Here is a 72,089-nt window from a genome sequence, read left to right as displayed (position 1 = left end):
ATAATATCTTATTTCTATGCAAAGTACCATAAGAATTAGCTTTAGCGATCCTGAAACCAGTTCGTAAGCAATAGCACTTCGTTCCCACACCTTCTAATTAAGAGCCACATCAATGGTATGATGTGACATCATAGTTATTTATTTATTAGCTTCTGACCCTATACTTGGTATTAAGAACGCATAGAAGAAACAATAAAGTAACCATAAAGTTATTCTTCTTAATCTCAGCAAATTGACTTGCGCCCTCTAGTGTCGAAATTTGAATAAAATCTTGAAAAAATGGAGTTGATTAGTTATAATTGAGCGAAGCGAGCGTAGCTCCCTTAGCAACGACTGCTATGGGAAAAAAATGCTGGTCCTGTGATTGTCCGAAGCCGTCAAAATAACCTATGCGAAGCGCGCGTAAAAGGCGAGAGAGTATAAACCGCCCGAAGCCTGGCGCCCGGTGAACACCCGGTGAACCTGGAAGCGCGCGCAAAAGGGGACCGCGTGTATAAAGGGAGAGAGTAGGGAGAGAGAGAAGCCAGATAGCGCGCGTATAGAGGGAACCTGGCAGCGCAGCGCGCTTAAAAGGCGAGAGAGTAGAAACTGTCCGAAGCCTGGGTCTACTAGTATCGCTAGATAGCATGTGTGTAAGGCGACTTTCGATAGAGAACCTGGCAGTGCACGTAAAGTGTGTGTAAGAGGGCAGGGGATTGAAAGGCTTTTTTATGCATTGCGGGAGAGAGGGAGATGAGATGAATGAAAGGCGGTTTTTTATGCATTTTTTATTTAATTCTGTCCAAAATGAAATTCATGGTTTCCACAACTTCAATTTCAATGACTCTACTGCCTAATTTTACAACTATTTCCCCAAACATTAAAGTAATTTGAATGAAATTGGCCATTTCGTTGAATTCATCGTCGCTGTCGAACGCTGGGTCCTCCAAAAGGTTTCTCCTTTGGAAATAATGAATTATTTGTAGATCGTTACATTTGTAAATAAGTTATTTAATTATTTATTTTAGTTAGTTCTTCATATATTTTAATTAGGTATTTAATTAGTTCTTCATATATTTTAATTAGGCATTTAATTAGTTCTTTATATATTTTAATTAGGTATTTAATTAGTTCTTTATATATTTTAATTAGGTATTTAATTAGTTTTTAGGTAATTAACAACTAATTTTAAATTGTTTATTTACATTATTTAAATTTAATTATAATACGTACTTTGCTGGTGGAGCGGCTGCTTTTTTGTTAGGGGTTGTTCGTGGCGATTGAGTAGCGAAGGTAGGATTTGTTTTGGCAGCAACGTTTTGGGGCGAGGCACGATTTGTTTTTGCTCCAACGGTTTTGTGGATAATAATTTTTGTGGATAATAATCAGGCGTTACTCCTACGGCATGCTCTTATTTCACGTCTCGCTCGCTCCGCTCAAGTCTGTGTCAAAAATACCCTTTGGGGTTTTGTGACGTCCTAGTTTATTGTTATTAACTGTAAATTATAATAAAAATTATCTTATCATTTTGGTTATTATATTAGAGAGTGGAAATATATCCCGCTTTGGTTTTTTCCAGATGGTGCTACCGACAGATTTCTAGGGCGTTTCGACTCTGAGAACCATAAGATCACGATAGGTCTGGACAATGTTATCGTACCTAGTTCTTACAAGCAGTTACTTCTATCATGGAGGAAGAGAGAGGAGGCTTTATGAATAACCTTTTTACCCCGGGAGCTTGATGCCAACTCCCACAGGGTAGGAGAGTGGGGGCTGAGAAAAAAAGGGATCAGCACCCGTCAACTCTCACGGCCTGGCTGCGCGTTCTCTAGTTGGCTCCCTCTATTTTTGTTGAAATTGTCGCCCGTTGTGAAATTACACCGAGCACGCCTAAACACTAAAAGAGGGCGCCAAATAGGGAACGCGTGAGACGACACGAAAACCGACGGATGCTGATCCCCTTTTTTGTCAGCCCCCACTTTCCTACCCTGTGGGAGTTGGCATCAAGCTCCCGGGGTAAAAAGGTTATTCATAAAGCCTCCTCTCTCTTCCTCCATGCTTCTATGCGTTCTTGTTGGTGTCTACATGGACTGTAAATTTTAGAGGACGAGTAAAGCGTAGCCTTCCCCTGTAGAATTTTGGTTTCCCCGAGCATCAATCACTTCGAACTAGAGAGAGAGAGTCCGTGAAGGTCATTTGTAACACGCATAGAGATAGACCCCCCCCCGCATGTTATCTGGAAATCTGGCCGACCGAAAGACACGCGCTTTAGGGTTTTTTTATGACCTTGAGCGACTCCCGTCAGCCTGATCGGTGAACGGGGCGTAAAATACCTCGGGAATACCGGTCCTCTAAAATTTACAGTCCGTGGTGTCTACAAATACGTACAGGTATTTGAAAAGGACTAAGGAAGAATAAGCTGAACGTTCTTTGTGGGTTTTGAGGTCCAATGAAAAAGTTCAAGGTTTCTTCGTAACAGGAACAGCTGAAATCTATGGCTTTTCTTCGCTGGTAAGTGTCTCCCAGACCGGCGAAAGCAACGTCCATTTCCTACAAATATATCGGTTCTGTACTCCCTGGTTCGGTTAGAATATTTGTTTGTCTCGTTCTACGCTGATCAATGGACAAATTACTGAAGGACTGACTGAATGTTTTCAATAATGGAAAAGCGGTTTTCGAGGTATCCTTCAGTAGTTGGTCCATGGCTGAACTGATTCCACTAATCAGATTTAGCAGTTTCTTATCGTTCTCTGGGTGACTTAATCGTTAATTTCTTACAACTTATTTCTATAAATAGTTACATCAAAGACCATGGGTCATGGAAGCAAGAGCAACGCCTAAAAAAATTAAGAGACTGACCAAAGACCCTGTATGGAACATTAAAGAAATCTGTCTATTATTTCTTAAAAACCGGGATCCATAACACTACTAAGAATGGTCATCTTTGGATTAGCAAGCTAAAATAAAGGATGTACCTCTATGCAAGATATGTGTTCCGAAAGCTACATAGCGCATTAAGTTGCTTGCTGGAACCAACAAGAACATAACCATGGTTACGGACAGAGATTAAACTTGAAATAAATTTCCGCTTTAGGTAAAGCGTTACCATGGGGAATTGGGGATAGAACACATAACCAAAGTTATCTCAATGTGCAAATGTTAAAATATATATAGTTCCGCGAATCTAGTTAACTAATCCGTGGATCTTAGTGGGTAAAACATCTGTGGCGCTGAAGCTTTATTGTTTGCTTGGCTGTTATAAGATTTTATGAAGCCGTGGTTGCCACCAACAGAAAATTATGGCGGGTTCGGAAAGTGAATACACCTGAAAATTTATTGAAATCTTAATATCTTTATAAGTGTATTAATAGCTCATGAAAAAGAGGGCATTAGCCCCGTTAGCTCCTCCCTCTGCGGGCTCCTATGTCATTAGTAGTCGATTGAGAAATTCAATGGGTTAAAATTTCCATTCCCTCTATTTGGTCATAGCGTCGTCTGTTAAATCCTCTTCTCTCCCAGTCTCCCAACTTTAAGGAAAGACGACGGAACAGACGGTGTTATGACGTAGGGGAAGCGAGTCTTCACCAAATTAATGGTAAAGGCCAAAACGAGCCTGATAGCGTTTACCATTTGACTGCTCTAGTTTCGCTCCGAATCCGTCTCCAACGTAATTGATCCCAGACCGATCGACAGATGTTTCAAAGATTCGAGCGATTTCATTCACGAGTAAAAGAGGAACATGCAGAAAATTGGCCCTGCTGAGAGATATTTCGATTCGTTCTGTCGAAATCGGGCGATCAGTTTCGAACGATCCCAGTGCACGTCAAAAATTATTGGAGCAGATCCGAACTCGCAAATGGAACCTGAGAAGAGCAGTGCAATGGAAAACGCATTGAGTGTATCGCGGTTCTACCTATAAATTTCTTCGGCGTTATGGATTCCTGTTGAAATATTGAGAAGTGGAAGAGATACCTTTCTATCGAGTAATCCAACAATCCCAGTCCATGTTCGGTTTTTCGATATTGTCCCAAATTCCATCTTAGATTCGTACAAACTATATCTAAATTAAACGGTATAGAATGTACCATTGATTATGTAGGAAAAATGATCCGTAACCTCTACTTTAGACAATCGGTGTCAAAGTTTCCACTGGGTGAAAACTCGGTACAAATCCTTCTGCGTGGAGCTTGCAAGTTCTCTCACCGCTGGTTAAAGGGGTTTCGGTTAACGGTAAGGAGCTGTTGACCCGCGTGGCATAAGGTGCTTGTCATGAACCTTCTAAGCAGTATAACCCGGCCACCTGATTTAAAAGGCATTAGAAGTCGCTAGCTGACATGGGACTAAAGTGGTGTCTTATTATTATTATTTTAAAGGCATTAAAGAAAATGTAACTTAAAACAGAAGTATTCAGGGTGTCCGGAATGCTCTGACTGGCCATTTTTCTCAAAAACTACAAGAATTAGAGTAGCGAATTTGTTAGGATATTATTTTTTATATGGGAACGTTTTACATTAAAAATTTCAGAGAAATTGTAAAATATTTTAACGTTTTTCAAATATTTATTTTTTGGCGGGAAAATGCTAAAAGAAAACCTTCAACGAGAAAGTTGTAGATAATTATCGAAAATGTACAGTAAAGTTGGTTTCATTGAAAAGACCATTTTTTTCACGGAGGTACGAGGTGATGAAAAAACAAGCTCGTCATAGGAAGCAATAGTTTTATGAGTTTTGTACGTAAATGTAAGAAATGGCTAAAATTGATATTTTTTTAAACAAAAGGATATTTTTATTCATCCAAAAATTAATTGAGGCCTACCAGTTGATGTCTCAATTTTATCTGAATTATAAGGCCTACTAATAAAACATTTCCTTTTGCTTTTGTACAAATGTCGGTTTTTAATTAGTATTTAAAGTGAAATCTTTCCGTTTTAAAACGATTCTCTAACGACGATTTCGAGTCTTGTTAATTATACCACTTTATTATCGTGAACAGCGTGCTTTTTTGGTAGAGTTGTATTACTGAGATGCCGATTTAATGCTCATAGAGTTAGTGATTTGTTTAGTATTCGCTATCCTGGCCAGAGAACAAGCCACAACACCGTTATTGGGGCTGTTCGAGACTTCAACGACAACGGAGATGTCAATACCAGGTTCCGTGGAACAGGTCGTCAAAACTTCCATATGGAAGAGACCGTTCTGGGCTTCTGGCTTTCTTTACTGCGTATCCTCAAGCAAGAGTTAGAGGCGCTAGTGACGATCTTGGTTTGTAAAAGTGTAACGTGTGGATCACTCTTCGAAATCACCACGTCCATCCGTTTCGAGTGACCCTCCACCAAGCTCTGCACGAAGGAGATACGGAACGTCAATATGATTTCTGTAATTGGCTAATTATCATGTCTGATGAGAACCCAAATTTCCTCAATCAACTTCTGGTGACCGACGAGTGTTCCTTAGCGAGAGATTGGCCTTTCAACAGACTAAATAACCACATGTGGAGTGATGACAATCCTCACTGGGGTTTCCCTCATCATCACCAACAACAATTTAGACTAAATGTTTGGGCAGGTTTCCTCCGGGATCGAGTTATTGCCCAATTGTTTCTTCAAAATCGTCTTAATAGACAAAATTACTTGAAGCTTTTGCAGAAAGAAGAAGCAGGTGGATTAGACCATGGACGAACTACTAAAGTACACTTTTTGCGTAGCCTTTTACAACACTACCAGCTAAGAATGACTCGTGTTTCAGGGCATTTTTTGTTCGCGCGCTAAAGGTGGAAAGGATGTCACGTGTCTGAGGCCGTTTTCAGGGGCAAGCCACGTGAGTTTTACGTCAGTAACGAACGTGTCGAATTATTGAAAAGAGAAAACCGCTACTTAAATTTAAAATGCTCGAAAACGGAGGCAAGTGGAGATTCTTGAGTTACGTGACATTTTATTTGACCCGGAAATCATACCCTACGTGCATTGGTGAAATAACTCCATGTGAGCTGCTACGGAACGTTAGTGTGAAGGGAAAAGCCATAGAAATAGAAGTTAGACTAGAAGCACGATTGGATTGGGCGGGTACGTACCAGCTAGAAGGCTGCCATCAGAGTGGAATCGCGATAGTCGCGCCATCTCATAGAAACAATTTAAACTAAATAAGTAAATATGGTCACGTGGAATAACATAAAACAGATCGTAGGCAACGTATTAAAAACTTTTTTTTATTTATCTATTTTTATTTATTAAGTTATTTAAACGGCCTTAGGAAAATCATAAAAATCTCAAGAATCTACTATATCTACCGTGAAACCCTTAAAGTCACACGTTAATTTTGCGCAATCCTTGTAAGTCTGAAATACCACAAATCATCACAGTTTAACTAATTTTTAATTATTTCAGTGTGGTTTATAATATGCCTACATGGGATTCCAAAATCTTGGTTTCAGTGTCTTTTAAACTATCATCAGTATTAGTCAAGTCAAATTGAGTGGTTTCCGGTAGTTCACTTTTTCCGTAAGTTTTCTGAAATAACCTCTGATAAATAGGGAAACTAAATAACAATTACTAAAATCAATAAATTGGCATACTCTAGAAAATGTAAATATGCTTTGTTCTGGAATAGATATTTTTGGGAGCTCTTTCAAATTCTGGTTTTAATAAAGAAATTATTCATATTTCAGTTAGTTTTTTATTTCAGAATCTATAGGGTAATTTTTACTTGTGTAGGTACAGCATTGGATGATAAAATACGCGAAAAAGTAGATTAGTCCATAATTAACTTAACTTTAGGTACAGCATTTGCTTCCAATGATGCCTTCCATTTTGAAAGTAAATTTCATCCGGCAGAAAATGTTTACTACACAAAGTCATATCAAGTAATTGAAGATGGAGTCCAATTTTCGCGATTTACCGCTAAAACCCATTTTCCTAGTAATTCATCATTTCTCAGAGGAAATCTTAGTGTAAAAAAAATCTCTTATTCCGAGATTATTATCAAATATTTACTATAATATTACATACTTATGAAATGAGAATTTTATTTCTTTCCCAGATCTTTCTTTACAATGTGAAAAAGCGCAGTTTTTAACAATTTTTGCGGATATGCTTTTAGACGCAAAAATTTAAACACGAAAAGACCGCCGCTGCGCACGACGTGATGCGCAGTGGATCGCCTTTTTTCCCCCTCTTCGAAATTCGCGTCGTAGCCATGGCGACAATGTTTAATGCGTTTGTCAGATGGCGCGTACATCGCGATTCCACCCTAATGTCAGCCTTGTAGTTTTTGTTAAAATGCCCAGTCAGAGCAATTCCGAACACTCTGTATAATATAACTTTAGAGAAAAGTATTCATCTCCAAATACTGCTAATTCTTTTGTTTGAATCTGGAACCTTTCCCAGTCTCTCGCTTCTTCTTACAACACTTTTCGGTAGAAAAATATTCCCCATCAATATACACCATTTAATGACTTTGGCTGAAATAAAGTTACGAAGTAACCAAATTCGTGACACAAAAGGATCTAGGTACGAGATACCACCTATGATCTAGCGTCTGCTACTTCCTCAATCTGTGCCGTGGTTTATGGAAGCTTAAAAAGGAACAATGCAGGAGCAGACGCTATTTCGACAGGGTTTCGACGCAGTTTTCCTTAAAATTTAATTATTTTTCCTGGAAAATGTATGGCAACCTGGTTTAATTGTCGTTAGAAAAAAATGTTACTATTCAACTTTCAGTAGAAATTTTATGAATTAAAACGAAAACAGCGTAGAAACCAAATGAAAATAGCTTGACGGTAATAGAAATGACGTCCATCGCGTACCAAAAATTCATTTACGCTATAGGCTGCCAAACGATAATGGCGTCTGCTACTAACAGTGGCGTAGCAAACCCCGCAACCTTTATTTATTTCGAATACCCGTCTCAGACTGACTATTGATGTTTACTAAATTATAATAATATAACTTGAGCCTGTATGTCAAAGTGACTAACTACCGGAAAAAATATTAAATTTACGAAGCAATAAAGAACATTTTGATAAAGTGAGCCTTTGCAAACACACTGCAGACAGAGTCAAATTTCGTCGCTACGCCACTGGGTAATACGCTACCTACCTAGTTTTCGATGGCAAACAAAAACGTGTCGACCGCTATCGGTCAAAAATACCCCTACGCATCGTAATTTTTATATTTAACATCGGTAGGCGGCGGTACTGCCTGTTCAGTCCAGTAAAATGGAAACTGCCCTGAACCAGTTAGGGTCAGTGTTTCAGTTTTATAGCCTAGATGAACACTTTTCTCGTGTATCTATAGATTAGCTTTATATTGGTAGGCTGAGTAATATAATTAAGAGGCCGAATACGGTGTATGCTTCCACAGAAAATATAATTTAACAATAAGTAAATACCCTATGCAGCACAATTTTTACATTTTATATTGTTAAGCGGAATAACTCAATTATGATGAGGTGCATTCATTCGACTTTTCTGGGAAACTAAGCTACTTCGAGATTGCGAATGTTTCATTTTTGGAAATAAGACGAATTTGTCTTTCATAAACTTCAGGTAAAAAGTAGTTTTGGTTATGAAAGTGAAACGTTCGAACTCAGCCGAACTGTCAAAATTTTGCTTGTGAAATTCTACAGAAAAAAACTAATTAACTGTATACATAAAAACGTAACAAAACGGAATGTATGTTTTCAGTTTCTTGACGCCAATGTTGAATTACAGTAATCACTGTCGATTACCAAGCATTCTAGTTTTTGCGTGCCTTTTTTTGATTTGCGCGATAAATTCAATAACAAGAGTTGGAAGAAAACGTCAAGCTGGAATGATTTAATACACGAACCAAATTACTTTAGAATTTTTTTGGTTGTAAAATCATGACTTAAAAAGCCGATCCCACTCTAGGTTTGGAAAAATATACTAGAGATTCAATATAATTTACATTCCTATATAGTATCAGAGTCAGACAGCGTTTTGTGATTTCACTACCGCCATCTCCAGATGCTTTGCTTAACTACTATTTCGAGGACCAGAGTTGAAAAATCCCATGTAAAAATTGCTGGTCTATAAGTAATGTCAGATACCAACCTTCATTGCTACTATAACACTACGCCCACGCATGACTGTTTCAAACTCGTTTAGAAATTCTACTGCATTTGGCTTGAGAAGCTCTTCAAAATAACGTACAAATCGAGAATTTTTTCACCGATAGAATTTTAATCAGTGAAACTCTTTACCCTCTGATATGGGCCCTTAACGGGTCACGGCGTGCAATAACTGAGCACTGGCTTTACCGGGGAGTCGGGATCCGGCTCTTGTAACCCATAAGGACGGTGGCGCACTGGGGGATGTTAGTTTGTGTATTTGCAGCGGTTTTCGAAAGTGTCTTTTTTTTAAATAAACCTATTAACACGCGTTTAACCAGAAGTCCATAATATATTCTTAAGAGAGAAGTGTTCATCTAGGTCATTAAAATGAAACGTGTACCTTCACAGGGTTGAAGTATTTTTCCGCCAAATCGCCTACGTGTACAAGGCATCAGTTTTTGAGGTTAACAATAATAGTTAGTGTAGGGTACCTTTGGCTCGCGTGGCACGAAGGGCTTCCCACCATCCTCCTACGCAAAATAGCCCGGTAACCTGAATTTATGGCATTAAAAATAGCTCGTCGACTTGGGCCGGTAGTAATGCCTTGGGTATTAGCCTACGCGATTAGTATTTTATTATTATTTAACTTAAACGCCTGATGATGAAAAATGTAACACTTTAATTTAAATTAATTTTTAGAAAAACCAAATTTTTCGAGTTACCTGGTTTTGGAAATAAGGAAGCGAAACATGAAATATTTAATTTAAATTAATTTTTAGACAAACCGATTTGTTCGAGTTACCGGGTTTTGGAAATAAGGTAGCGAAACGTGAAAATTTTCAATTACAATAATTTTTAGACAAACTGATTTTTTCGAGTTACCTGGTTTTGGAAATAAGGAAGCGAAACATGAAATGTTTAATTTAAATTAATTTTTAGACAAACCGTTTTTTTCGAGTTACCGGGTTTTGGAAATAAGGTAGCGAAATGTGAAAACTTTCAATTAAATTAATTTTTAGAAAAACCAAATTTTTCGAGTTACCTGGTTTTGGAAATAAGGAAGCGAAACATGAAATATTTAATTTAAATTAATTTTTAGACAAACCGATTTGTTCGAGTTACCGGGTTTTGGAAATAAGGTAGCGAAACGTGAAAATTTTCAATTACAATAATTTTTAGACAAACTGATTTTTTCGAGTTACCTTGTTTTGGAAATAAGGAAGCGAAACATGAAATATTTAATTTAAATTAATTTTTAGACAAACCGATTTGTTCGAGTTACCGGGTTTTGGAAATAAGGTAGCGAAACGTGAAAATTTTCAATTACAATAATTTTTAGACAAACTGATTTTTTCGAGTTACCTGGTTTTGGAAATAAGGAAGCGAAACATGAAATATTTAATGTAAAATAATTTTTAGACAAACCGATTTTTTCGAGTTACTGGGTTTTGGAAATAAGGTTGCGAAACGTGAAAATTTTCAATTAAATTAATTTTTAGACATACCGAATTTCGCCTGTAACAATTGGTACGAAATTCAAATATGACCGTAGTGCCAGATTTCTCACTTAAAATCAATATTTCTTAATGCAACCGAAAACGTAATTCAGAAATGATCAGTACTATCTAAAAAAATTGAACCAAGTCGCTCTTAATTTTAAAAAATATGTAACTTTCAAGCGAGGGGCTAACCACTCTTAGAAAGTCTGTACGTCGATTACGCCGGATTACGCTTAGATTAGCACTGCCAAAGGCAGAGACTTCAAAGATTACACGTAATCCCATTAGTACAGTCAAAGGTACGGCTCTGTACACCGATTACGCGGAGTGATCAGCCCCTCGCTTTTAAGGCGAAAAATCGTCAAAAATTTATAACGGGCTACTGAGGGCATGCCATATTGCTTTCGAGTGACATATCACCGACCCTTCGGTAGCATTGGCTATATACAGTACGTGAGCCCAGTTTACACAAATCCTTTAGGATAATGTGTAAAAAGGACACTTACTAATAAAGCGTTGCTTTTCTATGAAAATGTTCAATAAAATCGCAGCACGAATGTAAATATTTTGTCTTTTTAAAAACCCAGCTGCAGAGGAATTTGAGTACTGTATATTATATACTTCTGATACATCGGATAAATTAAGAGTCATGGGAGACTGCTAACACGGTTCACGGAGGTTACTAAGGAAATTTTCCAAACACTAGAAAACACTCTCGATTGTGAAATTCGGATGTTTGTGAAGCCTTTAGTTCTTAAATCGATTTTATTTTATTCTAATCATTTACTAAGCAAATGGAAGGACAAGAAGAAACGTTTTTTCACAGACCTATAAGCAGCTGTTCTCGAAATCGAGGCTACCGGAACTACTTAAGTGGTTTGCCTTTATCGTTAATTGACAGTCATTGCTATGGCGACGATATTTTTAAATACCAACTCAGCAACAACGATCTAACACTTAACGGATTCGGTTTATTTGCATAGAATTATCAATCGTTTTCTGTCGAGTCGCTTAGGTTACTTAGTACTTTGAACAGAGTTGCTATGTTCTCTTTAGCAGAGAAGAAGATTGCATTATTAATTAAATTATTAAAATACAATTAGTCTTAGATAATATATTTAATCAACAATTATACTTAAGGGAAATGAATGACTTCGTTCAACAACAACAATCTTAAAATAATCCGATTGCTTATCGTAAATGGTTGTTGAACGCCAAAACGCTCAAACCCCATTTCAAATGAATCAATCAATGGCGACAAGCAGAAGTATCATAAAAACCTGCCCGTCGAACAAATTAATTTGATACCAATCGTGACGTCACAACCGGAAGAAGTAAAAATCGCCAAAAACTGTTACGGTTTTTCTGATGCATAGTCGAGAGTTAAGCAGAAGGTTGTTGAACGAAGCTGCGGGTACCATGGTCTTGAATTGTTACCCCTCGCAGTAAAGTTTTTAGGAGGGGTATGGTCCCGACCCCCGTGCTCTCTTCGTTCCTTAAAGCCAGGCGCCCACTGCTCTTCGTAACGTCTCCGTCCTACCTTTCACAAGCCTTTGCTTCGTAACGGAGACAATGCCTTGTGGAAGGCAGGACGGATACGAAACGGAGAGCCAGTGGGCGCCTAGCCTAAGTGCGCATTGTAATCTTTCATAAGATTATTATATTATATTTTTTAAGAATTGTTTAAAATTCCTTACGTGAAATTAATAGTGCTGGACAGTGCATTTAGTAACTTGGCTTCGAATCCGCCGATATTGTACAATTTTTGAACTGATCCGTCGACAATCCTCTCGATGATGTTCTCCACTTTCAGCAAATAAGACTGTAACATTCAAATTATTTTAACTTCATTCGGAATACGTCGACGCTACCAAAGAATGTGTTCAGGTCCATTATGAAATTCAGAGGCTATTGATTTATTCTCTGTTCACCTCAATACATTTTGGTTGCTACACGTTAATTCTTACCGCTTTAAAAGTTATTTTGATATTTTGATTAAAGCACGGATTATTCGATCTATTCATATTGGATTTTCAAGAACAGTTTGCGCTGTTAAAATCCTTGCACTAGAAGATATGTGCATTTATTTCTGTAATAAAAAAATTTGCAATACAATCATTTAATTTTATAATTTATACAGGTGTTGTCTGAAATTCTGACAGAAATGATCAGTTGATGACTCACTTTTCGATTGAGATTTGATATCAATTTGAACTGTAGTTTACGAGATAAGTATCCATCTAGGCCATAAATATGAAACAGGTTCCTTCGCAAGCTCGACGCAGATTACGTGAAGCTCGAATTTCACGCCAAACAACGGATGCGTACACCACGTCACGGTTAAAAATTTACCGCACGTATTACTTTTAACAATCTAAAATGTTGAAATTACACTCAATAGGAATAGATGATATGTACTAATTAATTAGTCAATTTTCCTCGTGTAATAGTTTTAAAACTCGCTTTATGATGAATTTCTCGTTCGAAAAAGGATTTTGTAAAATCAGCGGGAGCTTAGGATGGTTCATGTTTCAAGCGCATAACATTAGCGGGATAGAGATATGAAGACTTCTCTTAGTTGGTGGATTCCTGTTATTCGCTAAGTTTTATAATTCTTTGGAATAGGCAAGGATCCTATATGTTAGAAGGATGGGTAGCCCTCCGGCCAGCCCGTGTTTTCAATACGCCGGCAGCGCCGTCGATATTAAGAGAGCCTCTAAACGTGGGACGTCTTGTTTCTATTCCCTCAAGGACAAATATTGGCGGTGTTTCCCCCATGTTTTGTCCTTGACGGAATCTAAAGACGGATTCTCTTTCGCGCATGACCCACCGACGGCGCTGCCATTTTTCGTCCCTCGCCTCATATCCTTCTAACATATTGGATCCTTGGAATAGGGTTGTTCAAATATTCAATCTAAACAATCATTATTATAAACTTCACGGTTTTTGTAGGTCGAGATCAACACTTTTCTCAAATATATAAACTGCTCGTAATCACATGTTTATAATTAACGGAAGCCATAATAATTTATATAATTATTGTTATTTAAGTAAGGGTAATATTATCCATGTTAATGATGTTACCCGAAACTAAAAGTTAAGAAATACGAGTGTTTTCTAGTATTTAACCGTCGTAACAGGTGAGTTTTAATGTTATTAAAGAATGTTATTAGCTAGAAACATGCACTTTAGCCGGCTCTCGCGGATTTTCAAAATGTATTTTAGAAGAAAATTTAGTGCGGGGTTAATTTCATCATAAAGCGAGTTATAAAAAATATAAGATCAGGGGAAAATGTAAATTAATTAGTACATATTCCTATTGAGTGTAATTTTAACATTTCACATTGTTAGGAAAAGTAAAAAGCGTGGTAAATTTGGAGCCGTGATGCGGTTTCCACATCCGCGGTTTGGCGGGAAATTGGGGCTTAACCGGAATTTGCGTAGGGATCTAGATTCATACTTATCCCGTAAAAGATATACTATACACTTCTTATCGTGCTACAAGCGGCAAATACTATTGTTCTTAACTCAATCAATACCCAATCAAGTTCCTCCTCATATATACAGTGTTCCATGCAGAGCGCACGAATAGTTCCCATGGCGTGGGGACTCTGCAACGAACTCGGCATTCCGCACTCACCTTGAACACGGCGCTTGGTTTTAGGTAATCGGTTGACTTCATAGCTACATATATGGTGTATACCATTTTTATTCTTAATTTAGTTTTCCGAATTCCGATTGCAAATAACCATTGTTTCCTAGTGCATGTGTGTATTATCGACCCTTGAAGTAAAGTATTACGCTGGAGGTAAACACAGTTTCTGTCAATATTGTTTAAATGGACTTTAAGTAAACCAACTCTGATTGTGTTCTAGACCAGCAGCTCTTTTTCGCAACAGATAATCAGGTGTATTTCGTTAAATATTTTTCAAGGTTATAATATCACTTAAAACCAGAAAAATATTTGTACATGTATTTTACTGATTAAACTCAATTATTAAACCCGCTATGATTACTGAGAAATCAGGAAAATAATTACAATACATTAATTATATCACGAGGTATACCGTAATCACGGGTGCCCACGGGGGGCGGACGAACGAGGTAAATACCCCTTTTTATGAACACACTTATAGCTTTAGGTATGAAGATTTCCTAATCATTCTGCCGTAGGTCGTATGCAGGGCCCTGCAGACCCCGATGGAGTGGCGAAAAAATGGCCCAGAAGTATGCTTTTTAGGCGCCCGGTACGAGAGTGGTCCATATTTTTGACCTTCACAATTTCAGTTAGAAGGACCATCAGCGGTGACATAATTTACCCGAGGCCTGGAAATATGACCGTTCTACATTCGGGGTTGAATATGAATAAATTAAATAAACGCTCCCCAAAATCATAAAAAATAGCAAAACTTCTAAATTTCAAAAATACACGGGTTAAGCCACCATCTTGAAAACGTGAACGGGATTTCTTGTAGATTGTACGCAATAAAGCTACGTCTACACAGTGGTGAAGTCCTAAAATAAAAAGAACCGGGGCGCTACTTGGGTACGGTCAACTTCGATTTCGTGCGAAATCGAAGTTGGCTGTACCGGCCGCTACAAATGTACATCCAACTTCGATTTTTAGCGCGATCGAAGCTGGCCGTACCAAGGTAACGATTTGAAATTGTAATGGTATTTTTCTGTGGGCAAAATATTAAATAAATTCATTCACCCTTTATTCAAGAAAAAGGAATTACGAAATAGATGCAAGGCGCGCCCTGGAAAATTAAAAAAAGATGCAGGGTGCCCTGCCTTTCAAAAAGCACCGGGGTGATGCCCTGGCCCGACTACACCACTGCGTCTACAGTCCTACAAGTTCCCTCTGCACGTTTTTCAGGGGTGGTTTAACCTGTCCAATGTTTCTGTCTTTGGGAACGTAGGAATTCCGCCATTTGAAAAATTAGACGACGAATGAACCCCAAATAAATACACAGGCCTAGAGAATTATTCCAAGTTAATGGTTTGATTCATATGATATTAATAATACATAATGGAAAACAATTTGAATGAAGTGAAAGAATTATAATGGATTTATAAATAATCATAGAGATGGTAAAATAAATATCTGAATCTCAAAATTCATTTTGGGAGTGAAATTTTGTCAAAAGCTGGTAAGAATATACTATAATAATGCTTAAATATCATATAATACATGAATTACAAATAAAACGGAACCGTGAACTTTCAACAGATGGCTGTTTTATTTCTAGTTCAAGTATTAAATACATACCAATATATATTTCCTACAATTATATGAAAAAATAAATTGATAAAGACAATGAAATCTTTAATTGCTAATTTAAAACTGAAAAATGCTCAAGAGTCGGTTAACCATCACATTTATAGTCAGTATAGAGTCACGTTTTGAAATTGGGCCGACCGTGGCCCAACGACGTTTTAGAATAGGAAACCGATACATTTTTAGTCGGCTGACCCTAGCTCACCTAGGACAATTTGACTGTAAAACCAAGCCATTTGAGGGCTTTGACCGACGTCGGCCCCGAGGGGTTGGTCACTCCGCGAACTCGGTGTACACTGTTGTATCTCTGACTGTGTTAATAAGAGTTCGTGAACTCTTAAAAATCCATACCTTTAACAGTACTAAGTACGCGAACTCGGTGTAGAAGTCATCCGAGAGTATCTTACCCTTCGGTCGGCCCGACTCCATAGTGCCACAGGGGTAACATAATTTGGAATCAGACATTGGTGAAAGACCTAAATATTTCGCGGTAGTGTTAAAGCTCAAAATATTTACAGTTGCTTTTGAAAGCGAATTTCGCAAATGTGGATTACGTTCCAAAAGCAGAACTTGCTTTAACCAGTAGGCTTAGTAGGTTTAAGCTTTGGGGCCCGAAGAGCCTTTGACCAAAATACGGCGCCTCCCTCGACGAAAAAAACAGCAAGGTCAGAGTGGCCATAATAAAACTTAAGCCTAGGGCCCGCGTTTCTAGTTAATCCGCCATTGCCGTCTTGTTTATATTTACTTAAATAATTTTAGGTTTCATCTATAATATACAATAATGATACAATAATATATTAAAGAAAGGTATAATACAGCGGCGGCCTAAGGGGGGGGCGGGGGGCGGTCCGCCCAGGGTACCAGGGCTGCAGGGGGTGCCATCAGAGAAGCTCGAGGGGGGGGGGTGTGCAAATCAGAACGATTAAACTTGAAGAAGACGGACCCGTGAAAACTTCTGCATGGTCCTGGGGGGTGTCACAAAACACTGCCGCCGCCCCGGGGACCTAGCCTTCTTAAGCCGCTACTGGTATAATATAGTCAAATACACGTATAAATGAGTTAACTCTTTGAGCAAAAGTAATCAAATAACTGAAATCGGGGCCCTCGGCATGCGTATAGTCGTAAAATCGTCCATGTCATTTGACCTTAGACCGTATTCGTAATCACCTATTGGCCCATGTTTTTTCCTATAGATAAAGACTGCCCTCAAAATGGCGGCCATAGCCTAAAGCTACAGAGCGATACTACTCTAGAGTGTGTACACCGATTACGGGCAGATGAAACCCCTGCCTTTGGTAATTCTACAATTGTAATTATACACCGCGGAAGACACTCAGTATCCCGGCAGCAGCTGCGTTTCTCTCTGTCTCTTAAAAAACATTCTGCCGTTCGACACCTTGGCGTAACGCTCGGGTATGGCGCTTGTAGGTTCGAATCCCCTCTTCGTGGCAAGGTTTTTATGAGCTGCTTTATATATTTCACGATAGTATTAAGCTTGCGAATTTTATTTTTTTCTTTAAAACAAATTTTAGAGTAGGTATTGTATATCTTTAGCATAACATTTTATATTGTTTTGACCTCGGCCTTGACACGGTGCACGAAAACAATTTCGAGGTTTGACGGTTAATGCGCGATCTACTTGAGGTTTTCGGAATTTTAATTTTCTTACGATATTATTAACCTTTAAAATTTTATTTATTTCTTTAAAACACATATTAGAGTATGTATTGTATTTTCTTTGATTTTTAACGTATGTATTGTAATTTTACCTCTCCGAGGGGACAAAGTCCCCTAGGAGGGGTTATACCGAGTCTGTCTGTCTGTCTATGGGTCTGTCTGTCAGGCCTGCGAACGCGTTCGCATTTTCGGGGCAAAGGTTAATCATTGCGTACGCAGTTTCTCGAAATTTCTGCGTTCGCAGTTTCTCGAAGGGTTGGCAAAACCACCGTGTGACGGTGAGCGTTAACGGATTGATTTGCGTTTGGGTTTGGTTTGGTTAGTCTTTTTCTCGTCAACGGTCAAAATCGCAACAGTTTTAATTCAGTTTGATTGGATATTTCGTTATTGTAATGTTTATGTGTAGGTTGTGAATGTTGAGTTCGTGTTGCAACGGTTGTGGGTGTTAAGTTTGTGTTATGATTGTTGTGGATGTTGAGTTCGTGTTACGACGGTTGTGGGTGTTGAGTTTGTGTTATGATGGTTGTGGATGTTGAGTTTTTGACGGACCGAGTGCTGAGTGTTATGCAACCTCTCAACGTCCAATGGCAGGGTTTCCACCAATTATACACGGTATTCGTCTTAGTATCAATTTGCGACTTTTTGTTAAAACACAAAAAGGAGTTCATTGTTACCTTTTAATAACGCTTAGAAAAAGGATAATTATTCAAAACTACCGCGGAAACTTTAGTCAAATCTCGACGGATCAAAAGAAAAACACAAAATAAAGGCCGTTGCCGTCAATATAGAAGATATAGTCTTTCTTAGTTCTTGGCTGTCAGACGAACTACTACCGGACGGGGTCCTGGAGTCTTTCAAAAGTAATGAGGTAACTTTGCGGTTTTAATTAGTATGTTCGGTCTTCGGTCAAGAAAATAGTTAAGTTGTGTTTCGCGTTTGGAACGTGAGTGAATGGACTTAAGTGTATGAACAGTGCATGTTTAAGACTGAAAGTGTTAAAGTAATTGTGAACTAACTCAAGTCAGCTGTAAGATAAAATTGATTGTTATTATTTTTTGAATTGGAATAACCTAATTATACCCTTGAAATTATCAACTCAACCTGTGAGGCTAATTAAGTAGATTGGAAGTAATTAGTAGCGAACAGCTCTCAGCTGTTAATTAAGACAGTTTATAGTTAGGTAGTTTGAAATTAGTTCTAATTACTCAGTATAATTTATGATATTTACTTAAGTGTAAGTGTGTTTTGGTTTATTTTTCAATCACGATGAACTAAAACAAATCTAGTCTAAGACACTTGAGTACCAGTTCTGTACAATTACGTAGAAGGGATATATATTGTTGGGTTATTGATGAAAGTTAAATCTAGAACGTTCCATAGACTGTTCTGAATAAAAATAAACATTTCTAATTTTGCATAATTCTGGTTGCCATTTTATTTTCTAATTACTCGCCCACAACATTACAGTTCTGGCAATCTCGAATCAAATAAATTTTCGATATAACGGCGACGGGAAATTATTCTCGTAAATTTATCGCGTGGCCTTAGGGAATATTCTTTTAACCAAATTTCGATAAACTATCGTTTATTTAAAATCGGTCCGATTCCGTTAAAATTATAAACCAAAAAGCGAACGGTCGCTATAATACTCTCTGTAGATATTTCTTTCATTAAAATTTGCTTCGTATTATATTCAACTGATAAACTTGTACTGCAAAAAGGGTTTAATTCAATTGTGCATTGTTATAGTACGTCTAACTCACTGTTGTAACTACTTAACTTATGGTATTCTGAATAAATTAAAATTGGTCGTTTCGTCTCCATTATTTTAATTATAATTAAAATTTTATACCGGGCGGGATAGAACTGGGATAACATTTTTAACAAATAACTCTAAATTGCGGAGATATATCTTTAAGGGTTATCTCGAGAAATTAATACCACAATTCTTCCGAGGAGAGTTATATTTTGGCTTGCCAACTTGTTAAGAAACACATTTCATATAGTTTAAGTTTTGTCCTCGACCTTGACCAAAGAATATAAAGCCCCAGGAATGGAAGGATTGATATTATTGGCCGCGTGTTTTGGCCGAGCTAGAAACTTCCGGCAAAGCAAATCAGAGTTTCCGGAAACGGTAAACACAACCCGGTCTCTCTTTAAAAACGAGAAACGCAAAAGTTCCACTAGACGGAGCTACACCTGGGGCTTTATATTCTTTGCCTTGTCATACAAATTAAAAATAAAATATAATATATTATATATGCCGCTTTAAGGCCGCACCTATAACAATTCAATTTTCCCTATACATAAGGAGTTTTCCTCTGAGTACTTCAATTTTCCCTACCCGTAAGGAGTTTTCCTCTGAGTACTTCAATTTTCCCTATACATAAGGAGTTTTCCTCTGAGTACTTCAATTTTCCCTATACATAAGGAGTTTTCCTCTGAGTACTTCAATTTCCCCTATACATAAGGAGTTTTCCTCTGAGTACTTCAATTTTCCCTATACATAAGGAGTTTTCCTCTGAGTACTTCAATTTTCCCTATACATAAGGAGTTTTCCTCTGAGTACTTCAATTTTCCCTACCCGTAAGGAGTTTTCCTCTGAGTACTTCAATTTTCCCTATACATAAGGAGTTTTCCTCTGAGTACTTCAATTTTCCCTACCCGTAAGGAGTTTTCCTCTGAGTACTTCAATTTTCCCTATACATAAGGAGTTTTCCTCTGAGTACTTCAATTTTCCCTACCCGTAAGGAGTTTTCCTCTGAGTACTTCAATTTTCCCTATACATAAGGAGTTTTCCTCTGAGTACTTCAATTTTCCCTACCCGTAAGGAGTTTTCCTCTGAGTACTTCAATTTTCCCTACCCGTTGTACACTTTGTGAACAGTCCCTATGAGGGTTTAATTTTTAGTCCTCGTGACCATTTTGTTCTTATTACTTTTACCATAAGTCTATAATATTATTCTATAAGTTTGTCACTTTGAGGAATATTTTACTGAGAGCTAGTAACGGAGTGACGTCATCAAACTTACTTTGGTAAGCCATAGGCAGAGAACCCATTGTGACCATTGGATAAAACAGCCCTGAGACTAAGAAATCTAAAATTTAAATGCAGTACTTTCAACTTTGATTGTGTCTCTAAACTGTTAAGTGGAGTTCTTTTAAGAATTTCCATGTAATTTTTAAATTCATTGTTTTTAATTTTACTTTATTATTGCACAAGACCAAGAGTCCAATAAGTGTAAACGATTTTTATTTCCTGTACAATAAACTCCTATTATCATTATTATTATTTCGTTGAAGTAGCCACATTTCCCCCCTTTCGCCAGTGTCCCGGTGCATTTTGAGCACTTTGTTTTCTCCTAGCCACTTTTTGTTGCCTTTAAAGTGCAGTTTCCAAACCCAACTACGAGTAGAGAGAGAGAGAGAGAGCACGAAAGTAACAATTGTAAAACCGAGTATTGATTTGATATAAGCGAAGACGAAGTACCAAACCAAGGTCTCTTTATATTCAGTTCACAGCGCATACCGTTCCACCAAACCTTTGCACTTGAACCCACGCGAAAGTCGAAGCCATGACACCACCGCCCTCAAACTTTGGTAAAAATACCGAAACTGCCAAAAACCTCAAAAGTCTAAGTGACTTAATTCGCTAAAATAAGCTCGTTATGAGCGATTGTAACGGGTGGGACAATTCAGTCCGCTCGTCCATTTGATTAATCAGGTGCGAGATATGTGTTACGGCCACGCCAACGGGGGGATACTTAGGGATAGGGTTGGGACACCCGTGGCGGAAGTATGACAACCACCCATTGGGGGATTAGTGGTCGTCCTCACACGGCCATCCACAAACTCTGCCTCCCGGACGCCTGTGATTACAGGAGTGGGCCACTACTCCCGGCAAAATCTTAATTTACAAGAAAAACCACCAAAACCGCTCCAAAGTCGAAAACGGACAAAACGTAAAAGTCCGAAGATCAAAAATAGAAACAGTGAAAAGTGAAAAAGGATAACCAGGTCACATCCTGAAGGTACCAAAGTGACTAAGTTTAAATAGTGCACTACAACCACCCGAGAGACAAAGTCGCCTGGTCATGTACAAATTTCGCCCCCCCCCCCCCCATTATCTCAAGGTCATTTCTCCCAAAACCCACTTATCCTACCCCAAATATATTTTGCAGACCGACTATGCCAACGTCATTTCTCACAATTGCCACTGATACCAAAAATTTTCTTCAAAGTATATTCTTTTACTGAAGTAAATATATTATTTTACTATAGCAAATGCAAGAAAAACAAGACCACCGTTGGACTATGTAAAGACAACATTAAACCATCGACAAATAACTATTTGCCGATAATTAAACAACGCCGAGAAGTTAAAAAGCACAACAAAGTTTGGGGAAACTAAAATATATTTATTTATTTCAAACCGATACGCGGTACTTCAAGGCGAAGTTACAAGTTAAGTCTACCCAAACATTGTACGTCTTTTTTACCTTTTCGGCGTTGTTTAGTATTATTTTATTAAACGAATCAATGCTTTGAAGTAAGGAATTAGCATTGTAAATTTGTTAAGTTAATGTAAATTGTTTTGCCTTTAAAAGAAATATTGAAAGTTATTTTCCAAAAAATATTTACTATTTTCAACAACAAAATTCAGTAAATTATTATAAACGTTGAATATACTGATTAGACTAAAAGGTTATATACATTTATTATAAATAAATAAATAAATAAATAAATACGGCTTATCAACGTTGAACATACTAATAAGACTAAAAGGATATATACATTTATTATAAATAATATAAATGTCAAATAAATTTTGAAACACATGGAGGTTTAAATTATCAAATGCTAGGAGTAAAATAAATTTTGAAACACACGGAGGTTTAAGTTATAAAATACTAGGAGTAAAATTAATTTTGAAACACATGGACGTGTAATTATTAAAAAAAATTAAACGTCCTCCGTTTCAACATTTAGTCTAATTGATTTTCTTTCTAACCGAAATTAAATAATTTGAATATTGAACGTATTAATCACTCACCAGAAACCAAAGACAACGCCTTCAAAGTACACATCCTTAACCGCTTATTATTTCCGGTCGAATGATATTTCAAACTGATTCGAAACCACAATCTCTCACACGTCATGAATTAGCATGTGGTATCACGGAACGCGCCAACCACGGAGCGACGTACTTAATCCACTGCACTCTTACCTTCAGTCCAAATAAACGACCCTCTTGTAGTTTGACTGAGGTAAACTAAATGGAGATTGACTAAGCTAAATTAAATATGAGAATCGATTCCCGTTGGCTTCGCGTTACTAAACCTTTGTCAGGCCACGTTGATAGAGTGACCGGCACGTCGTGAAGCGGAGAAACTTATTCGATCCTCGAATCCAAGAATGCATTCGAGTTAGTAGATAGTATGTGGGCAGCATTCCGTTCGCCTCGTCATTCCCCGGAAGAGAAGCCACGCCCCTTTCCTCGTCTAATCTTTCCGTTTCACTCGATAATTGTACAATAGCAGGCTCTCTCTCCATGTAAGCGGAGTAAATCTATCGGGAATCATAAAAATCATAGGCTATACGGGATTTACGAGAGCATTTCTGTGGGCGCCGTCATAAGATGTCGGCACGCCTTTTTCATTGGCTGACATTCCTTGTCGGTGCATCGAAGCCGGTAGCTTCCACAGCACTAGCCTCCAAAAAGGGGGCGGTTACCTCGTAAATCGCGTATAGTTGCAACGATATATTCTCTTTTAACCTCAATTCATTCTTGCCGACACTATTTGAATAATAATTGCCAGGAGCTAAATAAAACCATAACATTCGTGATATTTCCATTTTTGCGGTCTCACACTTTTAATCTGATTAATAATAAGTCCGTCGCTGGGAAGCACACTGGCTGATTCACCCGACGTCTTATGTCAATAGTCTACTACCACCTCCGATTTTAGTAAAGACCTCGGATATTAATTATCGGTGACCGCGTAAAAGAGTGAAAAATATTGTTGCATAATTTTTCTAGAGTCCTATTAACGGAGTGACGTCATTACCTAACGAGGCACTGTCATAGACAACGTGAGACTCGAGATGCGAGAGCGAGCCGACGCAAAACTGCGCCGAAGCGCGCTAGAGTGTTCATGTTCTAACAAGCTCTCATTAAAACTGGTATGAGATGCGAAACGACGCTCGCTAGTCCGCGAACTTAGTTTTTGAAACGACGCATGCGTGTGCACTCAAAATTCGCTTGTGACCTTTATGAGTGCAGCTGACTTTATGATATTAATACAATCTTCACTGGGACGCAAAAAATATAGAAATAATTATTTGAGTTCAAGGCGTAGCTAAATTTATAAAGCTTTCAAAAGTGAAAACTTAGAGATATTTTGGGAAAACAATGATGAATTATTAATCTGAACATAAAATTGATTATTCAAACCACTCAATTCGATCGTCTGACATGTGTTATTTCCAAAAATTCAGAGCTAAAGGTTTTGTTAATAAACCTACATTTTAAATACTATCAGTTTGGTTGAATTTCAATTTGACTCACCCACAGGGGAAGAAGTCACCAAGACTACTAAATTGCGGGATTACAGAATTTGCTAATTCTTCATTCTCAGCGACAAAGACAGGTATAATAGTAAGATAGAGTTTATGTACAACTTCAAGTGTCATACAAATTGTTATTATGTTACTTATACTAATAGGGTACCAGGAATAAAGAAGGAGTTGATCAGTGAGATTAAATGCCACCAGTAAGCATACGCGGCTTTGGCGTACATAAGTTAGGGCAATTATCTTCTCTTGTCCATATTCAAAGTTTCGTTGGGCGTAGCTTTTTGCACATACGCCGATGATATGACAAATGGCAAGCATGAAAAATTGCGGAAATAAATTTGAGAAGTACTAGATCAAAAGATATCCGTTTATAGTGGGGTGGCGGAGTGGTTAGTACTTTCGTCTAGCAGCAAGAGGAGCCAGTTTCGATCCCAGCTTGTGGCACTAGGTAGAAACTCGGAACCACTCTTTCTGCGTTAAATTTGCATATTCTCGCCCCAACTGTTTAAAGGGGTTTCCCCTTCCTATAAAAACTTGTAGAGATTAATGGTAATAATAAGTGTAGGGTAGACCCCGACGCCGATTTTTTTTCAACGCCGCCGCAGCCGATCATTTTCCAGCGCGACGCCGATATCCGTCTAAAATGCTGCCACGCGGATTTTGCGGTTTTCAGCAGTAGCGAAGCTTGGAATTACTTTGGCAATTGCAACGTTATGAAGACGGAATTATTAAATGCTGTTAACACATGTAACATAATTACTCATAAGTATGCCACTAGCTCTATTTCTTCACTAATGGTTTGTTTCACAAATATTGCGTCATCCGTATTCTACGTAATATTATACGTTTTATATGATGTCATATTTGACGTTATTGAATCTCAAATGCCGATTATGCTGTCGCACAATTAGCTGTACGTTTGATAAACCAACGGCAATTATTTTAATAAACAAACAGGTTTGAACAACCAAGGCTTAAGAGCTAAAAAGAACTACAATATACTTTCAAGTGCTGTTCATGCAATTAATATGCAAATTAATGAAGTTTTCGGAAACTTAGGTTCTAAAATAAATTTGCATTGTCAAATCTTGGATTAATAATCCAAGGTCAAATAAAAGAAGCAGGTTTACTGGAAAAAATAGTTGAAATTCCAGTTGAACTTTTATGTGGCATCTACAAGATTGGGGTCAATGAGGTAGAATAAATAGAGATCCAAACCAATCTGGGATTCGCGGGACACGTTTTATTTGAGTCGGAGAATTAGGCTTAAGTTTCAACTTTATCCAATCGTGTTCTTGCTATCTGATTCTTTAAGCAGACACTTTTGCAAAATATATTAAGTCTTAGTTTTCCAAAAACACGATCGATGCGATGGTGCCAACATGACTTGATTGAGTTCATTTACTAGGCCTAACTCTCCAACTCAACAAATACTATCCCTCGAAACGGTAGGTCCTGGAAGGCGGATTTGGTTCTCTATTTATTCTACCTCATTGGTTGGGGTCTTTGCAGATTCTTTAGAGCCTAGGCCTAACTCTTCTGGGCTTAGTATGGGTTTTAATAAAGATGGTGGAATATCCATCCCACTTCGACATCGACTTGTTCCCTTTTCGGAAAGCGGTCCTTGAACCGTATTGGTCATTTTCCCCAACCTTTTCTTTTTCTAAACTACTCATTATTTAACTTCATCCGCACAAACCGAGCGAGTGTATAAATTTCAATAGAGCTACATTGGGCCTAGGAATATAATACTCGTACCATCCTCCCATCGGCCAATTATTTGGCCCATGATCATCCTAATAACTTCCATCCTCCTAGATTGGGCTGACTAAAATTCCGACAACAAAATTCCTTCTCAATTTAGAGGTTATCCATTGGCTTAAATACATATGTCAGTAGCCAATAGTGTGACTCCCAAAATTACTAGGATGAATAAAAAGGTTAAAATCTAACGTAGTGTCGTAGTTCACCTTTTTAATGGTTCATGGTGAAACCAAAGATAATTTAAACTCGTACCCTAGATTCGAATACTGAGAGCTTTCCCATTGACGGTTTTGTTACGAAGCGTTTACCCTTTTCCGGCACGTGACCTCAGAAAAATCGGTAAGGCGCAAACCATGGAGCGAATTTTTTCTGAGTTCCAGTGAAAAGTGGGTAAACGCTATCGGCAACGCGCGAGAGAGTGATTTCGAATCTAGGGTACGAGTTTAAATTATCTTTGGTGAAACCAACCGTTAGTGAAGATTTTTTAATGGAATAAAGGTTCAGTGGCATACTTATGAGTAATTATGTTAGATATGCTGTTAATTATTATTCTAAACTAGCTTAAATGAAATAAGCCTATACTCGGAATAAATTAAACAAGGAGCAGGACCACAGGTAGGTTGATTTCTACTTTCTAGTATAAAAATATTTTACTTTTATAAAGAAACGCCGGCTCACGCCGCCGCCGCCGATATATTTTAAGTCAACGCCGCCGCCTACAAAAAAATCGGCGCACGCCGTTCGCGCCGCCGCCGCCGCCGACAAAAGTTTCGCGGCGTTGGGGTCTAGTGTAGGGAGCTGTTGGCTCGTGTGGAGTAAAGGGCTCGAACGCATTGTAATCTCGGTGCCTTGGGTATTAACTTAGCGGATTTTTATTGATCAAAATTTTAAATTCACCCAACTTGATCAAACAATTGACATTTCGGTTTTAGTTTATTGAAAATAAAACTAATTTTTTCGTGAAAACTTTCATGAGAATAAAAACATCTGTTGCTTTATTTCTACCTGAATTTATTTCTCTTTAAGCATTTAAAGTTTGTATTTTAGCGTAACATTTAATATGTATGAACCTTTAGAACATATATTATTATCGGTATTTTTTCAAAACAACTACTTAAGTACTGTGGATTATGAAGTTGATTTCACATCATCGCAATCCAATTTTTTCATCGAATTTACTGCAAGACATTTCTATCTTTAAATGGGTCACATTCGTGTGCTAATAATAATTATTAAACAATTAAAAATTTAATCACGGTTTAATTATTTCAATCACGGTTTCATCATTTTAATCACGATTTAATAATTTCAATCACGATCTAATCATTTCAATCGCGATTTAATCATTTCAATCACGGTTTCATCATTTCAATCACGGTTTAATCATTTCAATCACGATTTTATCATTTCAATCACGATTTAATCATTTCAATCACGATTTAATAATTTCAATCACGATTTAATCATTTCAATCACGATTTAATCATTTCAATCACGATTGAATAATTTCAATCACGAGTTATTAATTTCAACCATGATTTAATAATTTCAATCACGATTTAATCAATTTAACCTTAATTTAATCAAATTAAACTAAGAAGGGTCAGATATTAAAATAGACTTAGAATTCGTTCGAGGGGGTAGTCACTGAAGAAATCTGGTGTACAAATAGTGAGAACTCGAAATAATTATTTCCCGAAATCTAGAAATCCACAAGAAATATTGGAAATATTGGAAATCCAGGAGAAGTATGGAAAATACAGGATAAATATTGGAAAATACAGGAGAAGTATGGAAAATACAGGATAAATATTGGAAATATAGAGAAATAAACGGAATTTTTTTTTGATATTTCTGGAAATCTAGAAATACAGGAGAACTTTTTAGAAATCTCGAGAAATTCAAAGAAATATTGGAAATCTAGAGAAATAAATAGAAATATCGAAAATATTTCTGGAAATCTAGAAATATTTCAAAAATAGCTATCGCACTCTTTGGAGCTCAGAGCGCGCCCACCTCTGGTGTATATTTACTAAACTTAATAGAGTGAATCCCTTTTAAATCAGGAAGGAGCCTCTTTAGAGGTTGTCAAGTAACTATGAGCAGATTATCTGCTTTAACCGTTTCAACAAAATAGCAAAAATACTAAGAAAAAGCAAAGTTAAAAAAACGAATTTCCAATCGTTAGTAATTTCGAGGAAGCTTTGGTCGGCATGTATTTCAACGAGTGGCGGATACAGAAAACCTCAAGGGCGGGGTGCGCTAAAAGACATCTTGAGCTATGGGTGTATTAACAAATCATAGAGCCACTTGTCGGGGCGCACCCTCCCCTTGCCTTGAACCGCGCTTGGTGCTGGGCCGCCCACGTCAAAGGGGTGGGGGGGCACACCCCACATGTAACCGCCACTGATACCAGCTTTTGAGTATGGATAATTTCACTTTCAGGATCTCGGAATCTACAGAACCTGTTATCGTACTTTCCGGGAGAAAAGGAGAGAGATTTTAAGCACCAGGAAAGGCGGAGGTCCGTGGTTTTTCTTCAGGGAATCACTGAGCGAACCGGATGCGAGACTGGATGCTACCCGAATATTATCTTTTAACCTGAATTCATTCTTCAAGTGCCAAATTAGCTTATATTTTCGAAATGATTGTTTCGATAAACGTTAATCCTATTTCCTCGAAGCGATGGATTTTGGAAGCTTATGAATAGAATTGAGGAAGCAGACGATATTTTAACTTCTTTTACATCAAAGATGCTTGGAAAACAGAGTGGTCGTACATTTTTGAGTGTTAAATAAATAATTTAGAGCAAAAAATGCTTGGAAACGCTGACAAAATATCGAAAAGTTCCCTAATTCTATTAATCGGCTACCAAAATCCGCCGCTTGGAGAAAATAGGAACAACGTTTATTCCGTTCAGGCTCACAGAGCGCTGCGAGAGCAGAAAAAATAATTCAACAGTAAGTAGCTTGTGCTAGTGGCATCATAAACCTATCATAAGGTCCCCATAAGCGAAGGTCTAATCTTGATGATCACCTAGCCGTTACTAAGAGGTAGATATTCAAAATCTGCACCTCCTAGTGGCTACGTCCTCAACTATGAATTTCTTAAATAAATTTCGCGAAATGCATTATGAATGCGCACATGCCATGCGCGAACGTTTTTAAAATTTAAACTTGTTAGAACTACGCGGGATAAATCTCCGCCGCGAGCCCTAAGCACCGTAGCCAAGGCTTATTCGCTATTTTATCGCATTAAAACTTAAAATTAAAACTTAACTTAGAAAAATGATTCACCAGAACCTAAAACTGGCTATTAGAATAAAATAAAATTTGAGATTTAGACGCGTTTTGTACGGCATTTATAAACCCGAGCGCGGCTGCTCTACCAAGTAAAATTATATTTTAGAAAAAGAAGATGTCGCTACTGCATTATCGTCGTACACTAATTTTCTTATCGCATGGACAATGCCGTAAACATGGGGCTCTATGTGAGACCTTTACTTATGGGGAACTTATGATAGGATTATGGTAGTATTTATTTCAGCACCATTTATCCTAAGTGAATTAACATCTCCGTATATATACGTGCTTTTCTGAGATAAACCCCAGTAACTTAGAAAGTCTTTATTTTTACTTACCCTTGGCCGCTCAAATACTCTCAACCCTATAACAGGCGAAACGTTTATAATCACAATTACGGGGTGAATAATTGATGTAATATTATAATGGGTTTTGTGTACAGTCGGACGTGTCAATTTTGGTCTTTTTTGGTTCGTGCTTATACGCACGATCTATTTCCTGAAGCGGGCACTTTCAGCCCCGAGATACACGTACATTATCTACGAAACCGATTCTTTATACTTCATAGCACCCAAACACGATTTATCAAGAAATCTAAATTTTCACAAATTCACACAACTTCTCGTGAGTTTTCTTTTCCATATCAATAAACAAGGTTATTTCTGCCGTAAAGCTAGTTGCTCGAAATTTTAGTGCCTTTGTTATACTGCCCGAGAGATCCCCTTTGGAATTTTACATAATTTAACTCCTCGTAACGAGTTTATAGATTAATGACAAATTATTTAAAAATAAAATAATTATATAGTTGTTTTAGGATTATTGCCCTTTTCTGAAAATTCCAAATTTCAAAGAACTAAATTTCTTGCCTATACGTGATTTACGAGGTAACCGCCCCCTTTTTGGAGGCTAGTGCTGTGAAAGCTACCAGCTTCGATGCACCGACAAGGAATGTCAGCCAATGAAAAAGGCGTGCCGACATCTTATGACGGCGCCCACAGAAAAGCTCTCGAAAATCCCGTATAACCAAAAATTAATTTAAAACATCGCTTCTTTGTGACGTCTAAGATCGTTTCAATTTGCACATTTGAACTTCAAAATTGGTTCTCTGGTGCACTGCCTACTAAATACTAGGCCTGGAAATGCCGACCATGGGTATTTTTAAATTGACATTCTCAACCTGCGCCTATTCACTCACTTTCCTGAGGTGACGACGTAGATAAAATCATACAGAATGATAAAATGTAATCGTGGCTCGGTGGTCGGTGCACGGTGTGACCTCAGGTATTTATGATTTTTTTTTAAATTATTTAAACAAAATTAGTAAAACTCTCAAATATAAATACTTATACGAACAGTATTACTCAATATTATTAATCAACTGATGTAGTTTCCCCAAGAATTGTAGTCTAGGCACAATTATTTCCCTTAAGCCTTGCCAATAGATTTAATGTCATTTTTTTATTTTAAGGAATACCTCTGACCACACTGCCTACCTCTGATGACTTGTCCGAAATTGATCGTTCCTATTTTAAAATGTTTTTAAAAAGTTCCTAATTTTATTACTTAAAATGGTAAACTCCTGTATCTTTAAGAATTGTTCCTCTAAAGGCTGTAGTAGTAACTTGGAAAGTACAAATACGACATCACACATATTAAGTTATCATTCTGTGCCAAAAAATAATCAGTTGCGTGATAAGTGGGAGGCTGTTCTTTCTAGACTGAATATGCCAGAATCTGCAGTAAACATTTTAAAGACTCTGATTTTAATATCTCGACAAATAAAAAGAGAAGACTATTACCAAATGCAATACCATCAGTATTAGATGGCGAACCACTCGTTAAGAAGTCAAAACTGGCGAAAGAATCTCAAGTTGCAATTTTTGGAATACAGAAGTTAACAACTCCCGTGAAATGTACAAACACCAATGAAAATCAGTCACCACAATTAATCAAAACTCCACTTAAGATTAGGTCGCCTATGACCCAAGTACAAATATCCACTTCAGTTGTTACTAGCAAAGAGGCCACCAATACTTTCTCTCGTAAGAGACTCTTCCATGAAAACCTAATTGAAGCTGCGAATATCAATCTGAGTCCTACAACGATAAAAAAATCCAAGACCATTCTAGCTTTCTTATCACCAGAAAATCAAGAGGAAAATTCCAAATATAACAAAAGAGATTCAAAAAGTTCACTTATGTCCAGATCTCATAACTGAGGGCAAAGAGAACTTCGGTGATATTACTAGTTTATTTAATGTTGATTGTAATGAACAACTTCCTATTTTCCAAAATGTATCGCACACTCCTAAAACTGTCAATGTAGGTATTCAAGTTTCAAGCTTCGTAAGAAGATCCAGAAATCTACCGAAAACATCATCTCGTAAACAGGGGTGAATGGTGAAAAAACTTAAAAAAAAAACTTAAAAAAAAAACTGAAAAAAAACAGAGGCCAGAGCTGAGAAACTTGAATTAAAAATTAAATCATTGCAAAACAAAACCACGATTTTAGGGAATAGCGTAATACCGCAATTAGTTAAAATTAACAATGCTGTTAATGAAGGAAATTTAAAAGCAAACTTTCTAATTGAGCAAGTCTTTTGCTTTGGAAAAAAGAAAGCCAAATTCCAAGAATCAACACTGAAAGTCAGCGTGCTGTGGAATCAGAAGTCTCCAGCTGCGTATCGTTATGTCAGGGAGTTGGGCATTTTACATTTACCCCACCCATGTACCATAAAACACTACCTTGGTTCAACAACAGGAGAAACCGGTGTAACTTCACTTGTGAAATTTCGTCTTAAGGAAGAATATAAACGTTTAGAAAGCCCACATCAACGTCTTGGATCATTGATTTTTGATGAAATGTCCATAAAAGCAAAATATCTTTACGATCGGAAAATGGATTTATTCTTTGGAGAAAACGACATTTCGCGGGAAGAATTGGGGGTCTCTGAAACTTTGGCAACCCATCTTCTTTGCTTTTATTATCAAAGCTTGTCGTCTGACATTCGAATGCCAGTAGCTTATTTCTTTGTAACAAAACTAAATGGTGTAAATCAACACAAAATGACCCTACAAGTGATAGATGGAGTGGAACATGAAGGCTTTATTATTACACGTCTAGTCAGTGATAATGCCAAAATCAACCTTGCAACCTTCAAAATGTTATGTGGAGGTACTCTGAAACCTGAAATTCCACACCCCCTTGATGGAACTCGTAAATTAATTCTTGCTTTTGATCAAAGCCATATCCTTAAAAATTTGCGTAACCTCTTTTTGGCTAGAGAATATATTCTAATTGGCCTAAACATTTCATCCGATTTTATTAAGAAGCTTTATCAACTCCAAAAAAATAATGTCATTAAAGCAGTTAGAAACCTGACACGGAAACATGTTTACCCGACGAATGTAGAAAAAATGAACGTTTTAAGAGCTATTCAGTTATTTTCCCCGGAGATGACATCGGCTCTGAAAACCATATTGAAGCTTAATCACTGTGATAACGAGCAACGTGAAGATTTAGAAGCCACCATATTTTACATGGAATTAATCTCAAAGTGGTTTGATATCCACAATGTGCGAAGCCTGCAACAAGGTGTTGTCACAAGGAACGAAAATAAATTGCCATTTTTTGACGTAACCGACGAGAGGCTGGAGTGGCTTGAAAATGATTTTATACCGTTATTGACCATGATTCAAGATACTGCTATGACCAAAATGGAGAAACTAAGTGAGGAAACATTTGAAGCGGTGGTGTTAACTTCAAAATCTACTGTAGCTTTGGTTAAATACCTCCTGGAGATAGATTTTATGTTCGTCCTCACAAGAAAATTGTCATTGTATAGAAATGTTTTTTAGTCACCTTAGGCCCAAAGGTGGCTACAACGATATGATGGACGCTAGGTCTTGCACTACCGCAATTGAAAATACCCTGAAAATTGGCCTTATTAAGCCATCAAAATTTGGAAATGCCTACACAGAACCAGAGAAAATAGATAAATTTACAACCAAGATTAAGACATTAAAAGAATCAGTACCATCAAAACAAAATATTACCTCAATGCAAATTGAAAACCAAATTAAATCATGGCCAGAATGTGTACTGAATATCCTTAAACGCATTAGTACAATTTCACCACAAGATTATGTAATGCTCTCCTTAAGAAACACAGCAGTTGCATTAGTAGGCGGTTACATTGTTCGAGTCACGGAGGAAAACAGCAAATGTGAGATGTGCCTGGAAAGAGTTTCTCAACCAAGATCTAGTTCAAAAGCTCTAAGTCTAATAAACTTTTTGGATCGTGGTGGATATAGATATCATAGCCATTTTTTAATTAATGTTTTGAGTGTAATTGCAGATTTTGTAAAGGAAGTTATGCCTTTTATTTAAAAAAATGGTTCTTTGATGATTCTTATCCATATCATCAAACCTTACTTTTCAAAAGCTTTAAAGTGTAGCTGTGATACATATCTTACACTAACGTCGTAAGTGATATATTGTTAACCAAATTTGTAAGACCATTGCTAGATAACTATGCAAAAGACGTCACAGATCAAAAAGAAAAATACAAAAAACTTTACTCAAAACCTCTTTCACGCAAAACAGTAAAACTGTAACTGTGATGTTTTAGTCAAATAAACCTTTATTGAATTTTAATATTTCTCGTTATTTGAATTTTAAGGTTCGGTTTTACACTCAGGCTTTCCCCTCTTTTTCGCTTCCATACATGTAGGAAATAGAAAAATGTACTCTACCTTTAATAAGAAATTCAAAATTCCCGCTTTTATTTTCCGCAGAAAGGCGACACCTAGGGACGTTCTGGAAACCTATGGTTCCACCCCCTCTATTTTTCCATTTCCAGGCCTAGTATTTAGTAGGCAGTGTCTGGTGTAAGCGTTCTGTTGTAGAACTTAACACCTCTTTCACTACAGCGACGTTGAACGAAACTATACGATTTAATATGTAAAAAAGAATATATTTATCAGGGTCAAGGTTTCCTCGGCAGGAGAGGGGCATGCATTAGTCCTTATTCCCGGGCCACCACCATGCACTGCTCTTTAAATGACTGCCTACCGAATACAAGCATTGCTGTTTGAACAACAGCCGGAATATCGTCACTTGATCGATCGAACAACGGCAGCTAACCTAATCCGGTAGTTTCCTTCTGTTACCAAATTTAAATTGTCCGTTGGGGCGACAGTTGCCTACTGGACAAAAGGCTCATTTTCAGAAAGACAAAACTAGCTAATGAGTAGATTTCCCGATTTCCCGCATACCCGAAGAAAGGGAATTCATTTTGCGATATATGCTTTTAGTCGTTATTGTTCGCTTTTCGGGGACAATGAATGTACAAACAAAAATGTTGCTTTCGTGTAGCAAATACGAGAGGCATTGTTTAACCCTCAGGCTTTAGTTAAATGGTTTGAAGGAGCGTTTTTATTCCTTATCGAGCAATGTCGAAGGCTAGTGCGAAAAACATGACGACGGGATGACTACACGCGACACACCAAAACCTGGAGTAACTGTAACTAGTCGTTAAAGGGAATATAACCTCTGGTATTTCTGTCGCCCTCCGAGGGTTCCAATATTTTCCGCTGCCTCCCATGGCTTTTCACACCTGCGGCGCTGATAATCGCTGATTGTGAAGGGAATAAAGGAAATTGATGGGGTCTTCCATAAAGAACGTGTTGGAGGTTCTATTCCCTTTAAGCCACACTGAAATAAACCCAAGTTGTTTTTAGAAAAAAACTTGTGGTTTTTTTAATTTTTATTACAGAAAAAAGTTATTTCTAACCGAAAATAAAAACATAAAATAATAAATAATAATAATCAGCTAAGCTAATACCCAATGCCCCTACTGATTTTCAATGACTTTAAATCAGCTGGCCGGCCAACGACTACCTACACTCACTATTACCGTTAAGCTGAACGACTTTTTATTGCAAGAGAAATCCGAAGAACTCGGGTAAACCGTTTTAACCAATGGAAAGATAACTTGTAAACACAACGCTAAAGGAGAAATTACGAGTTTTCACCCAGCGCTACAAGCTGATTTCGAACCCGGCTCCTCTTACTGCGACGCGAAAGTGCTAACCACACCACCACTCCATCTGTATTTGAAAAGATAAATGGTTCAGTTTAAAGAGTTCCCCCAGCCAGAATAGAGGAGGAACATGCTTCTGGGCGTTAGTTTCGGTATTTCCCACCAACGGAGAATGGCGCTGCACACCCCTTCGTTCTCTCCCAGTTCTAGATCCCTCCTCAGACATGTTCGTGAGGGGCCAATTTTTCCTCCCCTAACGAGAATTTTGCTTCTTTATAACTCAAAGCTTTGGTTAATGGAGAATTGGTATATGCAGTTAATCAGAACTTTAAAAACGCGACCATTACTTTAAATTACTTTAAACCAGCATTTCAAATTAAACCAAAGGAAAATGTGACCTTTTTGAAGAAATATTTTTTCCCAGCCGTGTCCGTACAAACAACTAAACGTGATTTTCTTTTCGTCGTCGTATGGAAGTAAATCGGTTGATTTTTAATTTGTTGCACATAAAAGTGTTTCTGGCTTGAGTATTAAATTAATGTTTAACATATATATTATTAGGCTTCGAGGTGAACAGTCGCACGATATTTACTCTCCGTATATTGATAAGAGATTAGATTAAGATCAGAGTCCGTAATTTAAATAACGGTCAGTTATGTCAAATTGCTTTAAATGTGCGAAAGTTTTTGTAGGAGCTAAAGATATTATTCCATGTTCTAATTGCCATGAATTTCTACATCCTGCCTGTGGTGGAATTAAATCGGATGAAAGTTTCAAAAAAATGGGTTCCCGGAAGGCAGTATGGAAATGTGATCCATGTAAAGCGGTAAGCGAGAAATCAAACAATAAATCTGATGAAGAGGCGGAAACTAGTCCTATAACGAAAATATCAATATGGCACAATTACTACAACAACTTCAAAGTATTAATAAAAAATGAACAAATTAGACGATATTGAAACCCAAGTGAAAAAAATTGCGGATCTAGAACATTTTTGTTCTAATAAAATAGACGATTTTACTAAAGAATTACAATCTATGACTAAAACCGTAAAAGACCTCCAACATGATAATCAATTGCTAAAAAATGACTATGCAAACTTGGTAACTAAAGTTAAAGAACAAGATACAATAATTAATGAACTCAAACAAGGAAGCCTTTTTTGTAATTTAGAAATATCTGGTATTAACTATACTAATAACGAAGACTTATTTACTGTAACAAAAGATATCGCATCTGCCGTAGGCCTTAATTATGATTATAATGACATAAATGCAGTTTATAGGCTTCCACGCTCGCCTAACCAAATTCCTATTATTAGAAACCGTTTTGTGTAAAAAAAAATAAGAGGTATTTGGTTGAAAAAAATTAAATGTGTAAAAAATTTATCCGCTACCGATGTAAATAAAACCTTGAAAAAGTCAGATTATGTGCAAATGAACACTTAACTCCCATGAATAAAAAACTATTATATGAAACGAAGAAAAAAGCAAAAACCGTTAACTTTAAATATGTTTGGGTCCAAAATGGAAAAATAATTATGCGTAAACAGGATAACGAACCGGCTATCAGAATTGAGACTTTAGATGATTTAAAAAATCTTAAGTAAATAGATGAGATATATTGCCTAAACTAATACTGCTTTTTTATGTTAAGAGATAACCAGAATTTTGATTTTTTTTTAACCCTAGTTATAATATAGTTCATTGTAACACAGAAAACCTAAACCAAACAAACTGTAAAAATTTTATATTACTACACTTAAATATCCGTAGTTTAAATAAACATTTCAATGAATTATTAATCTTTCTAGAAACTCTCAAATTTAAAATAGATGTAATAATATTAACCGAAACTTTTAAAATTGATAATGTAAACCAATTTAGTATTGACGGATATAATATAATATCATCCGATATTTATTTTAATAGGAATGATGGCGTAATATATATTAATGACAATTTACAATTTAAAAAAATATATTGTGATTTTGTAGATGCAAATATTCTAGCTATAGAAATAACGTTATACCAAATAGCCAGATATATAAAATTATTGCTGTATATAGGTCTCTAAATAATGATGTACAGGAATTTATAAGAAAATTCGCTAGTAGTCTACAAATGTTGTCAAACGCTCCTTACATTATGTTAGTAGGCGATTTTAATATTAATTTAAATGCTAACAATAATACTACTACTGACTACTTAACATTATTATCTGAATATGGTTACGCGTCTTGTATAAATGAGCCAACGAGAGTGACTGAAAATTCAAGTACATGTATCGACCATATATTTCTAAAAAAGGACAATTTAGAAATCAGAACAGCCGTATGTGAAACTAACATTACAGATCATTATCCGATTTTTGCTAATTAACCATATATTGGTAGTTTTGAAATAAGTCTTAATTATTGTGAATCTATAAATATTGATTATGATCTCTTAGTAAATAACCTTAAAAAAGAAAAGTGGACCACAGTTACTCAAAATACAGATGCTAACAAAGCTGCTAATGTTTAGGCTTAGTTTCTCTTTTCGATTTGATAGTCGCCAGCCAGATTTCCCGCACGGTACTGATGAGTTCCAAATAGAAATATATTTATAAAAGCGCGCCACCCTAGGGAAGTGAGAGACTAACCTAACCTAACCTAACCTAACCTAACTTTACCGTTAGTACACCTGTAGCAATTTTGTTTAGGTATAACGTTTTTTGCGTACCCTGCTATATCTCGGGGCAGAAGTAAAAAACAAAACAAAAGGTCCCCATGAACCGAATCCGCCTTTTGGGCTATATTTCGGAAACATATTGAATTCGGTCGAATGGGAATACACCCAACTTTTCAAATAGGCTTCTGCGATAATTGGTTGCAAATCAGCCAAAGCAAAAAACATCTCTTCCCCCTCCAGACAAAAAATATACCTTTCTTTATATGAGATGCTTTTCTCTTCGCTCTATTGATAAGTATTTCAAAACCGTATAATATGAAAACATTTTTTTTAAACACAACAGATTCATAGATTTGGACAATCGATGAACACCTTGGTGTCAATACCAGAAACTCGAAAAAAGGCTATCGCTATGTGAATTGACGAAAGCCAAAGGCTATTTAGGTCGTGTAGTAGTCAAACTTTTAGTTTTCAACTAGTTTACTAGTTTCTTTTATTAGAAATTAAACTGGAATACTATTTACATGAAACCACGGTTTGTGATGGGAATAAAAAGATTTAAAAACCCTAAACCATACACAGAGTTTTATTCTTATTGAATATAAAAGCTGCAATAAAATATCTTTTACCGAAAGCAGCCCAAGAATGTAATAAGTGATAACGAGGAGCAACAAACACCAGGAGAACGCGGCTAGCCTTTAAACACGCTAAGGCAGTGTTGTGTACAAATTTCATTGAACGAACCTTTACGCTGAACGTTTTACGGGCAGGGGGGAAGACAATTTCCGAATTTTCCCCTTCCAACGGCATCAGGCGTAAAGCGTCTTGCCAATGAAAATTGTATACAAGAAAATCCACGACTTTTGACGGGTTGCGTTCTCCATGTGTGGGGTGCTGTGCTTGTTGCTCCTAGGTGATAAGGACTATGTTGAGACGATCCGAGGGCACCATGCTCTAGTTTCATCCCGAGCACGAGAGGGAGGGAGGGAAAACGACACCGGGGTGCACTTCAATCGCCTCGGAAGACGTCAGTTTTAGGGAACTAGGTTGATTTGATTGACTCTCAAGAGGAGGAACATAGTCATTACCTTATTTTTCAATTAAATACACTCTTTTTAGAAACGTTTACTGGGCGCCGCCATTATCGTACAGACAACCAACGAGCAAGCCCTCTACCGCAGAAATTCCATACCCCCAAAACCAGTTATTTCATCATCCTCCCCGTAGACTGTAAGATGAACACGTGATGGCGACGCCCAGCGAGAAAGGCAAGCGATTAATGCTCTTTAACTTTACCTTAGTTCGATAGTGAACCATTTGGTCAATTTTTAATCGAAAAATGACATGTTTTTGATTGTATACAAAAAATAGCTTATAAAAAATTTGCACTTTTGTTAAATAATGAAAAACGTTTTTGGATATTAACTGCCACCGTAACCCTTTCGGGGTGCAATGTATGAAGGTTTCCAACCTTATATCTTATCTCACTACGTAGAATGGAACACATCAATCAAGATTTAGCCAGTTCAATATTATTATTGCTTTGATTCTTGCATTTTGATTAATTTAAATGTTAAGTAAATAATGCCATAATCTAAGGAAGTAAGAATAATTTATCACAAAAATTAAGAGAACAATTAAAATTCGAAACCCTAGATTTATATTAAGAATTTACACTTTTATGAAACTTTCAAAATTGTAATTGATAATTTAACATATACAGCCTTAAAAAGGGTATTTGTTAACAGTTTTGCTGATTAAATTATTTCACGACAGCGAAATAAGACCACGAAATTCTTCGTACCTAACTTTACTCGATTTTCGGGCGTCGATCCTTGACTCTGACGACGACGGGCTTGTGTGGTTTGCCGATGGTGGCAAAGTTAATGTGCAAAGTGTCTGATTCGTCCACAGAATCAATGTCGAAGCGACGCATCACAGAACCGATGATATTCCTCATAGAACGAGTGGCGAATCCCCCTCCTGATAAATAACCTCATTTTACAACAAAATTAACAGGAAGGTACCCAAATTATTTCGATTTATCAATTTCCCCAAAAGAAATTGTGAAAGCGAAGTGTCCTAATAAGCTATGGATATATATTTATCATTGTCGTAGACGTAGTTAAAGTCCAGTTTACGGCATACTGTTGCTACGCAACGAGTTTTAATTTTTTTAATTGGTTACCTTAGTTTCTACAAGCCCGTAATAGAGCGTCATTCAACTTTGGTATGTACATTCGTTTTCACGCTCGTCATGAAAATTACATGCATTTTTCTTGATGTCTCAAAGTTGAGTGACGCGCCTTTACACGCGCTAATAGAAACCGAGGCAAAGGCCTTACTTCTGATTTCGGATTACTAGTAGCACGCCAGACTCCTCGCACCATACTGTACTGATGAGCCCCAACTATGGCGAAACCGGTCTACTGTTGGAAATTCTGGCTATTTTCTATAACGTTTAATTCGTTTTCGACTCAAAGTCTTATTTAGTACGAGCTTCGCGTCTCTATTTTATCCTGGAAGATCTATTTTTCCGGAGAAATTGGTATCTCTAATTTATCCTATCAAATGCATTTTTAGCTTTTTCGCGTTTACGTCATTCTTTGAATTCCAGTCCATCGGTGGTTCATATTAAGTCAACCTATTTCAGTAGTGTAGAATATCCGGATTAACCTCTTTTGACTGGTCAAAATTTTTATCCGCTTAGAAAATTTACACAGGCCGACCCGCCTTGACGAATTTCTGGCTACGCTACTGACCGATTTGAGTTAAATTTTGAACACAACTAGCGAGGTACCGTGGCGCTTAATGTTAAATTTCCATCTTTGGTCGAAGATTCTCATCATCCGAATTTAATAATCAGCTAGGTTAATACGACGATAGTCTAGGGTAACCTACGACCACTTCAATCATACATAAACTTCGCCAGATTTAACGTAAATATTTCACGCGTGCTGATTGACATCCACAGAATCGTTTGAAAAATTCGAGCAAATCCTCCCCTTTCGTCACGTGACTCAGGTATATCTTCTGGCGTATCAAAACACGTGATTATATTGTAAACCCTCAAAATTCAATCGATTCTTTGTCCCTTCAATTGTTTATATAACTCACATCAGTGAAAAATAGGTTTCTTAAATGATGTGCCTGATATCCGTTCGCTCACAAGGAGACTACCCGAGGTGTTACACGCCGATTTTGTTCAAACTCGGGGGATTGGTAGACCATCATGTATCTTGAAAAATCCTAAAGGGATTTTATTCAATGGGCAACGGGTTTGCCATGGCAATGAAAAATGTTTTTGACAACATAAAATTGAAATTTTCCCATTGAAAATAACATGAGATTTTGACCAATTTCCCTGTGAAAAAAAATTAAAAAAATTAAAAAAATTGATCAAAATGTGATCAATTTTGATTTTTTCGTCAATTTTTATCAATTTTTTTATTTTGGTATTTTATTTTATTTTTTTAATTTTGTAAAATGTTTCACAGGGGGGGACCCTCGGAATCGGTCAAAATCCCATGTTATTTTCAAAGGGAAAATTTCCATTTTATGTTGTCAAAAACGTTTTTCGTTGCCATGGCAAACCCGTTGCCCATTGAATAAAATCCCTTTAAGATTTTTCAATTTACATGAAGGTCTACCAATCCCCCGAGTTTGAACAAAATCGGTGTGTAACACCTCGGGTAGTGTCCTTGTCAGTGCGGGTTGCGATAGAGGCAATTTAGTTGAAATTTATTTTTACCGATGCAGTTTCTTGGTCCAGCCGAGAAGGGGATGAAAGCGTACTGGTGTCTCTCTTCAGCATTCTCCGAGAGGAACCTTTCGGGCATAAAGGCGTCGGGATTCTTATAGTGCTTCTCACTTCGGTGTATCGGTGGAGAGAAAACCACCACGTCGGTGCCTTTGGGAATCCTCGATTTCTCTAAAAAGCAGCAGCAGACATTGTCGGGAAAACATACATAAATTTAAAGAATATAAAATCTCTGGAGTGGAAATTTACCAATGAAAACGTCTTCTTTCAAAGTCCTAGCGACGATAGGAACCGGTGGAAAAAGTCGCAGAGTTTCCTGTAAGAAATTCAAAGTGTTAAGATGTTACCTAAAGCAGGGTTGCCTGATGTAAATCAATTTGATTTGAATGAAGTGAGATTTTTATAAATTGTGGTTTTAAATCATCTATTATTCTTGAATGTATTGTTGAAAATTTACTACGGTAGGCTCTCTATCAATGTCAATTCAGAGCAAACTAACTAAAGTTTAGTTTTCATTTAGAAATTTCATTTCATTTTAAAAACTAACTAAAGTTTAGTTTTCATTTAGAAATTTCATTTCATTTTAAATAAGGATTTATTTAAAATGTAGATAATGATACCCGTACATAACAAGTTGTCACGACAAAGAGGGATAAAACGTTATAATCAATAAAAATACGATTTAAATCAAATAAATCGATTTTTTCGGTTTTAAGAAAAATCAACAATTCAGGCCAAAGAAATTGTTTTCGCGTTGAAACGGTTACCCCACAAATTAAAAAAAAAGATGGTTAGTACTGTACTTTGTTTGTAAGAAATATATTTAATTTGAACCTAGTTACGGAAATAAATATCGAATGATTTTGAATACCTGATTGCTCAAGAACTGGAAAGTACCCAACGAATGTAAGATGGCGGTAGGATTAAGTAAGATTAGGAATGTATTCATTTCAACCATGAATAACTATAGCATTACCCTTTCTACCACCTGGAACTAAACATTGTAAGATGCGCGGTGCCTATTTCTGTGTTTCACGTCATCATTTAAGAAGTGAAGCCAACTCGATCCACAAACGTTTCTGGGATTGCGCGTTTAACCGGCGAAGAAAATGACTCGTGATTCTTAGAAAAATACCTGTACTTAATCAAAATTACTTAATAATCATAAATAAAGGAATTTATTATTCATATTCTTACTTATTTTCGTTGAATCAAAAAAATGAGTATTAAAATTTTAGAAACTAAATTTCATGCTAAGCCTTGGCACTGAAGTTAGTCAAGATTCAAAACGATTCCCTTCATTACAATTTTGTAGCGGCGGTGCGTAACCCACGTCATAATAACTAAGTCCCTCCCATCTTAGCGACTGAGGCTAGACTAGACTACCTAATGCAGATCGATGTTCATGATTAAAATAAATACATTCATGGTAAGATCAGAACCTTCAATCATTATTTAAGTCACAAATATAGTGAGAAGAAATGGCGGTAAAAATATCAAAGTTAAATTTTTACATTTTAATTTAGACTGTAATGTGATGCATTCTTCCGCGGTTTGAAGGAAAAACGAGGGAGGGACAATGTTTCCAAAATCACAACCTTCAATCACTACTACAGTCACTGGCCCACGTTTGGTCGCGAAACAAAGTCTAATTAAAGTGGATAAAGAAAGGATTGTTTATACCTTGACAACGCACTCGATGTATTTCATTTTAAGGAAATCCTGCGTGGTGACTTCTCTTTCGAAGTCCGTTCCGAAGATGTCGTCCAGTTCATTGTGGATCTTCTCCTGGACCTTCGGGTCGTTACCGATCATGAAAAACGCGTACGACAATGCTGCTGTTGTCGTCTCGAAGCCCTGCATCCAACCCAAAGAGAAAAGGTCACGTCAAAATATTATATGAAGTTGAATTTTTCAATAAAACATTAGTTTATTTTGTAATTTTTGATTCTTATTGCGATGTATTGGCCAAAATCCTCAAATTCTTAACATGAACTACTGCCTGATAACAAAGTTAAAGCTAAGTTGGAACAGCTACAACTGACGTAGAGTTGACTTAGTTGACTAGCACTTTTCAAAGGATAAATAAAACTTATAAATTTTACTCAGTAAGCACATTCCGAGTACTTTCAGAAGTAAATAATCTTCTAGAGAGAAGTGATACTTCTAGTGCTATTCGATTGAAACATGTACCTATGAAGGCTTCAAAATACAGAGGGAAAATACGAAGTTAAATTTTTACTTTTTATAAAATTTTGGCGTTTACCAGTTTAAATTTGAAGCGATATGCGGTATGTACTTCCGGATACTGTGGCGAGAAAATTCCTCCAATTGAAAATGTACCCGGGTTTGTGAAGGTATACGTTTCAATTTTACGACCTATATAAATACTTATCTCGTAATAGAAATGTGAAACACTTCTGGTACTACTTAAATTTCATAATTTAGCATAGTGATCTTCACTCTTTTAATGCAAATTGAGATACATATATGGATAAGTTATACCGTAAATTTTGAATTGATTTAAGGGCACCCCGGAATTTTGGGGAGGACAACCGAGGCAGGAAAGAACACACTTCCGCCATTACTCACTTGTGAAGCGACAGTCTAGAATCATGGAAGAAGAAGGCTAAGGAATAGAAATGAGGCGCGCGATTCACACCCCATGCGAGAACTCCGCCACCCCAGGTGGGAGAATTAGAGGGGTGAAAAAAGGGGTATCGTGGTAAAATATTTGTGACGTAGCATAGAAAAAGAACTGTTTGGCGCCCTCTTTCCATAGAAAAAAAAATTATTTTCAAAATTACGGTGATACTGCTGATTGCATTATTATTAACAAAATATTCGAAATTTTTACTCCAGCTTGTTTACGTTATTTATTACATTTCTAAAGATCACAATTATTATAAAAACAGTAATATGAAAAAAACTTACTTACCTTCCCATTTTATAAACTTTATAGCTAAATTAGATTTAAAATCATCAGCAAAAACAGTTAACACCTGGCCATTGTGGAGATGTTGTAGCTAAGAAATTAACGCGCGCAACCGAACCGCAACGGCCAGAAATATTTTAGTTATCTAGATGGCCGCATCATGGTGCGATGAAGCTAGTTTGCTGTTACGTGTCAATTTTACCTCGATGCGATCCCCATATTTTCAAACCACCCCATTCACCCGTTTGTGGGAGTTGGCATCAAACCGTGGGTAGAACTTCGATACTCAATTCTATTCCTTGGCTTTCTTTTTCCATGTTAGAATATAGTAGGTTCAACGGTCAATGGAGGGAAGTGTGATCCAAATGTTTTTGGGGAGTTTACTTGAAATTACTCCTAAACTGAAAACAGCACCCTCTCAATAATTGATACCATTAATATGGCCACTTTATCCTACACAACTACGCTATCAAATTTAATATCAAATAAATAGTTATTTAAATATTAATTATTTAATTTCACTCTGTTACTGATCATACTAACCCCAAAAATTCGGGGCAAGTGTGATCACGTGAAATCCTTGACCAATCGCAATGAAATTACATACAGAGGTTAAATATGGTGTCTCAATAAAGCTATATATTTTTCGTAGCTCTAAAATAATATCTTTCTAAACTATCTTATATAGCTAGCTAAAGCTTAACCTTTCCTTTTTAAGTAAGTTTACACCAAGAAAAATAAAAATAGTTGTCTTATAAACCATAAATTATTTTACAAAAATTTAATATTGATTAACTATTCACACTGCAAATTTAGAAAGAGTTTTTCCAGATTAAATTTGGACCTAAAATCGCTAAGCACAAGTAGAAGAATATAACGTTTTTTGAACTAAAAGTTATAAAAACTAAATTTAATTTAAATTAATATTGAACATATATAAAATGTGTATAATTAAGTATTTTCCAATATAAATTCATCAAATATTTTATTATAATAATATTTGGGGAAATAATAGGGGGTGATCACACTTACCTCCATTGAAAATTCTTTAAAATTCTGCTGTGGTATCTCACAACGATCGCGTCGGCGGTCATACGATAATTATCGTACAAGTCTATTGCTTTGAGACAATTTTTAAGTCGTACGATAGTTTTAACGACCTACTATAGTATGTTATTTATTGATAATTCTACCTGATGTACTGTAATTCGAATTTAGTATCAATTCGTTTAAAATTGTAACCGATAATATTAGTTTTGGTTTTAGCCAAATATCTTTTCAATAAGCCCCACGAAATATAATTTCGAGCAAGTTTGACGCCAAAAATTTTACCCGGTAATTTACAAGCGTGCGACAATTTGTTTCTGGAAATCGAAAATTTTATGCAATTTTCAAGACCTGACAACCATTCCCCACGATATACATGTATAAAGCAGAATGGGAATATAAAAATTCCTATAACGTTCCCTGCTAAAATAAACCCTGTAGACAATGTAACGAAAGAAACGCATAGATTAAAGTTTTTGGTCACCCAGACTACGGAAAGAGAGAAAGCAACGCATATCTCACCGGAATGGCGATGTTTTCGAGTTCGTGGATGATTTCGTCATCGGAGAAGGAGGCGACCTTCTTGTCTTGTTGCGTGAGGAGCAGGTCAAGCAGGCAAGGGCGGTCGTCTTTGCCTTGGAACTCTTCGATTTCTAGATTACTCAAGTAAATCTTCCTTCTCTCGTTTAGCACCTGAACGCGGAAGGAAAATGAAATGCCCGTTTAGTCAAAGAAAGAGAAAGCTGGTCGTTTCCAAGCTGAAATCTGTCCATGATAGGCAGATTTTGAGAATAACTGTCGTTGATAGACAGATTTTGATAATAACTGTTCATAATGGACATATTTTGAGCTTAACTGTCCATGATTGGCAGATATCGAGAATATCTGTCCATAATGGACTATTTGGAGATTAACTTTGCTGAGTGTACAGATTTTGAAAATAACTGTCGCTAATGTACAGATTTCGAGAATATCTGTTTTGGGAATTACTGTCTATAAAGGAAAATTTTGTATAATACCTATACAATGTTAAAAATAATGGTTTATAAAACGACTAAAATTGGACTTTTAATTTTTTTTAACCCATTTAGGTACTAAAAAAGGTCTAATAATTTATATTAGACCCATTTTACTCTTTCATGTTTAATACATTTAATTAACATTAATATATTTGGGGAAAACACTATATATACCTGAAGTACAGAGATTTTGAGAGTAACTGCTTATAATTGACATATTTGTGTAAACAACTGCCCGTAATAGAAATATTTGGAGATAATATTTTCCATATTAGTAATTGTATTTGGGGAAAAAAAACTTGGGTTTCTCGTACATACCGATCTGAAGTAGTTTTGCGTGAAAATGGCGTGTTTCTGGCTCTCTCTTCCAAGTGCGACACGGGAGAAAATGAAGTTGGGAAACAACCAAGGGTGGTACACACGTTGAGCGGCGATCTCCATGAACCTGAAATACGAAAATTTCAGGTAACCCGGCCAACAAGAATAGTGCATTAAAATTCGCTAGCTCAATTGGGCCTAAAACACATGAGATTATGCCCCCTCAAAGTACAAGTGTTGGTCATCATCTGATTTAACACTTAAAACAATTATCGATCTGATTTCGTAGCTTAAACGAACTTGGCGCTGTATGTAACTTCCATGTAGGAATCTACTTCGTCAGCTAAAGTTTGTTTGAAAATAAAAACCCTTTAACAATGAAAACTGGCGTTTATTTTGTCGACAAATTATTGAAAAATAAAAGTGGAGTATTATAAGCACTCCCTGCGTATCTGAAGCTTCTTATTTATAAATTTGAGGCTGGTAGGTATTACAATCAACATAACCTGTTAGTCGTTCTGCCAACTAAGAGAGATAAAGACTTCGGCTTGAAAAGGAGCCACGCCTCTAAAGCTCGCCGTGATTGTAAATATTACAAATAAACCTTTTTAATCAGTCATGAAGTATCGTGTCTCTTTTATACAATTTTACTAAATAAGAGAGATAAAGCTGTAACTGCTCTTTAGTAGCTTAAGTATATAGTGTATCGTCTATTTAGAAGAGCTTTGTGAGGACCTAAATCGAGTCTGTTCGCCACATTTAATAATGTGCGACAAATGATAAAATCAGAACTCGAACATTTTCCAGGCAATCAACGTCCTTGTAGACTTAGACCGTTAGACGACTTTGGTAATAACTCGATTTGAGAAGAATTATTAGGGGATATCAGTTTTAATCAAGAACACGTTGAAGTAACTAAGAACTATGAAAATTTTTAATGCTGGCGAAATGACTGGCGCCGTCAAGAGCCTACTTTTTATATAGTCGTGGACGGGGTGGTTTATAAATTATAATTTATTATTATTATACCCAGACGGTGCTATAGGCAAATCATTAGGGCGCTTCCATTCTGAGAAGCATAACATCATGGGAGCAGGGACAATTGGTCGATACTTTTCTCCTTTTCTGGAACAAAAGGTGTAACCCTTTTACGCTAAATTTAACTATTAGCTTATTCAAGGTCATAATATTGGACTACAATTTTTAAGAGGGTAAGCTGTTAAAATCGTCTGCTTGACCAGAATTTATCTGCTAAAATGGTCGCAGACAGCCATTTTGGTAAAAACGTTTTTATCCTAACTCGCACTATTCGAAGTAAAATAACGTCAAAGGGTTACTCTTCTTACTCTACTCCGAAATCCCAGATCAAGCGAAAAGAATCTACATAATGTTTTTGTACATAGTTCTCAGTTTCTTTAAAGTTTTTTGGTTTCTAATACCAGAATGAGATGGCCGATTACCTTTCAATGGATCGCAAAACCTGATTCTCTCCCGTTGTTTGAACTTGAAGATTACGTCCTGTCGTAGCCTCTACAAGGATTAAACGTTAATTACATCCTTCGTATTTTTTAAATTTATGTAACATTAAATTCCGTACTGCGCTTAAAGAGTGATTGCTGCAATATTTACATTATTATAAGTAACATAAAATCGATAAATATGCCAGATAGGTTAATTGGTCAATACCGAAGATTGTAGGTGTACAGAAAAATAATAACGAAAGATCACCACATCGTTGGCAATTTCGTTAAATTTACTAATTTGTTTTCTATCTAATCCCTCTTTCAGGCAATCATGATATAAGAATTCGGGTTCCTTTAAGTCATAAATACTGAAGCTATAGTTAAAAAATAACTTTTCTTCTCTTAGCCCAGTTTTAGAAGTCTCGTCTCAAAAGGGTATAAGCATATGTAAAATAACAACCATAAGTATACAAATTAGCAAACATTATCAGATAACTAATTTTCAGAGTTAATGCCCCTAGTGGTTAAATATACCCAAGGCGAAATATATTACTGCCAAGGACGAAATACATGTATACTACTCAGTTCGAGAGGGAGAGTATATCAGTAAGGGTACCCAAATGGGTGATCTTTACTAAATGATCACTGTCTCGACCTTGAAAATGGCCATCTCGACCTTTAAAGCGAGAAAGACCTTCAAAATGCTTATCTCGAAAATATACTAACTTTTATTTATAAAAAATAATACTAATAAAAGCGAAGCGATCTCGACCTGGAAAATGGTAATCTCAACCTTTCAAATTAGTCATTTGGACACCTTTGGTATACAGGAAAGAAATTCCTAATAGTCGGTATGAATTATCACAAATTCCTCACCCATTACGATGTCGAAGGTGCAAGCTCCGATTAGGGGTCCTAAAGTTATTTCGTCGTTTTCCATTGTGTGCATTTTGTTGACCAATATTTCGGCGTGGCTGCTCATGACATCTTGGAACCTCTCCAACATTTTAGTGTGAAAAACTGGGTTGATCGTCTTACGATGCAATTTCCAGATTTCGTCACCACTGTGAAGAACTCGATTTAATATTCATAGTATTTATTTTCCCACGTGGAGACTATGTGTCAGTTGGAGTTTAACTAAATATCTGTCCGTTTTGTGATTACATTATTTTCAAAAAAAAAAACAATTTAATAGTGGCGTAGCGGAGTGGTTAGCTCTTTCGCCTCGCTGTTAAAGGAACTGGAAGCTATCTCCGATTGTGGCACTGAGTTAGATGTTAGCGGTAATAGTAAATGTAGGGAGCTGTTGGCTCGCGTGGCATGAAGGGCTTGCCACCCCCTCCTACGTATTGTAACCCGGCCACCTGAATGAATGGTATTAAAAGCTACTCTAGGACTTGGGCCTAAGGTGGTATCTTGGGTTGTTATTGTTATTAATAAAAACAATTAGATTTCTCTTGGAATTTTTTTTATTTAATCTAGATGTTGATGGCCTCAGCCAAGTTTGAGTTTTAATCGTTTCCAACATTTGAAGTAGCGATAAATACGTTATGCTCTTACGTGATTGTTGGAACTGAAATCCCGCCCACATAAATTGCTCACATTCGACTTTATCTGTGCATTATAAGTAGTTACACGTCACGTGAAAAAACTGAACGCCGATGAGTCTCATTAAATCGAATGCAAAGTTCTAGATTTACTAATATCACCAGTAGATTCTCAGAAGCTGCTTTCTGGCACTAGTTACGTTAAAAACAAATTGTTCCGCGTATTAGCAGACGATTTTTGGATTTAAAATAACGGCTCCAAGAAAAGAGAAAGTGTGTGAGGTTTGATCAGTGTCTGATCCCCGTTCACAGAGTCAGGGTCATCTTCACCTCCGGGTGTCGATACGTAAAGTGGTTATTCTCGATTCAACCAACATTCCCGTGTCGTAGTTAATATCTATTAAACTTCTTACCGAGACGTAATGAGTCCATCTCCAAGCACTTTTTTCAGCGGTCTGTAGAAAATTGATTTCGCAATTTCCGTTTGACTTTTCAAGATCACCTGTCGGCAACGATTTAAAATAATATTAATGTTATAACGTTTCTATATTTTAAAATATTATAGTTATTGTAAGGTCTACAACATTGTCAATTCAGTCTAATGCTTGTTTTCCACTGGCGCGCGCAACGACGCGTTTCTCAGCTTTGAAACGTTCAAACGTTTTTACGCGCGTAAAGAAAATAACATTATGACGCGCGCTAGTGGAAAACAAGCTTAAGACGTGAAACTTTCTAGCAGAGGTCGTCACCAACAAAAATTTATCTCTGTATTTAGTCACATTTCATTCATTCGTAGAATCATAGTGGAAGATAATATATGCGATCGAAAAATGAAGTGACTAAACGAAGCGATGGTGGTGAAAATTTATCTTCTTTCATTAGTTAGAGTATAAAAGCAGACCAAGATTGTGTTAATTGATACTGTCGGGAGGAAGACTATGCTAAGAAGATCCAGGGCCTCTTAGTTTTATTTAGCAAGATTTTGGGAATAATAATAATAAAATTTGGGGACCAATAATGAGTTAACGGGATTACTCTTCGAGCGTGAGTTTAATTGGGAGCAAAGGCTGAAATCGCATTGATCAAAATTAAATTGAGAGAATCTCGCCATGAAAACTGGTTTCATGCGATAATGTGAACACGGCTGTAGTCAGAAATTTCAAACCTCCGCACATGAAAAGGTTGTTTTGTTGTAAAAGACAATCAGTGTTTTCCCTTTCCCGTACTTTCATTGAATGCCCGCGTGTACTGAGGGTTAGGCTAACCCAAGGGGTAAACGTGAGAGGTAGTTGAATATTGGCTGACCCGTCGGCAGTGGCGTAGCTAGCATGGGTGACACCCGGGGCGGATATCACACTCTTAAAAACGTTGGGTTAAATGATTTTGGTTATTTAATTTTTAACTACTTTTTGAGTCAAAAATAACCCAAATGTAGTTGAAAATCTTGAAACGCAAAATTTGGGTTAAACAAAATTAGGTTGTTCTTAAGATAATATAATAGCAACCCAAAATTGGGTCATACTATCGAATTTAAAGTTCTCACGCGCCAAAGACGATATGAGCATCGAAAATGTGTCCATCGAACTTGTAGTCTTTGGAAGACTGGAAATTAAAAATTTTGCGCCATTCTTGCATCGTTTCCATGAGTGCTTGAAAGGATTCTTAATTTTTGATTCTAAAGGTATAGAATATTTTTAATTTATTTTCTATTTATAATTTAAATTTTTCCAATATTTTAAATTTATTTTTATGTTTTGTTGATATTTCAGCGGAAGAACGTAATGAGCTCCCACGTTTAAATTTATTGCAAATTGCCAAGGCCTTACGATATTCTTTCAAGTGTGATCAAATTTATAAATGGATGTTTTTGTGGAAACAAAATTGAATGAGTGGTCAATTTATAGGCATCTTTATATCCCCATAGAAAAAAATCTTATCGTTATTAAAATAACCCATTTTGGGTGAAAACGAAAACCACCCAATATTTTGTTTGTTTAAATACTGACCCAACAATGGGTAAAAAAACAACCCAATTAATTGTTAAATTATAACCCAAAATTTAGTCATATATTAACCATATTTTGGGCTAATGTTCAATCCATATTTGGGTAACTTATAAATTTAACCCAAAATAGCGTTGTGAAAATAACCCTTTTTGGGTAAAAACTAAAACAACCCTATATTTTGTTTGGTTAAATACTGACCCAACAATGGGTAAAAAAACAACCCAATTTGGGTCAAAAACAACCCAATATTTTTAAGAGTGTACTTACTAGTGTCTAGTTTGTGTAAGTTTTTATTTTTTTAACGGTCGGGTGTCACCCCCAAATCACGCCCAAAACGGGTGGCACCCGGGGCGGGCCACCCCCACCACCCCCCTAGCTACGCCACTGCCCGTTGGCTGACAGAAGTTGAACTTCCTATCAGGAAACAGTTGCCCATAAATAAAAGGTACAGTTGGCCGACAGCTTGGTGCCGACTCCTAAAAGGTCAGTTAGCAGACTTAGAGAACCGGTTGTTTTAAACATTCTTTAAAAATTAACAGTGCAGTGGCTGTTTCAGACCCGTAAAAGCAAATGCTCGTAAAATACTAGTTCACTGCCTTAGTATATCGTTGTTTGGTGAAAATTGGACCGGAGTGGGCGAAAACGTGATCTTTGGAAGCGATGAAAAGCGTGAAAACCAGCAAGCATAAATGCTGTCTGTCCCACTCAAGGTCTAACTGCGAAAAAATCTTCGAAACCACAAGCCACTCTACGCGTGACAAAATTATGTAGTGTGGCAACATCGTTATAGGTTTTTGCTGTAAAACGTGATCTTTGGAAGTAATAAAAAGCTTGAAAACCGGTATGTGCAAATGCTGTTGGGCCGACTACCATTAAATCTTTAAAAAGCACTCATAATATACGCCACTTATGGGAGTATGCTATTCTATATTTATGGTGGATCAACGAACTTATCATTTCTTCCACCATGTTTATCAGAAGCTACGTGTAGGGGTGATTAGCGCTAATTATAAAAAGTCGTAGGGCGTGTTCTTTAAAGGGAGTATGAACTAAATCGAAAAATCTTCTACAAACACGAACGACGTCTTGTTTTTTTTAACATAACTAGCGCCGATCACTTCTAGGTTCTGTTAAACCTGGCGGTGTTAAAAGCGTTGATCCACCATAAATATAGAAGTTCATACTCCCTTTGGTCGATTGTTCTACTTATTGACCTAGGTACTTATTTGTGTTATTTATTAACTATTTCGAAAATACCAAAGATTATTTAAAAATTCTGTTTAAAGTGTTGGTTGCACGATAAATCGATAGTAATAAAAACGAATGAATGCGGGCTTGTTTTGAAGCCCAGCACGTTCTCTTTCCAAAAATGTCATTGTCGAAACAAATTTCCAAGCCTAAGTGTATTAACTTTGAGTCCGAAACTGACCTTTTTCGCTCCCCAAAATCCTGAAATTTTCGGCGAATTTCTCTCCTCCGTAGCACGAGCAATTTGGGGCAAATCAAAGCTGTAGTTTTATTCCTAAAATAGAAGGAACTGAAGTGGAGGGATTCTGTTTACTTGTAGAAGTTTTCAAACCAGAGGTTTTTAATCATAATATTAGGCTTATTATCGAAATATAAAAAAAAAATTTAGCGCGCGCGTCCCGACGTTTATCAAAAAATTTACGAGGAGCCTTCGGTTTCATATCGTTTTTCTACTACGTAGGCTTGTTTTTGCCTATTTCAATTACTACTGCGTAGGACTTTTTCCTGGGTGTTAAATCAACCTACTTTTAATCCCAGATGTAAAGAAATGTATTACAGCCAATGATACGCTTCGCATTTTCTGACGTCATGGGTACCGAGAAGTCTGGAAATTCGCCGAAAAACTCGATTTCCACCATTTCGACTTCTTTTTATAATAATTCAAAGACCACTTAACCGATTTTGATGAAATTTTCTGGACTTGCTATAAAATGTTTGCTCTATCTAATGAATCATTAATTAGTCATTGCTAAAATTTCGTGCAACCAACACTTTAACTATTTTCCAAAGTATGTTACAGATTTGCGCCATAAACAATAAATAAAATAAAGTAAGTTAATTTTTGGATTGTGAAAATATGATAAATTTCAACACTTTTGGAAACATGGTACAAAACCCCCAAAGAGGATTTTGAATATTGGCTGGCGAACAATAAGTTCATTCAAGACTGCATTTATTTATAATCAGGGAGAATGAATATGTCTAATTAACTAGTGTTAATTAGTCCATGGAGCCACAGTGTCGCCGTGAATTACGGAAAGTCACTCTGCCCATGCTATCGATCGCCCGGAGTGTTGTGTAGCGCCATCTTTCGACGACGCGGCGTAGCGTAACTAGACCAATCATTCTCGTGTCATTTGCACTTACCTCTGCCGTTTCTGGAGCACTCAAGATGACCACATTCCTCAGGCCGACCTTTAGGAGAAATATGCCCTTTTCGCCGCACATTTTCGACATAGCAAACAGCGCTACAACGGCACCTGAAATTAGTGAAATTCTTCTTAGTGTCAATACACAGTGAGAGCTGATCGCGAAAATTTTGTGTTAGGCCTAATGAAGATGTTATGCGTCGGCTGAAAAAATGGGTGTTGGGTTAAAACCTGCCTTAAAGAGATGGTGTAAGCTAGGACACATATCTAATTTTGTGACTTTAATTTTAATAACTTAATACTTGTTTTCAGTGCCATAACATATATATTATACAATTATGCCACCATCCTCCTACGCATTGTAACCCGGCCAACTGAATTAATGACTTTAAAAGTCACTTGATGATGGTGCCTTGATTATTATTATTAATTGAAATTGGCCTTTTATATTTTGGGCCGTAATTGAAACTTGGTAACTAGACATTTACAGTGGCGCCGTTACAATTTTTTAACATGATTAATTTACTTTTTTTATTTCTGAGTAGTAAAAATTTTCGCTTAATTTTTGTTGATAGACCGGAATCATGAGAAAAATACTCCATTATTCAAATGAAATCGCGACCGAGCATCCCTATCGAGGGAATCACAAATCTTTTCCACCCAAATGCACCAGATATAGAGCTAAACATATTAGGCCTAAAGTTATTCGCTTATATTGCGCTGGTGTTTAATATTTGGGTGAAATCTGTCCAATATCAGAGCCATTCGTGCAATCTAGAGTCGAGTTAAGTAGTTTCTTTTTCCAAGGTTAAACTGGTAACATTATTTTTCTATAAAACGTATTTCGTTAGCGCTAATTATTTCTTGCGCGATAATTAAAAGTTTAGAAAAGTTTTTCTACGCAGCTAAGTGTTTTAATGCGAAAGTAATCCCAAAAATTGTTGCGGTTTTTTTAAAGAACGCATTGTAGGTTATATTTCTTTTAAAGAAGTATTTACATAAGCTATACGATAAATGTATTAGTAGTAAAATATCTGAATACATTTTGTGATAAAAGGTTTTAAATCCCACACATTTTACACCTGAATAAAATACTTCTCGTGTGTTATAAAAAGTATCTCAACAATATCCATTAAAGGCGATTTGTTGGCCACCAAGTGAAATCTTAAAACCAATATTTGACCAGTTGATGAGTTTATGCGTTTAAATATTTACTATACATAGATATAACATTTTGTAAGTGTCCATGAACATCTTAATAATTTTCAATATCCATGGGATGTGACATTTTGTAAATGTCTAACAACATCTTCTATCTGTTCAATGTCCATAGATATTGCATTTTATAAATATCCATCAACGTATTTGAAAATATTCAATGTCCATAGATATTGCATTTTATAATTATCCATCAACGTATTTGAAAATGTTCAATGTCCAAAGATATTGCATTTTATAAATATTCATCAACATCTTGAAAATGTTAAATTTTCCCGGATATAACATTTTCAAATGTCAAACAGCATCTTAAAAATGTTCAATGTCCATAGATATTACATTTGATAAATGTCCATCAACATTTTAAAAATATTCATGGTCCATGAACATATTTCATCTTCATTTTCAAATGAGGTAATTTGAATTTTTAAATTTTGTTGATTTACGATTTATTGGGAAATTTAGAATTTTAAGAAAAGGTCGTATTAAAATAATTGTATGGTATGATTTACCTGCTCCGAGTGGACAGTCCTTGAGGGGTCGATTCATCATATAATACAAGATATGTCCGAAGGGGAAAACGGGCTTCAACGTGGGCAGAGCTTTGGTCCATTCTCCGTCTTTTCTCTTGATCGCCAGGTACCCCAAAAGGCCCGTGAGAAGGACGAGGAAGGCCGAGAAGATCGGCGAAATTAGAACTTCCATTTCTGACGGCGTTTACTTTCTGTATGAACCCTTCTTCCTAACTATCTTCAAAGAACTTTTCTATAAAGTATTATCTCAAGGTCAACTGCTTGTTTTCGTCCCGAAAGAAATTAAGCTTCTCTACGACATTTGAATTCCAATGATGCGACCTGATTTTAAGCCGAGATTATTTTAAATTATTTTACGGCTAAATTACTAAAATAAATTACGAGAAACGGTGGAGAAATTTCAAGGATATTCTTGGTTTTCTTTCATATTAAAACTGCCTTTTTTTAAAGATTAAGTAAAGTATTAACTAAGCGTGCTCTTCTTTCTTTCTAAAATTTTAAGTTCAAAACAAAACAAAACTTCTTTTTAAAAAACCCAACTAAAAATATTTTGAATAACCACAATCAGGGTTAAATCAAAGGCCCTTAAATTAAAACTAATGTTTTCATATTACCGAGCGTATGGACTTCCATGCTTTCTGGTGGATCATCGAATTTCTCATTTCTGCCACCAGGTTCAAAAGAAGTTAGAAATGATTAGTGATACCACGCTAGTTACCGATAATTAATTTAATCATTATTAAATGATTTAATTGTTTAATTGTTTTAATCATAATTAAATGATTTAATTGTTTAATTGTTTTAATCATAATTAAATGAATTAATTGTTTAATTGTTGTAATCATAATTAAATGATTTAATTGTTTAATTGTTTTAATCATAATTAAATGATTTAATTGCTTAATTGTTTTAATCATAATTAAATGATTTAATTGTTTAATTGTTTTAATCCTAATTAAATGATTTAATTGTTTAATTGTTTTAATCATAATTAAATGATTTAATTGTTTAATTGTTTTAATCATAATTAAATGATTTAATTGTTTTAATCATAATTAAATGATTTAATTGTTTAATCATAAATATTTAATTTTATAACCATGGTGGAAGTTCTATACTAAATTTACAAAATTATTGCACGACGGATACTTCATGGTTCAATATTTTATTAAAATTAAAGGTTTACGCTAGCTTTCGGGTCGAAACCCCTCTTCAGGCGTTCTGTTTACAATTGTAAATGATTTAATTGTTTTAATCATAAATAAATGATTTAATTGTTTTAATCATAATTAAATGATTTAATTGTTTTATTCATAATTAAATGATTTAATTGTTTTAATCATAATTAAATGATTTAATTGTTTTTATCATAATTAAATGATTTAATTGTTTTAATCATAATTAAATGATTTAATTGTTTTAATCATAATTAAATGATTTAATTGTTTTAATCATAATTAAATGATTTAATTGTTTTAATCATAATTAAATGATTTAATTGTTATAATCATAATTAAATGATTTAATTGCTTTAATCATAATTAAATGATTTAATTGTTTTAATCATAATTAAATGATTTAATTGTTTAATTGTTTTAATCATAATTAAATGATTTAATTGTTTAATTGTTTTAATCATAATTAAATGATTTAATTGTTTAATTGTTTTAATCATAATTAAATGATTTAATTGTTTAATTGTTTTAATCATAATTAAATGATTTAATTGTTTAATTGTTTTAATCATAATTAAATGATTTAATTGTTTAATTGTTTTAATCATAATTAAATGATTTAATTGTTTAATTGTTTTAATCATAATTAAATGATTTAATTGTTTAATTGTTTTAATCATAATTAAATGATTTAATTGTTTAATTATTTTAATCATAAGTAAATGATTTAATTGTTTAATTGTTTTAATCATAATTAAATGATTTAATTGTTTAATTGTTTTAATCATAATTAAATGATTTAATTGTTTTAATCATAATTAAATGATTTAATTGTTTTAATCATAATTAAATGATTTAATTGTTTTAATCATAATTAAATGATTTAATTGTTTTAATCATAATTAAATGATTTAATTGTTTTAATCATAATTAAATGATTTAATTGTTTTAATCATAATTAAATGATTTAATTGTTTTAATCATAATTAAATGATTTAATTGTTATAATCATAATTAAATGATTTAATTGCTTTAATCATAATTAAATGATTTAATTGTTTTAATCATAATTAAATGATTTAATTGTTTAATTGTTTTAATCATAATTAAATGATTTAATTGTTTAATTGTTTTAATCATAATTAAATGATTTAATTGTTTAATTGTTTTAATCATAATTAAATGATTTAATTGTTTAATTGTTTTAATCATAATTAAATGATTTAATTGTTTAATTGTTTTAATCATAATTAAATGATTTAATTGTTTAATTGTTTTAATCATAATTAAATGATTTAATTGTTTAATTGTTTTAATCATAATTAAATGATTTAATTGTTTAATTGTTTTAATCATAAGTAAATGATTTAATTGTTTAATTATTTTAATCATAAGTAAATGATTTAATTGTTTAATTGTTTTAATCATAATTAAATGATTTAATTGTTTAATTGTTTTAATCATAATTAAATGATTTAATTGTTTAATTGTTTTAATCATAATTAAATGATTTAATTGTTTAATTGTTTTAATCATAATTAAATGATTTAATTGTTTTATTGTTTTCTAGATGTTAAAGGGGAACGACCAAGCTTTTACAAATATGGCCTTATTTCCGTATCAAAAGATTAACAAGACGTTCAATATACTAACACGTACATTTTTTTGTCTTGAAAAAATTGTTTTTGGCCCAAAAAGTTGAAACGAAAAATAACGCCAGGTGTTTGGGTTTGAATTTTCACCGCCATCTTAAGGGCTGCCGCCAGCGCCCCTAACCCCGTATGAACGATTTGCGAACTATCCTAACTTTTAAAATCGCGCAATTTAGGCTTAAGTCTCTTATATCTGGAACGCGCCGCTCGTGCAAAACAAATTTTTTGCGTCTTCACCGGTGCGTGCTTTTACGTTGTTTTTCTGTCTCACCGACTTCTCACCAGGTGTCGCGGCGGACGCGCGCTTTTCGATTTCCCGAAATTTCTTTATTTTATTAAAAATTAACCACTCAATATTTTTTGTTGCGGTTTTCGCCATAAAGTTTACTTGACCGCTCACGTTTAATATTAAAAATAATGGTATTAGGTTTGAAACTAAAATACACCGAAAAAGGTATAGCGTTTTCATTTTCCCCCACTTTCGTTCCACCCATCCAATGTCCCAGAAAATAGGCGTTTATAAAACATTAATTCTCCGCGCTTATCGTCTTTGTAGCAAATTTGAGTTTGTACTTAATGAATTTTTATATTAAAAAAATGTAGCGGTTAGTAGAGGTTTTAAACGATACGTAATAGATTTTTTTTAAATAAAATTAAAATACGAAAAACCAAAATTAACACTAATCTAATACCTCAATTTAAACAAAATAAAAACAAAAAATACGTTTCATTAACGTATGATGGAAATACCTCCTTGGCAATCAGTAATGTTTTAAAGAAAAAACATATAAAAGTATCGTTTAAACCTCAGAACCAAATTAACAAGGTGGCAAACTTGCCAAAATATACCTATCCTCGGAAGAATTTGCCCTTGGGTATATTAACTTCTGGACACGGTACTCAATTATATTTCGCCATCAAAAGAGTCCTCCAAAAAAATGTTACCCGTCAGATCAAAATATCGCGAAAGCGAAAGATTAAGCGGAAAAGGGACGCGAGAGCGTAAACGAATTCCCCTTGACGTTTTACAGTTTCGGTCAAATAAATCGACCATGAAAACGAGGCTTAATGTTAGTTTCTAAAATTAATTTCGACCATCCTAGTGTATTAAAACTATTAAGGTAACTAATCCAAAACGATTTTCATTGAAGTCTTTAAAAACTTTGAGACAAAGGGCGATAATCGACCTTGAAATTTTCTCACGTACGCTCGTTTATCTTCAGAACGCAGCGAGAGCACGTCGGTCTTGAAGGAATCACAACTGTGACCTCGGAGATCTCGGAAGATAAAGAATTATTCGTATAAGTTTAAACCAGGAATTAATTAATAATGTGGGTAGCCCGGTATATGCTTCGGCATTTCGAAATTAAGAGCGTGTGTTTTATCAAGTGTCAACCGTTTTGATTGCAACTTTGGGTATCATAACTTTCTATTTCTTGATCAATTCCTAATTAATTTTGGTCAATATCGGTTCCTCGAGTATTAAAGTCGGCGAAAAAAGAGATCCACCAAATATTTCCATCTGATAGGAACAAAAAATGTGGGTGTTTGTGGGTGAGTTTGCACGTGCGAGGGTGTGCACGCTTTCGTGTGGGTGTGAGTATGTTACGGTTAATGATTCAGATGTTTCATGCTTACTTGAAGCAGAAAAACCCTCAGTGGGAAAGTACACAAAATCTTGAGCAAGACAATCTGGACTCATGATTAAAAGATTTATGCATTCTTTATTAAATGGTTAAAAATTGTTAATTTTAAAATCGATAGTAAATATTAAATATGATTAGATGATTTATATGATTAGAAAATAATTAAATTGATTAGTTCGTTTATAAACTAAGTGTAATTGAAATGATTAGTTAGTAAATAAATTAGATAGTGATTAAAATAAAAATTATACTTAAATAAAATGAACCATTGATTATAAAATTAACTGTCAATAATAATTACAATTATTAGATCGTAATTGATATGAGCAGATGTTAATAAAGAACTTGCAGCTAAAATGAACCGTTGACAATTAAAATAGTTGATTTTATAATATTTCTTTTCGCTTGCCCAACTTGTTGAAATGTTGCCCTGGAATAGTTCAGCCAATGCCTAAGAATGAGTTCATAAACTCTTTAGTGGGAGAGAAAACGGATCCACAGCTGAAGCGGGGAGGCAACATTTCAACAATATGGCCAAGGTTATTTTATAAACAGAACTATTACTAGAAAGTTTTTTAAATTATTACATAGTATTTATTTTTCAAACCACACAAAAATAATGACATATTTTTATTTACTTTTGGATGTGGTTTGAAAAACATTAACATGTGAATTCCATGACGGAAATAATGAAATTATAATGGAATTGGAAAATGTTATAGTAAACATTTGGGGTTTATCTAAACCAAATTATTCTAATGTAAATAGTTTTTAAAAATAGAGTAGCTATTAGACAGATTATGGAACCCTTCGAAAACGCATACGGGGAACTTCTAGGAGTGTAGATAATAAAGCAAGCAACGTCTGCACTCTTACAAATTTCCCCGTTCACGTTCTCGAGGGGTGGATTCACCTGTTAATTTTCACACCACTTTTAAATGCTATATCACAAAATAAGTCGAACATAGCAAAAAAACACGAAGTAAAAAATTGTTTGACACTTTCATAAAAATTGTAATGCTTAAAATTGAAGCCAGTTTTGGAAAATTACCATTATTATATTATTTTTAAAATTACTGAAATATTAAATTTAATTAAATTAAATATGATAACCCCGCTTCATACCACCAGGAAATTCGGAATTTAAACCCTAATTTTTTCGCAATTTAGGCTAAATTAATTGTTGATAGATTTTTGAGCAAACGAGCAAGATTTGGATTTAGATTATTCCATATCTACCTGTTTACACGTTACTTTTACGATCAGAATAATTTTTATTGATAAACACATTTTGCGGTACATTTAATTAAAGGTTTCTTAGTTACCAATGGTTACAAGTTTACAATATCTTAGTATAAAGTTTCTCTCTATTCAGGCTAATGCCCATTTTTTACAATCAGCAAACTGCGTATTGTAGTGGTTAAATTTATTTCATAAAAATTAAACTTGTATGAAACTAAAAAATATATTTCAATTACACCCTTCTATATAATAGTTAATAATTAGACAGTGTAAATGGACGAGCATTAAGAAATGTACAATTATTATTATTATTATTATTATTATTGTTAATTGAACAACCAGAAGGTAGATATTTCCTACTACTACTAAGGAGTTGAATTTTAGGAATATTATAAATGTAACATTAGCACAACAATAAAATATCGTTATTTAAATGTATTGTTTTAAAAAAGTTATTTCTACGCATTTAAAATCGGTCCAACCTTCTACCCTTTATACTCAGAATGCAGAATGTAGTATTTTGTGGGATAATTGTAGGAATATGGAAAGTAATTCTCCAAAATTACCACCTACAATTATTATAGGGTGAGTAGGTAAGCGATAATGGTGGACAGAGTCAGGGGAAATGGCGGTAAAGGCAGCGCCTATGTTTCTGCGCGAAACTAAGTTTATTCCAACTTCAAGGGAGTATGAACTAAATCAAAAAATCGTCAACTAACACGCACAACGTCAGGTTTTTAACTTAACTAGCTCCATTAACTTTTAGCTTTTGATGAACCTGATCGTTGAAATATGAAATTGGTTGATCCATCATAAACATGGAAGATCAAACTCCATGATGTTTACAGGCTTAGTTTAGTTACCAGGGGGTAGTCAATCGTAACATCTTGGTACACCTGATTACTGATTTTCGAAGGACGTTCTGTAATTTTCATTGATTTATCACCATTTTTCTGTGATTGTCAGTGATTTTCACAATATTTCTGTGATTGTCAGTGATTTTCACAATATTTCTGTGATTGTCAGTGATTTTCACAATATTTCTGTGATTGTCAGTGATTTTCACAATATTTCGCTGAACCCCAGCGATTTTTCGTGATTACCTACGATTTGTATACCTGCTTACTTAAGCGATTACCGCCACGCTCGTTAGTTATAACACGTTATGAACATGCGAGAAGAGATGGTGAATTATCTTGTATAAGAGGGATTGTTTCATTGAAAATTATTTAATCTTTGGCTTGTATGTAAAACGAACTAAGCCTAAAATATTATGGTACTCGATCAATGTAAAGAAAAGCATTTTATTGAAAAAGATTTATTGGCTTCAAAAACATCGCTAGGAGTTACAAAATCTGCAATAATTTACCTCTTTTTACGCTTACAAATGAATTCGGTTTCAGTTGATTACCATTCATTTACCATTACCATAAATCTATAATAATATTCCATGGGTGTGTCGGCTGGTCAAAATAATTACTATCAGTTTTGTGTGTAGTGTCTTAAAATTGATGGCATATTCATAAGATATAATGGTTCGCCAATGAAACGTAGATAGGTAGCTGCTAAAGCAGACCACGTGCTATTAGTTTTTCCTCATCGTTATTGGTAAATTTGACTTTATAAATAATGATACTTGCATTTTAATTTAAATTTGGCATCGTTTGCTTATATTTTGATAAGTTTATTTAAAGGTCTAGGTTTTCTTCTGCTTGTCCCCCTTTAAATTAGGCCAACATGTTCAGCGGTTGGCCTACCACCAGGGTATTTGTGTTAATTTAAAGGGGGACAGGCAGAAAAAACCTAGGCCTTTAAGAAAAAACGTTCTTATGACTTTTTAATTTGTCTCTAGCAGACGTCAGATCATAGGCACTACCTCGGAGAAGTGACGCCACCTAGACTCGTTTCGGTCGAGAAAAAGAGATTGGTAAGTCAAAATAAACAAAATAAAATAAAATGGTTCTTCGGCTGTTAAGGAAATATACACACTTTAACTATCATTTACTCTCTGAAGTCGGTATTTGAGTCTTATCAATATCAGAACGGGTTTGGCCATTTGTCGGTTGGCGGCGAAGTTGTAGTGCAGATCGAGAGATGCAGATGGTTCGATTCAGCACAGAATGATTAAAGTTAGTGTTTAATCGACTCAACTAGAGGCGAGACTGGCATACTAAATCGTTTTAGTAGCCCACGCACCCGCCAAATGCAAAACCAGTTAGAATATTAGGCCTACTAAGCGACAAATCATTTTGAAAGATTGCATTAATGTTGAAAAAAAAAACCGATAATGACTTTAACAGATATTTAATAAAAAAAAACTTTTTACATTTCAAATTATATAGCTACGTCATTTTAATAAATTAATAAACACTAGGTTGACTATCTGACTTGTTCGGGGAATTGGAGAAGTTGGAAGCGACAGCTCGTCGACGTTCTCACGGAGGTAAATTACCCAAAAAGTAGAAAAGTCCATATTAAAAAGGGGGCAAAAAAGCTAAACCCTAAAACATTTATAGTAATGATAAAACTTACGAAATACCGAGGGGCAGATCCCTAAGCTTAAGAGTGGCCTAATAATCATGATTAAATTATTAAAAATGTAATCACGATTAAATCATTTTAATAACGATTAAATCATTTTAATCACGACTAAATCATTTTAATCACGATTAAATCATTTTAATCACGACTAAATCATTTTAATCACGATTAAATCATTTTAATCACGATTAAATCATTTAAATCATGATTAAATCAATATAATAATGATTTAATCAATATAATCACGTTTTAATCAATATAATCACGATTTAATCAATTTTATCACGATTTAATCAATTTTATCACTATAGGCTTTGTCGGTTTCAAACGAAAATGACACGCAGCGCCTCTCGTGGCGAGATCACGCGTAACTTGGTTAAAAAAATTTCCCCGCCCGCATTGAAATTAATGTAAAGTTGGCGATAATTAAACGTTAATTAACCTACCAAATGATATAAGAAATATTCAACTGACAATTTTTCCCGTTTATATGAACTTAAATGTAATATAAAATCGTCTTGAAAAATCGTTTATTGCTTTATAACATTCAAAATAATATATTTAACGCGCCATGTAGATAATCGAACATCTCCTCGTCTAGGTAAAGTTTGCGTTGTCAACGCGCGCAAAATGAGATTTTAGAAAGTAGGTTGTAATTCGGAACGATATTAATACTTTTCGCGAATTTTGTCATCACTCATCAGTGAATTATAAATATGACTTGAAATAAGTTTCAAGGTTTATTTAAAAGCTAGTTTCATAACTTTTCATCCATTGGTTCGTTCAGAATTAATCTTTAAAGTAGACGAAAATTTGAAGGCGGTGAATCTTGCCCAGTCTTAAGCCTCGGTTTAATCTACCGCATATTTTCAAAATACGGGGTAGATTAAACCACGGCCAACTTAGATCTGTTCTCGCTGTACTCGCACAAGAAGGCCCGCCAGCTTGAAACGACTCAATGTTAACGAGCGTATGAGAAATTCACGTTTTACGCGAAAATATTCCGCTTGGAGCGCCAAAATACGGGAATACCTTCCTAATGCTTTCCTATGGGAAAATATTTTGTAAAGTGGATCGCTTTTCCGAATCTTTTTCGTAACTTTACCGATTTACGTCATTGCCGAGTTTCTTATATGATTTCAAGTAAGTTTCATTAATAATTTCAAGCCTAATATCGTAATTTTCCATCATTTGGTTTGCTCACAATCTATTTTTGAAATCGGCGATATTATTAAGGCGAGGAAGCGTCTCCGCATCGGATTTTAAGCCTTGGAGTCGTCGCGTATCCAAAATTCCAAATTTCCAAGATCCTATATGGTGCCTCCCAGCTGGAACTTTGTAATTAATTCATTCAACCAAGTAATTTAAACTTTAAAATAAAATTTAATAACTTTTATATTACATTAAATCTCCTAGTTATGTTATATATTAAATCACCTAGTTATGTTATATATTAAATCACCTAGTTATGTTATATATTAAATCACCTAGTTATGTTATATATTAAATCACCTAGTTATGTTATATATTAAATCACCTAGTTATGTTATATATTAAATCACCTAGTTATGTTATATATTAAATCACCTAGTTATGTTATATATTAAATCACCTAGTTATGTTATATATTAAATCACCTAGTTATGTTATATATTAAATCTCCTTGTTGGGTTAAATACTAAATCTCCTTATGTAATATATTAAATATCACCTAATATATATTATATTTAAAGTTTCAAGACTTTTCGTCTAATTGGTTTGTATTCTATTTGTTTAACATTTTCAAATTATTTAGAGATGTTGTGCATCAAATTGTCCAAAAGAGGGGGAACTAACTGATTTACAATATTTCGGTGTGTTGGTGAATTTTGGAACTCTTCTACAGTTTCAGGATTGTGTCTTGCCAATTTTTCATCCAAAAACTGGGTCGTATCTTTTATATATATAAGTTGGCTATTCAACGACATCTCATCAATTGCGATTGATACCACTTTCTCGTGATGGTTTAATTTTTCCGCTTCAAGAGTTAACCTTGCTTTAATTAGATCTGTTATACCACTCTCTCCATCTATCTTGCCCATATAAGTCTTTAAAGTTGAATTGTATGGTAGCTTTAGCAATGTTCTAACATATCTGTATCCCTTCGGAGAACAATAACTCCACAGAACGAAAGTTTTGAATTAAGTCTAATAAAAATTGTGCCTGACTAGAATCATCTTCATTGGCTGCCCTCTCAATAGTTTTTAACGAATCAATATTGATAATACTCTTAAAATGCTCTAATTCAGTTTCTTGTTAAATTTGTTTCTCATTGTTATGTTGGTCAATTTTCTTGTTTAGTCTCTAAATTGTAGAATTGAGTTTATTTACAGTTTTCATTAAAAGCCCACCTGAGGCTTAATGAGCAATTATTTTTGTCATAAATAAATAAATATTCGATGGTTTCCTCAGTGGTCTTTTTTATGAGGAACACCCTTCTCAAGTTCTTTACTTAATACTTAAATTGAGTGAGATTCTGGGTTTTCAATGATAGAAACTTTTGAATTGATCGTAGTTTCTTCACTGTTTTTGGATATAATTAGAGATAAGTCACATCTCTCTTCTCAGTAGATGTGATCTTGAGACTTTTTTTCCCCTTGCTTTTTCTAGACATACTTTTCAACTCAAATCAAATTTATTTTTTCTTTGGTAAACTATTTTCCTTGCAATGGATTTAAGCCATTCATTACAAAAGATAGGATTTTTAGGAAACTCATAGAAGGCCAACCCAGTGGTTTTATTTTTATCTGTAGATTTAAAAGAACGGTACACAACAAACTTTTACCATTTTAAATGATGTTTAATACGGGTTTTTTATTGAAACATAATAATTGAAGTTAAAAAAAGAAGCAAAGCTGTTTTATTTACTATTTTATTTACTGTTCTCAGTTTTAAATTTTCAAATCTCACGCGCGCGAGACGACTCCAAGGCTTAAAATCCGATGCGGACTGCGGAGACGCTTCCTCGCCTTAAAAATATCGCCGATTTCAAAAATAGATTGTGAGCAAACCAAATGATGGAAAATTACGATATTAGGCTTGAAATTATTAATGAAACTTACTTGAAATCATATAAGAAACTCGGCAATGACGTAAATCGGTAAAGTTACGAAAAAGATTCGGAAAAGCGATCCACTTTACAAAATATTTTCCCATAGGAAAGCATTAGGAAGGTACTCCCGTATTTTGGCGCTCCAAGCGGAATATTTTCGCGTAAAACGTGAATTTCTCATACGCTCGTTAACATTGAGTCGTTTCAAGCTGGCGGGCCTTCTTGTGCGAGTACAGCGAGAACAGATCTAAGTTGGCCGTGATTAAACCGAGGCTTAAGACTGGGCAAGATTCAACGCCTTTCATTTGCTTTCTAATACGCGCGTTGACAACGCAAACTTTAAATAGACGAGCAGATGCTCGGTTATCTACATGGTGCGGGAAAAATATTATTTTTGAATGTTATAAAGTGATAAACGATTTTTCAAAACGATTTAATATTACATTTAAGTTCATATAAACGGGAAAAATTGTCAGTGGAATATTTCTTATATCATTTGGTAGGTTAATTAACGTTTAATTATCGCCAACTTTACATTAATTTCAATGGGGCGAGGAAACACTTTTTAACCAAGTTACGCACGAACCGCGCCTCTAGAGGCGCTGCTTGTCAATCGCTCGTACTCTATATAATAAATTTAATAACGATTTAATCAATTTCTCTCGATTTAATTAATTTTATCACGATATAATCAATTTAATCAATTTTCTCTCGATTTAATCTTTTCAATCTCGATTTCATAATTTAATTAATTAGTAGTCTAATTTTTAATATAATAGAACTTAATAAAATGCCTCGTAAAATACTAAGACAACTATTGTACAATTTTTATCACAGCTTAATGACAAATTTTGTACCGAAAAACGTTTAGTTGCATGAGTCGAAGCCCGAGCTGTCATTCTCGTCTTTGTAATTTCGTTGGTAAAGATTTCTTCGAGTCCTTGCGTTTTTCCTCGGGTTTAATTTAATCATTTTAATCATTCTAATAATTTTTATCGGTATTTAATCCTTTCAATCACGAATTCATAATTTCAATCGTGAATTAATCCGATTTCATCATTTCAATCATGATTTCATCCGATTTTATCATTTCAATCATGATTTAATCCGATTTTATCATTTCAATCATGATTTAATCCGATTTTATCGTCAGTATGGCGCAGTGAATCTGGCTCGCGACTAACTAAACCGAAAATAGAAGCTAACCCTAAACATTAAAAATTTCAAAATGCGTTACGTAGCAACGGAAAGCCAAATAGGGGATATTGGTGGAGAATTAAATGTACGTAATTTAACTGCTTTATAGTCCATAGATGGTTTTTATTAACTTTAACTGGACGTTCTCACCAGGGCCCCTAAATAATACGTGACCCTAAAAAGCAAAGTATACTTAATACTTTTGTTTTATATTCAGGCTACTCGTAAAAATTGTTCACTTTTTATTGCATACGGTATAAAGAAAATAACATAATCACAGAATGATTTCAGAAATTATTCCTTTTTAACAACACAAATTAAACCCTAAAATATTAGACGGCCAAATCTAGCAACTTAATAGATGGCGTCACTTGTCTGTAATAGCGAGTTATATAATTATTATACACCATCGACGGTCGTCGGTGTGTGTATATATAGGTAGTGTTGGTTTTCGGCGGAAAATCAATGCTTTCGAAAATCGTCACGCTATGGGAAAATTAACCCGATTTTTCAGAAAAATGCAATGGAGATTTAACATGGGCTTCACGCTATGGGAAAATCATTATGACCTATAATAATTTGTGCGCACGTGAAACATATAAACGGTTACCCGGATACGTTTCAATTTTTTAAAGGAACCTTGATTATAGAATTTTCTAAGGACATGTTTTATTATTTGCAATAGATATAAAACTTATTCTTATAAATGTAACTTTAAAGATTTAAAGATTATTATTGTACGAAAATCCAACAGAGGGCGATAATACTACGATTCAGATTAATTGACGTAAATGCTTTAGGGTATAGGATTATGCCATCAATCAATCATTACTAGAAATAAAATGGCGGACCGACTATGCACACGCTCGAGTTTCGCCTAAGCCATGGCCAAATGTTTAAAACACAACAAAAACTAAAATGAGTAAATTTATAAGAGAGCGTGGCCAAAGAATATAAAGCCCCAGGAATGGAAGGATTGATATTATTGGCCGCGTGTTTTGGCCGAGCTAGAAACTTCCGGCAAAGCAAATCAGAGTAACCGGAAACGGTTACCGCAACCGGGTCTCTCTTTAAAAACGAGAGGCGCAAAAGTTCCACTAGACGGAGCTACACCTTCCATTCCTGGGGCTTTATATTCTTTGGCGTGGCTCAATGGTTCAAAGCGCGTAAGCGCAGTGAAGATGTCGGAATGCTTGAGTTCGAATCTCTTGCGTGACTTTTTTATAATTTGGTAATAATAATTAATACATTTTTCTGTAAGAAAATACGAAATGTATAACTTTTAGTGGGAATTTAAATATAAAATTAATTAATGTAATAAAAATCCACGAAGTGACAGAGTGGGACCACAGTACTTCGTCAGTCAGTGTCACGAACATAATGTGCATGGTACCATAGGTTTATAATATTTATTATAAATAAGTGTGATACTTCTAATTCTTTACATGCAAAACGTTTCGCCGATTCGCGTCCCTCGTTCTTACGCATCGCGTTACCTGTTAAAGTGCCTCGTTAAGATGATGTTACTCTGTGAATAGCTTTCAGTAAAATATTTCTCAAAGAGGCACACTTATTTAAGAATATTATTGACTTATGGTGACATTGGTTGATTAAGAACTGCGGTCCGAAAGTTCCTGTGGTACTAAATGTAATAAAATGTTTAAAACGATTAAGCTGTTCATTTAACTCAAAGATATGGTGTCTAACCACAAATCTCTCTTTATATATATTTATTTATATACATATAACAAAAGTGTATAATATTTTAAGAGTATGACACTTCTTAGTCTTCACATGAAAAACGTTTACTGAGAGCTCTCGGTAAAATATTTCCGAAATAGACATACTTAAGACTAATATACTTTTGATTTAATTTATGTTTAAATTGTAATTGGCCACAATAGGATCACCGTTCTCTGTGGATTTTTATTCCGGCCATGGCGGTGTTTTTTTTTTTGGTAATGATCAGCTGAAGTTTCAGTCTCACATTGTCGTCTGCTGTTTGATAAGGTCTCATTGAGGTTTTAGCTATTTGTTAGACCAGAAGAAAATAGGGGAAAGTACGCATCTAATCGACTTTGGCAAGGCGTCACTTTTCTCGGATTTTAGCACCAAAACAGTTTAGTGGGAAATCGCGGATGAATATATTGTTTAAAAGAGCTATTTTTCTTAAAACATCATATACATGTAAATAGACTGATTCTATATAAATACTAATTGGTCAAAGTGTGGTAACAAACAAATCGTGGTTTTAAGATATTTTCGACAATTATAACTCTTAAAGTTTTTATCGCCCGTGAGTAGTACTAATGTGTATAAGTAAAATATCAAATAATTAAGGGTTAATAAATAAATCAAATAAAACATTAACGACTTCGTAGGTATGATAGGTGGGCTGAAAATGAATTGGAAATCAGATGATACATAGAGAAACCCCACAATCGTCCAATACGGTGTTGCGTTTTTTATCAGGTAAAAAATTTACTACTAGAACAAATAGCTGAAATTAAATTATCAATTTAATTATTTTCTTTATTTTAGGCCAATTTAATAATTTAACACTAAATTTAAACGCGTTATTTATGGAAGACCCTATCAATTTCCGGAATTCCTGCCACTAATCAACGATTATCATTCAGCCTCGCAAGTGTGAAAAGCCTTAGGGGGCAGCGAACAATATTGGAACCCTTAAAGGGCGACAGAAAACCAGAGGTTATATTTCCTTTAAAATAATGTTTAGTCTTCCATAGATATTGTCCCCTAAACGCCCTATATTGCGGGTTTAAATTTTTCAGATTAGAGTTTTGTTAGACTTTTGTTTTATCTACAAGTTAGAAATTATTATTCAGTTATAAGTGTACAGCAAATTTTTAAAACCCTGCTATAGATTACGAAACCAGCTAATTTTTTTTAAAACCTTTCCTAGATTCTTTTACTAAGATCTAAGTAATGAAACTGTCATTGGACTAGTGCTACGCAACCTTCAAACTCACGCGGCTGTGGGTGTCACGTAATAAAAGGAAAATTATGGCGTAATTATTTTGGTCGGAGTATTGGCATGCTCTTGTATTTCAATATGGTTGTACACATCAAATAACTTCTAAGAGCTTGTGAAATTTATCTCATGATCCGAGTTGTCTTATGTTTCTATCTTATGAACAAGTCAAGATGAACAAGACGTACGACGGTCAGAATACACACAATCCTCCTAATGTGTTAAGTTTGTTTGAGCTATTCACAGCAACCTGCAGCGCCGTTATCACAACCAAAATATATCCACGGTCACACATATATACAAATTTACACTTATTTGTTACTTCTAGTCATACTTTGAAAGCATCGAAGATACCTTCGATCAGTGTAACTCTTATTTTTTACTTCTGATAACTCTTATTTGTTACTACTAGTCAGCCGTTGAGTGTCACACTTATTTCTTCTGGTTA

General features: G+C 35.2%; 1 protein-coding gene across 1 annotated transcript; it reads right to left on the bottom strand.

Annotated features, from left to right (window-relative positions):
• Positions 1 to 39,498: 39,498 nt before the first annotated feature.
• Positions 39,499 to 56,274, bottom strand: LOC149957493 (cytochrome P450 4V2-like). Its single transcript, XM_090167059.1, has 11 exons — positions 56,082 to 56,274; positions 54,350 to 54,462; positions 50,363 to 50,451; positions 49,279 to 49,466; positions 48,400 to 48,469; positions 46,940 to 47,066; positions 46,125 to 46,295; positions 43,304 to 43,477; positions 41,870 to 41,936; positions 41,612 to 41,791; positions 39,499 to 39,843 (listed from the first exon to the last, which is right to left on the bottom strand). Exons 1-11 carry the CDS (start codon positions 56,272 to 56,274, stop codon positions 39,671 to 39,673), a joined length of 1,545 nt encoding a protein of 514 aa, XP_090023185.1. The 3' UTR covers positions 39,499 to 39,670.
• Positions 56,275 to 72,089: the final 15,815 nt, after the last annotated feature.

Source organism: Leiobunum rupestre, chromosome 2 (assembly GCF_980474605.1).
Source record: "Leiobunum rupestre chromosome 2, qqLeiRupe1.1.hap1, whole genome shotgun sequence".
In the NCBI taxonomy this organism is placed as follows: Eukaryota; Metazoa; Arthropoda; class Arachnida; order Opiliones; family Sclerosomatidae; genus Leiobunum; species Leiobunum rupestre.
The sequence above is the reverse complement of the archived record's forward strand: the minus strand, read 5'-3'. Positions and strand labels throughout refer to the sequence as shown.

Coding starts and splice junctions, on each gene's coding strand:
- LOC149957493 (XM_090167059.1), bottom strand. CDS start 56,274: ATGGAAGTTCTAATTTCGCCGATCTTCTCGGCCTTCCTCGTCCTTCTC. Junction 43,478..46,124: donor TCGAAAACATCGCCATTCCG/GTGAGATATGCG, acceptor GGTTGGATGCAG/GGCTTCGAGACGACAACAGC. Junction 41,792..41,869: donor GAAAGAAGACGTTTTCATTG/GTAAATTTCCAC, acceptor GCTGCTTTTTAG/AGAAATCGAGGATTCCCAAA.